We start from the raw sequence: 57,784 nt of genomic DNA on the forward strand, positions 1-57,784 counted from the left end.
AGTGAGGTGACCCTGAGGAGGCTGTTGAGAGAGGTGGTGGAGGTGTAACCACACAGGACCTTATGGGGTCTTCCCGGGACAGACCCCGCTCCCATATCCTCTGCTCTAGCTGCTCTCTGAAGTGCCTATAGGTAACGGTATCTGCACATTTTCTGAGCTGTTGGGCAGATGCTCAAACCACCACCAAATGGAAGAAATTAACCACCTGATGACCATGAGCTCGTAGCCCCCAGACCTGAGGGAACCTGAGGATTGATAATGTTCACCCCCGTGACACAGCCCGTTACCTCACCATCAACCAGTCAGAGAATTGTGCTCGAGTTAATCTCCTACCCTGGGACTCCCCTCCCTCGCCTGGCCTTTAAAAATGCTTTCCTGAACCCCAAAGGGGAGTTTGGGTTTTTTGAACGCTCCTGTCCTGAACTCCTTGCTTGGAGCCCTGCCGTAATCGCTGCCCTTTCCTGCACCACAACCAGGTGTCTGCAGAGAGGCTTTACTGGGGTGGGGGGGGGGGGGCGACCCAAGGTTGGTTCCCCAACAGGTGGGCGTCAGAGTCTGTATTTATTTGGAAAGGAGAAGCCACCCATAGAGGTTGCCGATAGATTGGAGGTAGGGTTTGGTGGAAAGAGAAGAGTCAAAACTGATTCCAAGCTTTGGGAGCTGAGGAGCTGGGAGGATGAAGTTGCCTTTGGCAGAGACGCGGTGGCCTGGGGGCGGCGGGGAGCAGTGTATAACATCGGGAGGACCCCGCCTTCTGCCTGGACGAGTTAAAGAATTCCGGGAGGCAGTGGCTTCACACACGTGGGTACAGTTGACGTCTCCATTTCACAAGTGTGTACACTCCTGCACCGGAGCCCCCCGGGCTGGCCGCATCACGTGCCGTAGGCGGGCGCCCCCTGGCGCGGGGAGGGAAGTGCGGCGGCTGCGGCCGGAGCGCGCGGAGCCTGGCCGCCCCTCCTTGTACTTCGGCGGGAGCATCCCCGGCGGACGCGAGGACCGGGAGCTGTACGGGCGCATCGTGTCGCGGCTGCGGCGCTTTGGGGCGGAGCTCACCGAGCATTTGGCGGCCGCCGATCAGGGCGCGGGCGGTGAGGCTGCCGGGGCGCGGGGCGCGGACGGCCGGGAGGGCGAGGACAGGTCCGCCTCCTCGGCCCAGGCCCGCTCTCTTGCGGGGAAGCTCCCGGCAGGGCCCCTCCCCTGCCCGATAAGGAAAGGCTGCCCGCGTGCGTCCGACCTGTGAGCCCACTCTCCGCATTCAGTTACTATCTTGACCTTTGGGTCTTTGGAAAACTTTGTCGGGCTCTTTCCGGAGGCGTTTGTAGAGAGGAGCAGAACGGGAGTGGGCCGGGCTGCTTCAGCGAGATGCCTCACCCGCTGGCATCTCTCCCACCTAGGACTAAAGCTTTCCCTCCTGCTACCCCTCTTTGGGCCGAGGTATCAGCCCTCCCTCAGACCCGACAGACCCCAGCTCCCACGACCACCGTCTCTCTCAGGCTCTCTGATCAGACTGTTACCAGTATGTGCTGCTCCTGTGGCGTGACTGGCCCGGAATCTGGCTGACTTTCTAGAAATGGTGCCAGAACTCTTGTACTTCTCAGAAAACCTTAAGTGTTTTCCCCTTTCCCCACAAGGGGCAGATCTAGGATCTGAGGGACCCAATGCAATTCTGGGCAACCTCTTTAAAGAGACGAAATCAGAAATCACAATTGCTGGGGCTTTTGGAAGGGCCTGTGCAAGCCAGGGACCCTGAAGCTTAAGTCTTTTTGGTTTCAGGGTCTGTGCCCCCCTGCCTGGTGGCTCTCCAACTTTACTGTGCTCAACAATCATCTGCGGGAGCATGGTGAAAATGCAGATTCTGGGATAAAGCCTTAGAGTCTATTTTGAAGAAGTTCTCCAGTTATTCTGCTCTGATCTGGGGGGCTGTGAGCCTCGTGCTCCTGGTGGATTTTAATCAAGCTGGAAAGCTGGGCTCCTTGCCCTGTGACCCCAGCGCCTCTCCTGCCTTGCTTGCCAACACCCCTACTGGTTACACTCTGCATTCCAGCACTGGTTCTCAAACTTACCTGGCTATGAGAATCACCTGGAGATCGGCCTGGGCTCATCGACACCTGGGTCTTTGTAGTTTGGTCAGGTTCTTGGGTGGTTCTCATACCCAGCACAGTTTGAGAGCCTATGAGGCCCTAGTTTCCCTGCACGGGGCCAGCCTCTTGCTACTGCCTGCCTTTCCCCCACCTGGGATGCGATTCCTCCTTCTCTCCACCCCAATCACGGACCCACGGTGAATTAGTCCTTCCTTCCCTTCATCTCATCTGTATCACTCCCCTGGCCCTAATCACACATCCCCCTGCACAGGAGTAAATTTTTCTTTCGGGCTGTTTCATTTCCTCACTCATTTTCATGGAATCTTAGTGTTGGGTGGGCCCTTGGAGCTCATCTCTTCTGTCTCCCCGCTTCCATGAGCAGGGTGTGGCTGGGCAGGGGGTCGACATCAGAGGAGAGGAACTGAGGACCAGGGCGGGCCCTTGACCAGCTTTCCCTCAACCACAGAAGAGGCTGCTGGGGGCGACAGGCTCATCCATGAGCAGGACCCGGCCTGGCTGCAGCAGGCAGAGGGTGAGTGGCGCCCCCCTCTGCCTGCAAACTCCCCTGGGGTCTTAGATCCCCTGGACACACCTGGCCTCCCCACCTAGAAGGGACTTTCTAGAGCTCCCTCCCCACTACAGCCAGACTCTCATGTCTCCCTTACAAACCCAAGTGAGCCTTGGTCTCCTCTTTCTTCCCAGTGGTTGTGTAGAAGTGGCCCAGCCCTCTCTGGGTATAGGCTACGAGCTGGACCGGGCCGTGGCCCGCAGTAAAACAGTCCTGTGCCTGTTCCGCCCGCAGTCTGACCGAAGTGAGCACCCCCAGCCCTGGGTGGCCGCCCCTGCCTCCCTCCCCAGCTCTCTGAGGACCCCACCCTCCGCTCCTTCCCACCCAAAAAGGGACAGGAAGGGGAGGGGAGGGGGGAGTGTGGGAGGCAGCCACCTTCACCTCCCTCCTCCTTCCCAGTGCTCTCGGACACGATCCGGGGAGTAGCCGAAGGCTCGCAGGTCCAGGTGTGGGGCTACGAGGCGGCAGAGGCGGCGGATCCTCCTGAGCGGTGGCTGCTCCCCTGACCCCACCACTTGACTTCACCCCAGCTTATTAAATTCTCCTGACCCCAGACTTGCTCTAGTACCATTCCTACCCCTTAGCCCCAGTACCAGATTCATGGCACGTTTACAATTCTAACTTTCCGTCTGTGTGAGAGTGGGGTGGGGGCAGGTCCCCCATAATATCCTCTTAACACCCCACTTCACTTCAAGATGTAGAGACCCTTTAAAGATCTACAGACCCCCAAGACGAGGATACTTCCTAACGCCCTCAAGCTCCCCCCAGGAACACTCAGGAGTGTGGAGGAAGCTGATCGATCATGGGAGTGGCCATTCCTCTCTGTCTCTGATGCAGGGCTGGGTCTGGGGCAAATGGGCCAGCCTGTACCTGGCCCTGTTATCACGTGGACCTTTATTTCCCTTTATCGGTGTAAGTCACACAGGTCCGCCGTGGGCTTTCTCTGAGGATGGAAGTCTGGACGCCTGAAGAAAACAGTAAAGGAGGAGGAGGGCTGGGTGTGTGCGATGGAGGGGGAAGTTGAAGTGGCCCATTGAGGAAGCTGTCTGGTCTGCTTCCAGAGAAGTATATGAAAAAAAGAAGTTTATTCAGTGAACAGAAGACGGTGCCACAGACACTGGTAACCGCCTACCCTCACGACAGGGGGAAGGGTGCACTCCTGAGCCCGTGGCCCCAGGACTCTGGTGGCTCCAGCGCTCCCTGCATCCTACCCCTCAATCGTAGCCCTCGTCGTCTTCCTCCTCGTCGCCAAAGAAGAAAGTCTCTCGGTCCAGGTTCTCAGACTCCTCATCATAGGAGAAGCTGTCATTGTCCAGCTCCTCTTCAAACTCATCCTGCTGCCACTCAGGCACATCGTCCTCGTCGTCGTCCTCCTCCTCCTCCTCCACCTGCAGCCCCGAGGAGCCCTGGGGCCTGGGAGAGCGCCACGCTCAGCCCCAGAGGACGCCTGGCGCCTCCCACGCCCCCTCCGTGGCTCTGCCCCCTCCACTCACTGACTGCCGGGCACGTTGGATCCTTTCGCCTCCCGGGCCTCTGATGATGGGCTCTGGAGACCAACCCGGAAATCCTGGAAAGGAAACGGGAGGATGCGGGGAGCAGGAGAGTAGAGGACACAGGGCCTCTGTGCCCAGGCTCGCTTCACCCAGCATCCTCTGAGGGCCAAGGGGGGCCCGGCCCCTGCCAGGAATGCCCCCCGCTCAGCACCGCCCTCCACAAGCCACTGCCTCTGTGTAATGTGACTCAGAGGTGGTCTCCAGGGACCCAGGATACTGCGGTGAGGCACCACCCCCACTTCCCATGTATGTTCATGCCTTTTCTGCCCAAGTTACTACCAGTCCGCAAGCTCCCTGAGGGTGGGATTCCTAGTTTAGACTCGACAGTAGAGTGTTAGAGCAGAAAGAACCTCAGATCCCCTATTCTAGTGGACGCCAGTCCCTTGCCCCAAGTCCCAGGATTCTAAATCCCCATCTGCGAAGAATCTTCTGAAGAAGCTCCCCAAGTGATTCTGGGGAGCAAGCAACTGGCCAAATACTCTTGATCTGGGATAACCAACTCCATTTTCCAGGAAACGCCCGGTGGCTAAGGGGCAGGCCTGGGAGCTGGGATGAACGCCAGGTCCATTTGCCCTTGACGCCTTTCCTTCAGGATCCCCCAGGGCGGCCGGGCCGGGTGGGCGGCTACCTGGGTGGAGTGCTGCAGGATGGCCAGCAGCCGCTCCTGGATCCGCCGCAGCAGCTCCAGGCCCGTGCTGAGGTGCTCCGCCCGCAGGAGGCGCAGCGAGGAGCCCAGGTCTCTGCAGCGCAGCAGGGTCTCTTCTGCAGAGGGGGCAGGGCACGGGGGCTCCCTCCCTTCTTCCCGTCCTTCCACAGATGCATACTGGACGCCCACTATGTGCCACCCACGTCTACTGGGGCCTAGCGCCTAGAGGTGGGGACAGGTCGTAACCAAAGCAAAGGTCGGGTGAAGGGCTGTGTACTGTGTACCTGAGGACCGGAACTTTGTAACAGTGATAAGGCTATGAAGGACAGGAAGGGGACAGAATAAAGGTGGGCAGCTGGCTCTGGTCACCCACCCGTTTGTGTGTCGGGGGTGGGTGCTGGGGGAGAGGGGGCAGGAGAGAGCACTGAGTGGGCAGGGGGCTCACCCAGGAGGATCTGCAGGGCGTTGGTGTGCAGCTCCAGGGCCTCGGTCTGCTGTTCCACCACGTCCATGTGCTCTGTGTCCTGGTTGTAGAAGCTGTACACGCAGGCGTAGGCCAGCACCTGCGGAGCCCAGGCCGCCGATCCCGCTGAGGCCGCCTCCCGCCAGCTCCTTCCTCCCTCTCCCAGCCCACCAGACCCCTGGGCACATCGTCCCCCCCGCCCCGCCCCGCCCCACACCTTTCGAGCTTGCTCGAGACCCCGGCAGGCGTCGCTGAGGAAGGTGAAGGATCTGGGCGGGGGCACCTCGTGGATGGCAGACACGCGGTTCTGCAAGTTCACAGCAAAGTCCTGCGCAGGGAAGGTGGTCAGTGCCAGCACGCGCAGCCCCACCCAGTCAGGAGAGCACTCGTCCCGCTGGGACCTCTAGCCTCTGCCCGGCCGTCTGGCCCAGCCCTCTGGCCTCCTCACCGACCCAGCCGTCTCCCCCGCTGCTCACCCGGGCCTGGTGATGGAAAGTACACCTCTCGTTATAGTCCTGGAACCGCTTCTCCTGGCGAGCTGCTTTGCTCACCTGGTAAAGACAGGTCGAGATGGCTGTCGGGTACTTGGCAGGACAGGATGAGGTTAATAATCAGACCAACTGCCATTCATGGAGGCCTTCTGATGCTTTACCCAGGTTTTCTCACTCAATTCTCATAACTGTGACGTAGGTCAGACTACCATCCCCTTTTACAGATAAGGGCGCTGAGGCCTGGACAGGTTAACTGAGTACACAGTGGGGCCAGGCTCTGACAGAGTCCTTGCTCTGCTCTGGGCTGGTGCTTCCTGGGAGCGCCCAGCCCGCCCCGGCCTCCTGTAGCCACCTCGGTGTGAGACGTCTGACTCCGGAGCTGAAGGTCTTCATGCACAGACCTCCCAAGATAGAACTCTCAGCACCCGTAGGCCCAGGTGGCTTCTGCCTTCTCCCCACTGAGCCTTCGCCCCAACAGCTGTTCGGCTGCTTGGGACACAGAGATGTCTGTGCCCAGGCCCTGCAGCAGCATCTCGTCCTCGCTGCCCTTGGGCCTCTGCCCCTCCTTCCGGCGCCGGCCCCTTACCATGGCAGAGCAGTTGTAATAGTCTTTGTGATTTGGCTTCCAGGACTTGAGGCAGCGCCAGCAGAATCCATGGTTGCATTTGGCACAAGTCATGCTGTGGAGGAAGCTAGCTGGTCAGAGGGCTCCTGCCTCTGGCCAGGGCCACACCAGGAATGCCCAGGGCCTGGACTCACCACTGAAGATGCCCTGGTCCCCCTCGTGCCCTCTTAGTCTCAACCTTACCAATCCTTACTGACCACACCCTGGCTTCTGAATTCCCCTACACAGCGTGGGCTTCAAAGTGGGGGAAGGAACACTCAGATCCAGGGAACACTCTGGAGGGTGCAGCGAAGGTGGCTGAGTAACTGCCCTTGTTTGCTGAGCTTTCGGGTAGGCCCACTGCCCCTTCCTTCCGCCAGGCCTCCCACCCTCTCCCATGCTCCCCGACCCTGCCAGTGCCCACAGTACCCCCTTCTTACTGCAGACACCCCTCGTTCTTCTCGATGGGAGCCTGACAGCTGGGACAGCGCTTGGAGATGAGCTTGGCCAGATGCTTGCTCTGGGCCTCCACGCTCATGCCATCGTAGTAGCCACCATCGTCCACCCACTGAGACATGTGGCCACAGCTGGCAGGGTAGTGTGCCTAGAGCAGGAGGGGCAGTGAGGACGCAGCCCACCCCTTACTGCAGGGAGGGAGGGGGAGGTCAGGTCTGGAGGACGGCAGTGTGGGGAAGACAGGGAAGAGTCCTTGTGGGTGGCAGGGAGAGGTGCGGATCCCGGCTCCAGGGCAGAGCCAGGGTGGGCACCCACCTCAGGGAAGCTACAGTTGAAGCAGGAGGCCCAGCCACACTTGGAGCAGCTGGTCCCACAGCCCAGGCCCTGGCGGCATAGGATGCGGTCGCAGCCCTGGGGGTTGGTGCACCAGGTCAGGTTGGCACAGCTCTCCACGTAGCCACGCAGGAGGGCCTTCTCGTACTGTGGGGACGCAGGTGCCACGAGGTGAGGGCCTGGCTCTCCGGATGCCACACCTCCGGGCCCCCCCCACCCGGCACACTGCATGTCAGCCCACTCCCTGGGGCTGTGCACTGGAGCCTCTCCGAGGAGGCGGTACCTTGGAGATGACCTCTGGCGAGGAGATGATGGTGCGGATGAAGGCCCCCGTGGGCTGGGCGGGGCAGTCGGCAATGGGGCAGGTGCAGTTCAGCACAAGGTTCTGCTCAATTCGAGTTGTCAGGTACTCCTTCCAGCAAGACTGGGTGGGACACAGGAGCAGCCGCTCAGGGGCAGCGCGGGAGCAGCACAAGTGTGACTCACCTAGCACCCCTCCCCGACGGCGCACGAGGCCAGAGACAAGCCTGCTTCTACGTCAACCCGGAAACTGACCCTAAGCTTTCCGGCCTCCATGAGTCTTCCTGAGATTGGCCCAAATTACAGTTCACTTTGAGGATGTGCAGGCCATGGTAATGTAATTATAATTATTGTTGGGATGGATGTGAAGGGAATGGGAAAAGAGAATCAGGAAAAAGGAGAAGATTCAAGTTCTAAGAAAGATTTGGAGACAGCAAGAAGGTCAGAGAGAAAGGAGGCCTGGGGGGCTGGCCAGGGTCACTGCGCCACAGCTGCAGCCTCGCCTCCCGGCTCCACTGCTCACCTCAGTGCCTGTCTCGATGATCCCGCTTCCCCAGACTCAGCCTCCTCCACAAAGCAGCCTTGCCAGCTGCACCCCCAAATCCTAATCAGCCACCCCACCGCTCCCCCAGTCCCCAGTGCTGGAACTGTCACAACTCCTGAATTTTTTTCTTGCTTCCACGTCACTGCCCCCGCCAACCCAGGCCATCATCCCCTCACCCCTCAACTGCCGCGGGAGCCGGTCCCATCAGTGCGCTTCCTTCCCCCATCGCTCCTGAAACCATGAGCACCCGAGCCTCCAGAAGACTCCATTAACGACCCTTTCCCTCACACAGCCAATGGCCGAGCTTCCCCAAATGACGCGTCCAACCCCTGGAGAGTCCCCCGGGTGGTTTCAAAGCTCCAGGATAAGTAAGAAACACTTCACCGGACTATTTTCACTCAAAGTACTAAACAAAACCAACCCCTTCTATAGTGAAACAAGCCCAGATAAACTGGGAAGTTGAATGCAAAATTCTTGCATTTTTGAGATCATACAGGGGAAATTTCTCCAAATTCAGACCCCCACGCTTGCAAGCACACAGGCCATGAGGGCCCCTCACCACCATGGGGTGGGAGCCCTGCCCTGTAGGACGAAGGCCAGCATCTCAGTTCAGAGCCCACTCCACTCCCACAAGGGGTGGACTGGACTCCCCCTCCCGCCCTCTGCCACTCAAGCCTCACCCCGGGGAGCCACCTCCGACTGCTCCAGACCCCAGGATTTCCCGTCTGATCGCTCCTGCACTGCCACTGGCTCCCCTTTGGCTGGGACCTCTGCCATCAGCCTGCTTTTCCTCAGTCCCATTTTCCGGCTCCCCATCTCTTCACCTCTACAGGGTCGGGGTACAGCTTGGGCCTGCTCTTCTCTCCCTGGGCGTTGCCAGCCAGGCCTCTCCACTTAATTCCAAATCCAAAGATCCACTGTCTGCTTCCCAGTCCCACTCAGGTGTCCACCAAAGCAAAAGCAGCTCAGACTTCACTTGGCCCAAACAGATGGAATTTCCCCTCAAAAACCTGCCCTCCAGCCCAAACACCTTCCCCAGCTCAGTAAAAGATGGCACATCCCCTACTCCCAGATGCTCAGGTAAAAAACCCAGAACTGCCTTGATTCCCTTGTCCTAAGCCACCAAAACCTGTCAGCTCCATCTCCACATGCGTCCCAATCCGTCCACTCCCCTCTTCACTGTCCCTAGGCCCAGCTGCCACCCACTCTTGCCTCTTTGTACAACAGTCTCCAAACCAGTGTCCCTACTTCCACTCTTGTTCCATCCAAGTCTTTTCTCCACAAAAAGTGATCTTTTCAAAAATGGAAATCACATCATATCATCTCCCTGCTTAAAACCCACCAGGGCTTCCCATAAATTAAAGGCCACTGTCCACCAACCCAACCCATCTGGGACCCTGTCCACCTCCCAAATCGCCTCTCCTTCCGCTGTCCCACCAGTTTGCTCACCTACCTCACAGAACTATTTTGGGAATTAAGCCAGATGATGTGTGTAAAACAGCACAATGGCCCAGAGTGAGTCCCCCATAAATATTAGCTGTGGTTAGTACTAGCTCTCGGGTCCTTGCCAGTTGGGGTTTCCCCACTCCCTCACGCAGCACCCAGAGCTGTGCACGTAGTAAGTCCATGACAAGTATTAGTTGAATGAAAAAGTGAAAGTGTAAAGGAAATAATTAAGAACCTGGAAAAAGGGAGCAGAGGCAACTATGTGAGAAGAGTAACCTGAAGCCGAGCAAAAGGGAAGGAGAAAAAAGTACAAGTACACACGCATGCAAACGCACACAGCCCCGGTCACCCACCACTGGGGCAGCGCTGCTGAGAGAGGCGACTAGAATTCAGGGCAACAAGGGAGCTCATCCTGCTAAGTAGATGGGTTTGGACACCGGTCCCACAAGCTGTGAGGCAGGGAAGATGAGGCACTCAGTACCCGGCTTCCTGCCTCAGCCCCTCCCCCTCTGAGGACTACTCCCTCTCCATCTACAGCCTTCTCTGCCTCAGCTTTCCAGCAGCCTGACTTCTCATGCTGCCCTCTGCTTTTGTGCTATTTTTTGGTTTAAACCATTCCTTCTTATTTTTATATTAAATGAGAGTATATATGGTAAAAATAAGTGATGATGTTCTGGGATAAAGAGCCTTGAATGGTGATAAGGAAACCACAAACTACAGTCATCACCAATTTCATAACACTTTTCATTTAGAAAGTACCTTGATTCTGTATATGTGTGTGTATATCTACCTACCTACCTACCTACCTACCTACAGTTCTCAAATTTGGCTGAACACTGGAATCACCTGAGGAGCTCTTAAAACTCCAGATGCCTGGGTTTCACCTTCAGAGATTCTAATTGGTCTGGGCCATAGTTTGAGCATCGGGATTTTTCAAAGCTCCCAGTGATTACAATATGCAGCAAAGAGAGAACCACTGACACGTACCGCCAGATCCTAACAACCTGCAGGGTGTCAAGGCGCCACTTACGATGACAAAACCAGTTTAAGGGAGACTAAGAGACTCGTTCAACATTGCCCAGGATGGGAAATGGCAGTGCTGGGGCCGAAGCCCAGAAGTTCCCAAGGAGTTGTGCTGTCGGGCGAGAGCCGGGGCAGGAGAGCAGCTGGCAGGGCCTCACCTTACAGCAGTAATGCATGCAGCACAGAGAGGGCAAGTCGTCGTCGGGCTCCAGGGGGCTGACACACACAGGGCAGTGGTCCGGGCGTGCAGGGGCAGCCTGGGCCTGGGGGACGCACAGCCCGGCCGCCAGCAGCAGTGGCTCGGGGTCATCGCTGTAGCGCTGCAGCAGCTGTTCGGCGCCCCAATGGGAATGAGCCAGAAGGTGCTGAGCCACGTCTGGCTCTAGGTTCAGCGTCTCCTGCACCTGCCTCACCGTGTGCTCCATCAACCCTTCCACCTCCTGGGGGCTCATGGTGCGGCCCGCAGGCAGCTGTAGGGATGCCAGGGCAGCCACAACTTCCGGGCTTGAGGGACAGAAGAGTCAGCGGTCAGTCTCGCTGCCCTGCTTATCCAACCTGCTAGCTGAACCCCACCCTGGTCCCCCAGTCCCCGCTTGCACATCTCCATCCACACTTGCTTAACCAACCTGAGGATAACCATCCAACCGTCAGAGCACAGCCTCCACAGGAGCATTTGTAAGGGGGGGGGGCTGGCAGTTGCAATGACTGGGGGCACTACAGGAATCTAGTGGGCAGGGGTCACGATGCTAATTGACCTACAGTGGATGGGACAATCCTACTGCAGGTCCCGCCCAAAATACTACCAGGGTGTCTGGTGAGAAACAATCTACAGCTTTATGCCTCCAAGTGCGGTCTGTGGACCAGCAGCCTAAGTGTCACTGGGAGCTCAACTGAATTTGAACGTGTGTGCATGTGAAAGCTGGAGAAAGATTACTCTAGAGAACTTGTTTGACACACAGTGTGAACAGCAGGCATAAAAATAGAGCCGTAACAACTCCTGGTGAACTGGAGTTGATGTAAAAAGCTTTAGGGGTGCCAGCTACTTAGGGGAATCCTACGGCAAATTCCTCTGTAGAACAGACTTCCTGAAAGCTAGAATTTGTATATTTCACTGAGCAACGTGCATGGTTAGGACTCAATACATATCTGCGTAATATTTCAATTTTGCTTAGAATGAAAGACACCCAGAAAGGAGTTTACATGTCTGGGTCCCTTGCCTAAGGGCTGGCTTTAGGAGGCTGAGGAGAGCAAGGCCCCTGCTTGGGAAGGAGGCAAAGAAGGGGATGACAGTGCTGGGAGGGGGAATGAAGACTAGCAAAATGGGGGAGATAACAGGGACAGGGAAAATGGGGTTAGACAAAGAAAGAAATGAAATATTTTTCCACTGGGAGCCTGACTTTGGCACTACGACCCCTCCCATGTCACTGCAGTGCCGTCCGTCCTGCGTGGCAGTAAGGGGACAGAGCTAGGGGTGGCTACCTAGGCTTGGAGGTCTCGGAGGTCTGGCTGCCACATAAGGGGACCTCTGCCTGACCTCGGCAGGGCCCCATGGGCTCTGGGCTGGCATACATCAGGATCTGGGGGCGGTCATCCCGCCGTTCCACGTAGCCCTGGCCCAGGAGGTGCAGGATGCAAGAGAGGACATCGGTGCTGGTACAGGCCACGCCCCCGGCAACAGCACGGCCCAGGCTTCCAGGGGGATTTGGACCCTTCTGCCAGGCCTCCAGCACCTGGACGGGAGGAGAGGAAACAGGCGGGACGCTTTTACCCAGAGAAGCCAGCTTGCCTGGGTTCAAGGCCCGGCTCTGCCCTTACCAGCTGGGTGACTATGGATCAGTGCCTAATTCGTGCCTCATTTTTCTTATCTGTCAAATGAGAATAGTAATAATAATAGTAATAATAATAACAACTCCACCACCACCTGTCTCATAGTATTTTTGTGTGGATTAAATGACTTAATCACATAAACTCTTAGAATACAGCCTGGCACATGGTCAGCACTCATGTCTGGTCTCTACCTGTCGGGAATAGAAAACCCAAATGGAAATGTCACCCTACCAGGTCTCGGGCTGAGACAGTTCACCTTCCCTGTGATGACCCCTGCCTCCAACCCCACCCCCAAGCACGACTCCCTCCCTCTCCCACCACCATCATGGTCTCCTCTGCCTACCAGACAAACCAGCTGGTCGATGTGGAGGCCCTTCTCTCCGTGAGCTTTGAGAATACGGACAAGAAGACAGCTCAAGAGGTTCCTCTTCTGCTCCAGGGTTTGGCCCTCATCCTCCTCTACGTTCAGGTACGTCTGGGGAGGTAGCAGCCACAGGGCCTCCCCGTGGGGCCAGAGCCCAGGCTCACGGAGCCGCAGCACACCTGGAACCCGCTCCCAGTCAGTGCCCGAGGAGGGGAAGGGACAGAGAAGTGGGGGCAGAGGGGACCCCATTCTCATTCCCTACACCACCCCCACCCGGAGAGCCCCGCCCCCTCGGAGCAGAGGCTCAGCCCAGCCCCCCTCAGACCTACCCCCACGTGGGAAGTCCTGACCCTCCTGCAGGGTCAAAGGGCCGCTATCGGCGGTGAGGGGCAGGAGTGCCTGGAGCAGCAGCTTGGGGCTGAGGTCAGAATTCTTCAGCAAAGCCTCTACTGACACCTCCTGGTCAGGAGAAACAGGGCTAGTCAGGAGAAGACAGTCAAGGGAAAGGAAAATAAGAGGGAGGACAGAAAGAAGGAGGGAGACACTTGAGAAGAACAGTGACAGACAAAGAAGAGAAGATAGCGAGAGGCCAAGGAGCTGAGGCACCTCCGTCTGATTGAAATTCAGCAGCAGCCACATCTGCACGGTGGACACATGGAGGGTCTGGTCCCCAAACTGCAGCTCAGCCCGGCCCAGCCATGTCCACTGCAGTCGCCGATGTGGTCCCATATCCAGGACTGGATGGTTCTGACCTGGGAAAGTGTTGAGGGAAAATGTGGAGACAGAGTAGGGGAAACAATGGGTCAGCGTTGAGGTGAGGGTGCACCATTTACCAAACTTTGCTAGTCTCTGTGGGGAGCAGGGCTCAGCATTCACAGACACAGAGGTGCCTCGTCCAGCATCCAGGGCTCAGCCTCCTCTGTGTCTGCCACAGGGACCTGGGAGCCCACCCTGAGCCTAGCCCTGCGCCAGGCGAGCTCCACAGCAGAAACACCAGAGAGGAGAGCTGGGTTTTGCTCCGAGGGAGCTGACAGTTTTAAAGACCCGCTGGGCTGGGTCTCTTCCTTCTCCTGTGAGCCTGGGCTGTCTGCTCAGACTAGAAAACAAGGATGCTGTCAAAGGGAGAGGGTATCAAAAGGAGCCAGCCTGAGAGGTGCTCTCTGGCCAAAGATGGGACAATGTGAAGATCAAAAAAAAATAACACCTGCGATGAACTGAAACACATGAAATGTTTTAAAAGCCATGAGTTCAAAATGATATATTTTTTTAAAAAGACCTCACCAGTCATCTTTGGAGGAAGCTAGAGAACCAACACATTATTTTGAAAACTGGTTAAAAATAAGGGGGAGAAGAGAATCAAGCCCTTCCTGTATAAACAGTACTTCAGGGCAACCAAAAAGCTGATGAGAGGAAGTTTCTCTTTATAGAGGAAGCATTCTGGCTAACACATGGAGAGGGAATGACAAAAGCAGAATGTCACTAGTTCCTAACCCTAATGGCAATGAGAATGAATGAGTGTCTAGCAAACGGCTAATGGGAAATTATATATAAGGTATAAATTGGACAGACAACAGTGAAATCCACTGATCCACTTTAACATCACAGAGAGAGACAGCCTCCAGGAGGAAGTACACGATACTACCCATGAAGTGCCCTTGCCCGAGAAATCAACTCTGAATCTGAATAAGCTCCTACGTCTAAATATCGGTCTTCGGGAAAGCAGACAGAATACGGTGCCTAGAGGACACCATGTAGACACAATCAGCAAAATTCAGTCAGTGGACAACCACCCAGTTTATTCTACAAACAACTGCAGGGGGAAGAAAACAGAGGCAGGAACCTATACATTAAGGGCGGCAGGAGATAGAACTCATCAAATGTAATGTGTGGGCTTTGCTTGGACCCTCAACAGGCAAAAAAAAAAAAACCCTAATTTTAAAAGCTCGAGATAATTTGGGAAATATGAATATTGACTGTATATCTGATAATATTAGGAACTGTTACTAATTTCTGTAAGTTTGATAATTGTAGTGTCCTTGTTTTTAAAAAGAGAGTTCTTACCTTAAATTTGAGGGCTAGGGAAAGCGGGTGGGGTACAAATGAAGCAAAATCGGCCATGAATTGATAGATGTTGGTATACCGAAGTTTATCTATTCTGTCTACTTTTGTGTATGTCTAAAGTTTCTCATAGGGCTTCCCTGGTGGTGCAGTGGTTAAGAATCCACCTGCCGGGCTTCCCTGGTGGCGCAGTGGTTGAGGGTCCGCCTGCCGATGCAGGGGACGCGGGTTCGTGCCCTGGTCCGGGAGGATCCCACATGCCGCGGAGCGGCTGGGCCCGTGAGCCATGGCCGCTGGGCCTGCACGTCCGGAGCCTGTGCTCCGCAACGGGAGGGGCGGCGGCAGTGAGAGGCCCATGTACCACAAAAAAAAAAAAAAAAAAAAAAAGAATCCACCTGCCAAGGCAGGGGTCACGGGTTCAAGCCCTGGTCCGGGAAGATCCTACATGCCGCGGAACAACTGAGCCCGTGTACCACAACTACTGAGCTTGCGCTCTAGAGCCCGCGAGCCACAACTACTGAGGTCCTCGTGCCTAGAGCCCGTGCTCCGCAACAAGAGAAGCCACCAGAATGAGAAGCCCACATACCACCACGAAGAGTAGCCCCCTCTCGCCGCAACTAGAGAAAGTCCACGTGCAGCAAAGAAGACCCAATGCAGCCAAAAAGAAATTAATTAAATAAAAGTTCTCATAATAAAATGATTTTTTAAATGACGGTAAAAATAAGCCATTCTGAAATAAAAACTGATAAAAGTCTTCCAACAATATTCCATCAATTAAGAGACTTCTTCATAAACGAAGCGACAAAGGATTAATCTCCAAAATATACAAAAAATGAGCAGAACAATGCTTTGTGACCACCTAGAAGGGTGTGATAGGGAGGGTGGGAGGGGGGCGTAAGAGGGAGGGGATATGGGGATATGTGTATGTGTATGGCTGATTCACTTTGTTATATGGCAGAAGCTAACGCACCATTGTAGAGCAATTATACTCCAATAAAGATGTTGAAAAAAAAATCACTATGCTGTGACAGCCACCATCATCCATTTAAAAAGTACAAGACAAGCTCTTTAACAATCAGACATTTTACATCATTCCTTTTACTCCTTGAAATTATATTTCCATTTCACTTCCCCCACAGAATTTTATCCTGATGTAATACATTGATATTTTTATGCTTGTCAGTCTTTTACTGATCAGTGTCTCATATATCACAGCAACAAAACATGTATGCAAATTTGTTTAAAATTTGTTTCCTATAACTGTAAATAATAAATAATTATTACATTTTAAAAAAGGAGTGGAAGATCTAAATAGACCTTTCTCCAAAGAAGACATACAGATGGTCAAAAAGCACATGAAAAGATGCTCAACATCACTAATTATTACAGAAATGCAAATCAAAACTACAATGAGGTACCACCTCACACCGGCCAGAATGGCCATCATCAAAAAATCTACAAACAGGGCTTCCCTGGTGGCACAGTGTTTAAGAGTCCGCCTACCAACGCAGGGGTCACAGGTTCAAGACCTGGTTCGGGAAGATCCCACATACCATGGAGCAACTAAGCCTGTGCACCACAACTACCGAGTCTGTGCTCTAGAGCCCGCAAGCCACAACTACTGAAGCCCGTGTGCCTAGAGCCCGTGCTCTGCAACAAGAAAAGCCACCGCAATTAGAAGCCTGCAAATCGCAACGAAGAGTAGCCCCCGCCTGCTGCAACTAGAGAAAGCCCACACGTGGCAATGAAGACCCAACGCAGCCAAAAATAAAATAAAATAAATAATTTTTTTTTTAAATCTACAAACAATAAATGCTGGAGAGGGTGTGGAGAAAAGGGAACCCCTTCTACAGTGTTGGTGGGAATGTAAATTGGTACTGCCACTATGGAGAAGAGCACGAAGGTTCCTTAAAAAACTAAAAACAGAGCTACCATATGATCCAGCAATCCCACTCCTGGGTATATACCCAGAGAAAACCATAATTCGAAAAGATACATGCACCCCAGTGTTCACTGCAGCACTATTTACAATAGCCAGGACCTGGAAGCAACCTAAATGTCCACTGACAGAGGAATGGATAAAGAAGATGTGGTACATATATACAATGGAATATTACTCAGCCATAAACAAGAACGAAATAATGCCATTTGCAGCAACATGAATAGACCTACAGATTGTCTTACTGAGTGAAGTAAGTCAGACAGAGAAGGACAAATACCGTATAATATCACTTATATGCGGAATCTAAAAAACTGGTACAAATGAACTTACTTACAAAACAGAAATAGAGTCACAGATGTAGAAAACAAACTTATGGTTACCAGGAGGGAAGGGGGGTAGGGATAAATTGGGTGATTGGGATTGACATTTACATACTCCTTATATATAAAATAGATAACTAACAAGGACCTACTATACAGCACAGAGAACTCTACTCAATACTCTGTTATGACCTATATGGGAAAAGAGTCTAAAAAAGAGTGGATATATGTGTATGTATAACTGATTCATGTGCTGTACAGCAGAAAGTAACATGACACTGTAAATCAACTATACTCCAATAAAAATTTAAAAAGAAAAAAAAACTTGGGCTTCCCTGGTGGCGCAGTGGTTGAGAGTCCGCCTGCCAATGCAGGGGACACGGGTTTGTGCCCCGGTCCGGGAAGATCCCACATGCCACGGAGCGGCTGGGCCCGTGAGCCATGGCCGCTGAGCCTGCACATCCGGAGCCTGTGCTCTGCAACGGGAGAAGCCACAACAGTGAGAGGCCCGCGTACCACAAAAAAACAAAAAAACAACTTCTAAAGGATGTACTTTAGGAATAAAATTGAACTCAGAAAGAAGGATCAAGATGCAAAAGGAGGGACTTCCCTGGTGGTGCAGTGGTACAGAACCTGCTTTCCAACACAGGGGACATGGGTTCAATCCCTGGTTGGGGAACTAAGATCCCACACGCCACAAGGCAACTAAGCCAGTGCGCCACAACTACTGAGCTCGCACGCCTCAATGAGAAAGTCCACGCACCACAACTACAGAGCCCATGTGCCACAACTACGGAGCCCTCACGCCGCGACTACAGAAAAGCCCGTGCACTGCAACGAAGAGCCTGCATGCCACAACAAAAAAATCCTGCATGCCGCAACTAAGACCTGACGTAGCCAAAAAAATAAATAAAATATTTTTCAAATATGCAAGAGGAATGGTGACTAAAGCAATTGTTATGATGGCAAATCCAAACTGAATAAAACAATAATAATGATGACCAGCTGGAAGGTAAAAAAAGATACAAGATGGGAGTTAGAGCTGGAATTAAGATTTTCTATGGTCCTTTTATTGTTCAGGAAGATGCAAAGTGATAGTAACAAGTTAAGTTTACATTAAAAATATAAGGGCAATCAACTATAGAAATAGAATGCATAACTTCCAAAACTGATAGAGACAAAAAAGGAATTTTTAAAATCCAAAATAATAAAATGCATAAAACCTCAGGGCAGAATCACATCAATAAAGGTGTTCCTTTTTTTTTTTTTTTTTGCTTTACCTGTACATTTTATATACTCTTTTGTGTATATGAAATAACTAAAATTTAAAATTAATAAGAAGAGTGAACTAAGAGGTTAAAAATAAAAGCCAAATACATCATTACTCATAATAATTATAAATAGGCAAAAATTGACAATTCAAGAAGAGATTATTAGGTTGATTATAAAAACAAATTCTAGGTATTTATAAGGCACATTCCTAAAATATAAGAGTATGGTAAAGTTAAAAGTTAAATGAGGGAATTCCCTGGCAGTCCAGTTAGGACTCCATGCTCTCAGTGCGGGGGTCCGGACTCAATCCCTGGTTGGGGAACTAAGATCTGCAAGCCACAGAGGCAGCCAAAAAAAAAAGTAAAATGCTACTGGGGGAAATTCTGATGACAGTAGAATATTGGCATGTTTTAAAGTATACTGCCAACAGATTGCTTATTTTTTTTTACCTTTTTATTTTATATTGGAGTAGAGCCGATTAACAATGTTGTGAATAGTTTCAGGTGCACAGCAAAGGGATTCGGCCATACACACACATGTATCCATTCTCCGCCAAACTCCTCTCCCATCCAGGCTGCCACATAACATTGAGTTCCCTGTGCTATACAGCAGGACCTTCAGATTGCTTATTAATAGTAGCAAGGGAAAAAATATTAACTATACAGTGGAGAAATCAAACAACCTCTTGACCAGGTTGTCAAAATTAACATCACAAACAAGGGGCAGATGGTAATCCTGTGCTTCCAGATGTAATACCCTAAGAAGTATATAATATCAGTTAGTACTCTGGCCAGGAATACATAACTTGAATCAATCATGAGGAAATATACCAACTTAAGATAGGAACTACTTAGAAAATTTTAAAGGACTATATTCTCCCAAAATGTCAACGTCACAAAAGACAAAGAACGGCCAAGGAATTGTTCAGACTAAAGGAGACTAGAGACATGACAACTAAACATAACGGGTGATCCTAGACTGGATCCTCTCCTGGACTGGAAAAAAAAAAAAAAAGATTTTGGAGTAATTGACAAAATTGGAATATGGAAAGTAGATTAAAAGTATTATATGAATGTTAAATATTTGAAAGTAATAAATGTACTGCGGTTTTATAAGAGAATATTTTATTCTGAGGAAATGTGTATTATTTAGGGGCAAAGAGCCAGCATATATGCAGTAGTTCATGAGAAAAAAGTATACACACACACATACCACATATACATACATATACACATTTATAGATACGTATATGTACACAAAGAGCAAACGATAAAAGCAAATGAGTGAAAAGTTAACGAAAAGTAAACTTGGATAAAGAATATATGAGTGCTCTTTGTATTATTCTTACAATTTTTCTGTAAATCTGAATTTCCAAATAAAATTTTCAAGTAAAGGAACAACTGAATTTTATACTTAAAATGGTTAAAATGGCAAACTTTGCTATTCATATTTTACCACAATAAAAGACACCTAAAAGAATGATGAATTCAAAAAAAAAAAGTAAAAGGATAGAAAAAGATATACTAGAAAGATACTAATCAAAGAAAGCTGGTATAGGGACTTCCCTGGCGGTCCAGGGGTTAAGACTCCGCGTTTCCACTGCAGGGGGCATGGGTTCCATCCCTGGTCGGTGAACTAAGATCCTGCATGCCGTGTGGCGTGCCCAAAAAAATTAAAAAGAAAAAGAAAGCTGGTATACTATTAGTACCAGATAAAAGTAGATCTTAAGAGAAAAAACTTTACTAGAAAGAAAGATGGTCATTTCACAATAATGAGGCTTAACTGACCATGAAGATTCTAAACCTGCACAGTCCATTACGGTAGCCACTAGCCATATGTGGCTCTTTAACTTTAAACTGGTTAAAGTACATAAAATTAAATATCGAGCTCCTCAGTCACACTAGTCCCATTTCAAGTGCTCAACAGACACAATTGGCTGTCATACTGAACAGCACAGAAAAGAACTTTTCCATCATGGCAGAAAGCTCTATTGGACAGCACTGTTAAATGATTTTAAGCTTGTATCTGATAATACAGTCAAAAAATATATAAAGCAAAACTGACATGATTAGAAGTTTAAAAATTCACTATTATAATGGTAGATTTTAGCATACTTCTCTAAGTAACAGAGCAAACAGACAAAAATGAGTAAGGTTACAGATTTGAACAACATAAGGTCAATTTAGTGGAATATACCGAAATCTATATCCAACAGTTAAAGAATGCACATTTTTCTTAATCACACATAGAACACTTATAAAATCTGACCATCTACTAGGCCATAAAGGAAGTCTCAATAAATTGCAAAGATTCAGAATCATAGAAATCGTGTTCTTTGGCCACAAGGGAATGAAGGTTAAAATCTAAACCAGATAGATAACTAAGCAAAATAAAAGTTTGGAAACTTAAAAATATACTTCCGGGACTTCCCTGGTGGTCCAGTGGTTGAGAATCCACCTTCCAATGCAGGGGACACAGGTTCGATCCCTGGTCGGGGAACTAAGATCCCACATGCCACGGGGCAACTAAACCCACGCACCACAACTAAAGAGCCCACGTGCCGCAACTACGAAGTCCACACACTCTGGAGCCTGCGTGCCACAACTAGAGATGCCACACGCTGCAACTACTGAGCCCGTGCGCCACAACTAAAGCCCACGTGCCTCAAGGAAAGATCCCGCATGCCGCAACTAAGACCCAACACAGCCAAATAAATAAATAAATAAATAAATATTTTAAAATATACTTCAAAGAAACTAATAAATCAAAGAAATAAAAATGGAAATTAGAAAATTCTTAGAACTAAACAATAATAAAGTACTACATGATAAAAACTTATGCAACATCCCAAATGTACATCATTCATGCAGTGGAATATGACTAAGCAATACAAAAGAACAACGTAATGACATAACTGACAACCTGAATAACTCCCACAGACGTTATGTTGAGTGAAAGATATCAGACACAGCAGAATACATACTCTATGATTCCACTTACCTGATGCTTAAAGGCAAAAATCTATGATGATAAAGGGAAAAAGAATAATTTCTCTTGGAAGAAGATGCTGACTAGAAAGGGGACATGAAGGAGGAAGCCTTTTGGGGTGCTGGAAATGTTCTGTATCTTGATCTGGGGAGTGGTTATGGGAGGGCATATGGACATTAAATTCATTAAGCTATAATTAAGATTTGTGCACTTCACTGAATATTAATTATACATCAAAAAAAAACTCTAAAAGAAAATAAAACCAAAAAACTTACTGAATGCAGCTAAAGTAATGTTGCGAGGGAAATGAATAGCCTTAAATAGTTTCATTTGAAAATCAGAAGCCTGAAAGGACTAAAAATTAAGTAAGCATGCAACTTGAAGTTAAAAAAAGAAAAATAGAACAAATTCATACAAAGGTGAAGAAAATAAGAGAGAAATTAATGAAGATCTAATCCACGCTTTTCCACCCTTCCTTAGGAGATGGTTCTCTCTAGAGGCTATTTTTCTTCATATCTACACATTCCTGTCCAAAGATCCTCTCCTCTTCCTCTCTGAGATGCCACCCCAAATCTCACCCCAGTCTCCAAATGCCTGCCCCTATCTCCTCACTCTGGTTGTAGAAATTGGAGAAGCGGTCAAGGGCATCACAGAATTCTGTGGGAAGGCACTTTCTGGGATGGTACAGGTAGCAGAGTGGAGAGACCGGCCAGCAGCGTGGTGACAGGACCAGTACAGAAACTGTTGGACTTGGATCTTCGATAAATAGTTCTTTCTCAGCCTTCTCTTCCTCCTCTTCCTCCTGAGAGACAGAAGGATTTCAAGGGCTCTTGGGCCCCCTTCTTTGGTCTAGTCTTCCCCTGCTCTCCCACTCTTTCCCTTGCTCTCACCTCCTCTTCTTCCAGGCCCTGTTCCTCCTCATCCTCCTGCTCCAAGAGCAGCTTGTCCAGCTGTTGGAGCTGGTACACATGGAACTGGCGCTGCAGCTCCTCCGAGGTGCTCAGGCTCCGCAACATCTGCTGGGGGAGGCGGTTGGGGAAGCAGGGGCCGATCTGCTCCAGCACGGCCCCCTCCAGCCAGCTCGAGCCCACGCTCAGGAGACGGTCCGCCATGTAGTGCCTGCAGCACACACAGCCCAGGCCGAGCCTCAGTGTGGGGGCTCGGCATGGCCCCCCCACTCCAGAACGTAGGTACTACCTCTGTTGTAGCCTGCCTGGGTCACAGGCCATCCCTCACCTTGTCCTTCCCACCAGTGCCACGGCCATCTCTGCATCTTAATCTCTCCTCCCTACTGCTCCTCCCTCACCTTCCCTCTAAGACTCAAGTCTCCCCCTTCTCTAGACTCTATGCCTCCCATGCCCTACTTCTCCAGCCCTGCACTCACTGGTAGAAGTGCTCAAAAGTCGTGGCCAGCTCCAGGCCAGAGAGGACCATGATGGGCTCCAGGTGCCACTGGAGCCGTCCCAGCATTTCCACTCCAGGAGTTCCACCCATCAGGCCACCCTGGATCTGCTGGTCGATGTGCCTGGCAAACTGCTCACTCATCTGGGGGCAACAGGAAGGGCAGCAGCAAACCATGAAGAGGGAGTGGAGTAGAAGGGTGGCGGGTGGAAGGAGGTGAAAACGCAGAGCAGAAATGGTCTGGGAAGCCGGCGGTCCCCAGCACTCACGTGGGCAGCGGTGAGGAAGGATTGCTGTAGCAAGGCGCCCGAGAAGCCGCTGCGCAGGGCCAGCATGAAGGCTGCTCGGGGCCCGAAGAGCTCCGAGCCTGCTCTCTGCAAGCGCCCATAGAGTTTACAGTAGCGGGGCACGAAGTCTGGCGCCCTCCAGGCCGCAGCCAGGAACCTGCTGACCTGAGGAGAAAGGGGAAACTGCATCCAAAGGGCAGCCCAGCAGCCTCGGTCCCGCCCAGACCTCAGCTCCCTCTGCCCACCTGCTCCTGCACCACACTCAGCCAGCACTGGGTTATGTTCCTCAGGCTGCTGCTTGGAAGAACTGGTGAAGGCCCAGGGCTCCGGTCCTGACCCTTACTGTTCTTGCTGACTGTGGACACAGAGGTCAAAGAACGGGGTTCATCTCAGTCCCTGGGCGAGTCCCAGCATCCTGGGAACTGACCCCTTGGAAGGCCCATGGCAAAGCAGAAAGGATGAGTAAAACCCAGGAGAGAGGAGTCAGATATCACCGCTGCCCAGATTCTTAGTTCAACTGGCCAGACTGGGACTCACAGGGCCGAGTGGACGGTTCAGGAGAAGGCCCAGGAGGAGGCTCCACGTGCACCAGCAAGTGGCAAAGGCGACGGACTCGAGAGGCAAAGGCTGCTGCTCGACTCAGGGGGTTCCGAGAGCTCTCTCTTTGCTCTAAGTACTGATCCAGCAGCCACCCCAGGGAGCTCACACCTTCCACATCTAAAAGGAGGTGGGTCAGGAACAGGTCTCCATGGGTGATGGGGAAGGGACAGCCCAGGAGAATGACAGAGAAGGAGTGATTGTACAAAAAGGATTTGGGGGCAGCAGGGCCTTCGTCCTCCCCTCACCAAGGTTTGCTTCAGCTGGAGTCTGGGGACATGGGAACAGGCTGGGGGTGGGGGTGGGGGTGGGGGTGGGGGTGAGAATTCAAATACCAGAGTTTCAGGGAGCAGTCCCTGGGGCAGGAAGGAGAGGAACACTGAGGTGACAAGCCTTCAGGGATAAAGACAGGAACCAAAAGAACCAAGAGCATTAACTCAGGTCAGCCCTGGGAATAATTACAAGGAGCGGGTTAGTTGGGCCAGGGGTGGGGACGGTTACCCGGGGAGGTGATGTTCTGCACCAGGGGGCTGACCAGGGCCTCCCAGCAGGTCTTGCCCAGTGCTTGGGCGGCCTCGTCGTCAGGGAGGAATCGATCGGCAAAATTCTGCTCGTGACGCAAAACCCTGTTCAGTCTGGGAACAAAGAGTGTCTGGTCAAGGATTAAAGACTTCCCTGAGGCCTCCACTCAAGCCCGCTCAACTCCCAATCCCCCCGAGCTGAGCCAGTCCCTTACCCTGCTCCCCGCCTCAGCACACACTTCTCACCTCTGCTCTGTCCCCGATCCCGGCTGCTGCTTTACCCTTCAGACTCCCCTGAAGCACACCTCCTGCTCCCTTAACCATCCCCTCTCCTCCCTGCCTGCCTCCCGCCCACTCACCTGGGGCAGAGCTGGAGGAGGCGCTTGCGGTCCTCTGCAATGTCCCGGCTCCAGGCTTGCGCCCGAATTGTGTAGAAGAGACATGTACGGCGACACAGCTGCTCTCGGAATAGTGGCCAGAAAGTGGGCTTGGGGCCCAGGACCTCCACGCCCCGAACCCGGGTGTCAATGCCGCCCTGCAATGTGCACATGTCTCATACCCTCGGCTCCCTGGAGACATTCCCGCATCTCTGGAACTCAACAGGTTCCTGGGCCATCCACGAGCAGACCAAGGGGGACCCTTGGCCTAAGCCTGGCCTGAATGCTGGAGAATCCAGGCACTGCGGAGACCCTGCGCTTCCTCCTGGTCCCCAGCCCCCAGCCTTTGCCCTCGCCCCACCTGCTGGCAGCGCTTTATGCGGATCTGGATGACAGGCCAGAAGCGGTTCAGGTTCTCCAGGAGGACCACCCGGCTGGCGGAGGGCATCACGTTCACCTGGTGGGGCAGGGGAGAAGAGTAAAGAGAGAGCTGTCACCTGCAGAAGTGGAACGGGAAGGGCTGTTGACAGCAACCACGTCTGTGACAGCGTGTGCCCTCACCTCTCCCGCCCTGCGCCCGTGGACCTACACGCCTCCACAGTCCTAATGCTATTCTCGCTGCTTACGAGGCAGTTGCCTGCCTGGGAGGAAGGGACGTGGGAGCTCCCCATGGACTGGGTCCTTCTGATAAGGCCCCGGGACCAACAAAAGGATGGAGAGTAAGGGGAAGCGGGGCACAGGGTCCCCACCGTGTTGAGCTCCGTGCTGATGCAGCTGACACCGTCACCCCCAAACACCACCACCCTGGCCGGCATGTAACTTGAGTCCTCGCTGGCCACCAGAAGAGTCAGCTGCCTGGCAGGGGAGAAAGGAATCAGTCAGAACCAGGGCCCTGGTCTTGGTTCAGAACTTCAGCCCACCACTTCCTCTTCAGACTCCTGTCCTCTGCTTAAGCGTCAGTTTTCCCCAGACCCCCGCTCTTACATTTATCCTCTCCCCAAGTGGCTTCATTTAAACCCATAGTTTCAGCTGAAAGTTCACAACCTAATGACTCCAAATCCACATCTCTACCCTAGACGGCTCTCCTGAGCTTTCACGCCATGCCTCCAACAGACGTTTCTATGTCGCGCCCACAGGCAGCTCCAAGCCTACATGCCCAAACAGACCGGTCGTCTGTCTGTAGAAACCTGCTCCTCTTCCTATTTCTCTCTCCTGGGAAAGAAAACTGCCATCCACCTAGTTCTCCAACTAGAACACATGGCTTCTCCCTCGCGGCCGCCCTCATCCAGTCAGTGGCAGGCGCTGTAGATGCCACCTCTCAAGCTCCCCCAGTCCACCGCCCCCTCGCCATCTATTCCCGTCCCCTCTGCCTCACTGAACGTTCATCACTCAGTATGCCTTCCAACTCTCTCCCAGCCTGCCACCCGAACTCGCACAGTTGCCAGAGTTCTCTAAATTAAAAAGCCTACTTTTGTCTCTTTCCCTCTTAAAATCCTTCAGTGGCTCCTCAAGTTTCAGAATAAAGCTCAGAGTTGTTAGATCAGAACTCTGTGGTCTGGCTCTGCCTCCGTTTCTGGCTTCCTCTCCTGCCACTTCACTACACATACCCTTCGTTCCAGCCAGACACAATTACTTAAGGTTCCCCCAAATACGTCATTGTTTCTTGCTTCCATTTTGCACATACGTTGTCCCTCGACCTGGAGTATCTGTTGCCCTCTCTTTACTACATCAATTTCTACTGCAAACTTAACCCAGTCAGCCCCTCCTTCCGGCAGCTTCCTCTGAGCTCTCAGTTGGCATCAGGATCCAGTGCACACATCAACCGTAACTTTTTTCTTACTCTATTTCTTACTGATTTTCCAGCCTGGCTCCCCAACAAGACTGTAAGTTCCCTGAAGACAGGTCCCTTATCTTACTGTCCGCGCAGCTCCAGACCCTTGCAGGGTGCCTGGCACAGAGTACACAATAAACAAATGCCCATGGGAGGAGTGGATAAGTGAGTCATTGCTCTCCCTCGACCAAAACCACAGGGCAGTGACATGTGACCTGTAGGGGGACTACGGCACAGGCTTGGGGAGTGAGAGGAGGTCTACACTTAGCTCAGGGAGATGAGGCCAACGTGTCTATGTTCACTGCACAAAATGGGTTTCAGCGTGTCCCTCAGGCATAGGGGTTCAGTCGGGGTTGTGTGTATGTGGGCAATCCGCTGAGGATGTGTACTGGGGCATATCAGAATATTCGCGTGTGTGCACATTCGCATGAGGGCACACATGCACACATGGACATGGGCACGCTCACACCTAACAAGAACACCGCGGTGCATGTGTAGGGTGATGTAGTGGGAGCCGGTGCTGCCGTTGGACTCCCAGTAGGTCTTGGGGTTGCGGTCCGTCAGCTTGCTGGCCCGGTGCGGGTTGGAGGACACCTCCACCTTCTCCCAGCACTTGTCCTCCTTCACCTCCACGCCGGAGCCTGCGGGCAGGCGGGAAGCCTGGTTAGTTGAGAGAGAAGAAAGGAAGGGGACTAGGGAGCACGAAGGGAAGGGGGGAACAGATGCTGGGGTGGCAGCAGGAGAAAGTAGATGGGGGCACGAACCCTGGCAGAGATGCCTAAGGAACACGTCAAAGAAGGGGATGTTGATGGGGCGGTAGGTTCGTCTGTGGTCTTCGATCTGGCCCAGCACCATCTGCAGCCCGGACATCAGAGAGAAGGGGTGCGCGGAGGGGGCAGAGACACGGAAACACATGTGGAGGAAGAATCAAGGGGCAACAGAACACTCAATCCCTTTCTTCCCAAAGTTTGGCAGAACAGAACCATGTGGGGTAAAGGTTGGGGAACAAGTGCCCTAGATTTGCTACTACTTATGCCAAACAGGGACAAGCACTGAACCACCCTCCCCTGCTTCTGGCTTACTTCTCAGCTCCGGACCCACACACCTCCTCACCTGAATGCAGCCAGCCAGGATGCTGGAGGTGAGGTTACTATAGAGCTGGGCGTGTTTCTCACACTCTGTCACCAGGTCCCGCAGCTCACAGGCCAGCAGCAGCTGAGCCGGGTGTTTGACCAGGACTTTGGCCAGGGCCTCTTTGGCTCCCAGGCAGCAGAGCACCACTGCATAGTCTTTGTGCATGGAGGCCAGGCGATACAGGAAGCAGAGCAGCTCCTGAACAATCTGGCCCAGAGCCACAGAGATTAACGTAGGGAAACAAAGGGCAGGCTGTACAGGCTGAGGGGTGGGTTTAGAAATGGGGATGTGGTGGCTGAGATTTTGGAGAACTTGAAAGCAGAGTACCAAAGCCAGGCTGGCACAGAACACTGGGGTGCCAGGACTCCAGAGTGAGGTGGCAGGGGCAGAGCTCAGGCGCAGCTCCCCAGGCTTCTTCCTGCCAGGACCAAGCTATCTCAGGAGCCAACCTCGGTGTCTGAGCCTTGTTCCACAAGGCACAAACCCCAAAGGCGGAGCGCAAGGACTGCGTGGACTGGTGAACGTGGGCTTCTCCTAAACCCAGAATCTTAAAATTCAGGTGCAGCCAGAAGGCCTCAGTTCTGGAGACGCTCAGATGACGCTGGTCTCCTTCCTACACACCCCTCCCAGTTTCCAGACTCATCCAGGAAGGCTGTGCTGTGCCCTCCAGAACCTCACTAGGTAGCTGGTGTCCAGAAGCTGCCTTTCCCTCCCCCACCCTTGCCAGGGCTCTGGTACCTCAAAGTCACTGCTAGGGCCACTCAGACAGTTGAGGCAGGGCTCCAAGACCTCGTGCCAGGGAAGGACCATGGCCTCCGGGTGATCCAGCAGCCGGGTCATGACCCTGGCGAGGGATGGAAACAAGTCCCTGCAGTCTGCCAGCTGCCCTTGCCCCCGACGCACAGGTGCCCCCGAGCTGGCCTCTCACCTCAGCGCCGTCAGCAGCAGAGTTTTGTTGGGCCCGGGGGCGTCCAGAGTCCGCAGAAACAGGAGGAAGGGCTGGCTCTCCTGCTGGAGGCGCCTGAGGAGAGGTCTCACGGCACCCCCTGGGCTGCCCTCTCGGCACAGCACACGCTCCAAGTCCAGGAGGAGCTCTGCAGACGGGCCCCCCACCAGGGATCGGATCAGCAGCTCAGGAGACCCATCCTGGCCCTGGGCGCCAGGCGTTTCCAGTGCTGCTGCTCAGACACACAGGAGGCAAAAATGGGAAGGAAGGAGAGTCATACAAATTGGTCAAACTGAGAAACTGGCAGGTGCAGAAAATAACCGCCGCCCCCCACTTTTCCTCCCGTTGTGAGGATGTCTGAAGTTTCTACTCAACTGTGGGGGATTTTCTTTTCTGGCACCAAATATATACCTAACTACATCTGTAAAAAAAATTAGTATGGCAAAAACTGTCAAGTTAAACAGCACAGTTTTAATCTCATACAGTCACACAACTACCTTTTATTATTAACTATCAGCTTTGTTATTACACAAGTTAATAACTATTAGCTACTACAGTCACATCCCTATACTACCTAGCATGGTGGCTTCAGATGTACAGACTAAAAGACACACAGTGCTTATTCTGATTTGCCCCCATACTTCCAGGTTTCACTTGTTTGTTAAATACAAAAGGTTTCTTCCCTATGGCATCAGTAGGTTCACATTCTAGTCACCAAATTTCTGTACCATAAGCTACAATTCCTCTACAGAAGGCCCCTCTAGAAGTTATTTCAACCAACCTTCCAGTGTCCAATAAGAGTGGACCAAACCCAGCCCAGAGAGATGGAACCCCTTTACGTTTAAAGCCATTTAGAGAAGGCAATTTCCTTGTACCTATCCTACAGTCCCCCTCTCCTCTTGGTCAGGAAGTTCTACTTGAGACCTAACTTGAGCACCAGAACCCTCACTCATTTCTGAAGGTTCATCGTGTCTTTCCAGCACGGTACTAGGATGTAAACCTGAGCCCTCCTGGCCGCGGGCGGGGACCGATTCCTCAGCACAACCACTGCCTCCCCGATGGTACCTGCACGCTCGGGACTGCCCGGTGGCTCCGAGTAGCGATTGAGAAGCATCATGAGGATGGTGCGTGTGGTGGGCATGGCTTCTGTCCCCGGTGCTATCCCTGAGTGTCTAAACAAGGTGTCTCTCAGCTCTCTGGTTATGATCTGGTCTCCCAGAGTGTGGTGGTTACACAAAAGCAGGTTGAGGAGGAGCAGGCCGTTTCTCACCGCGGAGGAGCACCTGGGAGGCGGGAGATGACCCAGAAAGAAGTTGAAAGAGAGTGAATGCAATGGAAGCAGGAAGCCAGCCTCCTGGAGGGAGGAGCCCTGCAGCTGGGGAAGGAGGGGCTCCGGGGGTTCCCCTGAGGCCAGACATCTGGCCTCTTGACCTCAGGTCACTCCTCCCAACTCCAGGAAGGAAGATCAGGTGTCTCTGATCTCTCTGGAATCTCCCTACCCTCAACCACTGGCCTCTCTTCTAACAACAGCCAGAGAGGGCCACCACATTTCCTCCAGAGGCAACGACGTGAGGGGAATTTCTGTGGAATGCATGAGACCTGGGCAGGGGAGCAGCAGGGCTTGGGGCTTAGCAGGAGTTTGGAGTTTGGAAGGGGAGGTCCTGACCCCTCCGTGTTCAGCATCAGGATCACGGCAGCAGGGACGGCGAGGAGCAGGCTCTCAGAGCCCGGGCGTGTGGCCGAGTCAATGCTGGCAAAGATCTCCCTGGTCATCTGGGCATCAAACAAAGGGTGGATGGAATCTCGGCCGGCAACAAGAGTGGGGATCTCCGAGGAGCTGGCAATGGCCAGCATCTTCAGCGCCTGCGAGGGGATGTGAAGGCAGAGTAAGGAGTGGGCAAAGCCATCGTGCAGAGGAGGGGAGAGCCAGGCCATCATTCTAGGCCTCAAACTTTGGGGCAGCTGAGCTGTTTGCAAATAGAAATGAAAGAGGTAGTGATGGGACATCAAAAAGAAAGGAAAGAAAAGAAAGCCAACCAAAACACCTAAGGCTCCACGGTAATGTGAGCCTGTAACTTCTCTCTGCCAGCACCGGGGCTCCCCGAGTGCTGGGGTGGCCACCCCTCCGCAGCTTCCCCTCAGGACAGAGCCCTTTCACAGCCTCTACTTGCCTTCAAGGCTTTCCTTTAAGCTGTCTTCCATCTCGCTTGGCCACTCCTCCCTTTGAAAAACCTCTCTTCCCTTGAGTTCCATAACTTCTTGTCCTCCTGGTCGTCCTACCTCTCTGGAGTTTCTCTGCTGCCAGGTCCCAAATACGGAAGTTCCTTGTCCCCCTTCTCCTCGATCCCCGCACCCCCTCCCCACGCAACCTCGGCCATTCCCACAACTGCCGCTAGCACCTGTGTGCCAACACTCCCACCCCTATGTCCCCTGGCCTCCAAAGGCAGTAGCCAGCCTGCCTGGACGGGGCTACTTGTGCTGACTCACAGGCAGGGCAACTGGAATTATAGGAAAAAATACTGGTAATATGCCAACTTGTTTGCTGGTACTAAAGAGAATCTTAAATTAGGATGAACACTAAACCATCAGGGTGGAGAACGTCTTGGCTGGTGAAAGGGTTGACTCTTGAGAAGAAACCTTCTAAGGATGAAGTAAATTAGAAATAATTCTCAGGACGATCCCCCTTGTGAGGGCTGGACCCTTCAAGCAAATGCTACCTCATAATGAGGCTTTTTCCCTTTAGCTACCTCCCCCTCCCCCAAGCTGAATTCTGTAGACCTGAAGTTATATACAAAAAGATGCAATTCTGTTATAGGGCAAGAGTTCAAATTTAGAGGCAAATGTCGTATTTTGGTCATGCGGTTTGAAAGGATCAGGGAATTTTTTGAGCAGACACGGCCTCAACTAGGAAAGCTTGGCTGCTCTTGGGAGGAGCAGCACCAGGCTGGCCCCATAAAGGACGAGCCTCCCGGCCTCTCCCCGGGAAGCCTGCCCTAAGAGCACCTGTGTTCCAGTCCATGCTGCTGCCGTTACACTGCTGGAATCCATTCTCAGAACCGCTCTGGACGAGGTCTACCTGTCCCCTGCCCATACCTCCCTATCAGCCAGCCCTTCTGTCTGGAGTACTCAGGAAGCCAATTCTTCCTCCCTGAACGAGGGCCTCCTTTCACCATTCTCTGGGCTCGGGGAGGGGGCGGGGGATGGGGGTGGGGGGCGGGGCAAGGCGATGGCAATGCTGGCTGGGCTTTACCCACATCTGATGAGGAGGTAATTTCTGTGTACCGGTACCACTCAGACAAAAGGGTTAAAAAATACTCTGTCACATCTAGAAATTTAGTCTTTAATCAGACACCTAGTTGTAACTAAAAAGCCATGGGGAAGTCAGCATACCTAGAAACTCAACCTGACCTTCTCTCCACACCTCTTCCGCCTCCAACATTCTCCCCCTTGGCAAGTGACTGCCTCATCCATCCCTGCTGCTCAATTTTCAACCTGGGAGTCATTCTCAAAAACATCCTTCTCCCTTGCTCCAAATACACATTCAACCTCCAAGACTGTCCAGCTGGATCTCTTCCATCCACCTGCATCTTTCCATCCCAATGTCTCCTCCTTGTCCGAATCACCAGAGAACCTCCTTGAGATCAGCCACGCCCCCAACCTGCCCACCCTGCCCATCACTCTCTACCCCCAGGCCCGGTCCACTCACCGCCAGCCCTGCCTGCTGCACCAGGACAGAAGTCTTATATTCTTGCATGCAAACCAGCACAGCGTAGATGCCACCCTCCCTGGCGAAGAGTGGACGCCACTCGTGCTTGGTCATGAGCAGGTAGAGGAGGCGCAGGGCCAGCACCACCACCATCTTCTCTCCCACCTGGTTGGTCAGCAGCTCCACCAGCGTCTTCACTAGCTTCTCTCTGAGAGAGAAGAGACATCGGGGTCCCCCATCCCAAGAGTCATGTCTGACTGCCCGCCCAACCCTGTCCACCAAGATCCAGTCCATCACCCCCCACCCCCCTCCATCCTACTCTCCCTGCCTCAGTCCCAGTCCTGCTGCCCTCTCCTCTGCAGTCTGTCTCAGGCTCTTCACCTCATCAAGTAGGGAGTACTACAAAAAGGTTATGAACTCTGGTTCATCTTTTCAAATAAATCTATAAATTTAGTATAATGCTAATCAAAATGCCCAAAAGGTTTAAAAAAAAAAAAATGACAGGCAGGTTTAGGTATAGGAAGAGAAAATGCAAGAATTGTCAAGAAATGTTTGGAAAGAAATAATTGTAGACTTGCCTACTACTTATCAAAACATAACCTTACAATAATTAAAACTCTGGAAACAATACAGGGTAGCCAAACAGATGAATAGATGAGAAGAGACATAAGGGTAGCATCTCAGACAGTGAGGACAGGAAGAACCATACAAAACGTGAGGCAGAGACATGTGGCTATCTATCTGAAAAAACGAAGGCTGGAGCTCTGCTTCACTCCATTTGCAAAAATAAACCTCAAACAGATTTTAAAATAAACATGAAAAGTAAAATCATAAATATTTTTAGAAAGTAAAAGGAAATATTTTTATAATCCTAGAATGGAATAGACCCTCTTAAAACCCAGAAGCCATTTTTTAAAAGTTGAAAATATAGCAACATGAAAATCTGAAACTTCAGCATAATGAAAGATACTACCCACAAAATTAAGAGCCCAGCCACATAAGCTAGAGAAAGGGTCCAGTGGAAATGCTGATCTGAAGGGAAGGAAGAAGTGTCTCCAGAGTTTCTAGATCACAGTGAGCATCACAAGAGGAAAAAAGCCGGGACTGACATTTTTCTCCACAGTGACAGAGATGTATATTGAGGAGGTGGCCTGGGAAATAGGAAGGAAAGGAGGACAAAAAGAGAAATTCTGGGAAATAAGGCAAATAAAAGCACTGAGAAAGTTCTGTGTTTATCTCTGTCTTTTTTGTTGTCATTGTACTGGGGTCTCGAGGTCCAGAGGTCCTGGGGTCCATAGAGCCCTAACTCGACCAGGTGCCGATGGGGACCAGCGGCCAGAGTGCTAACAGCCCCTCCCCATGTAGAGATGCTTTCTGTCTTCTCTCATGAGCTTTATGATGACTACAACGTGAATCGAAAAGTGCTTTAGATGTATATCCCTCTCTGTAGCCATGATTTACTATAAACAAGTTAACATACATAGGAATGCATCTGAACATGAATAAATAAATATGAGTAAGGATGTTTACTAAAATGTTAACAGTGACTATCTCTGCATAAAGGGTTTTCAGATGATTGTTATCCTCACAATTTTCTATTTTTCTTACAGTGAGCATGTATTTTATATTCAGAAAATTAAGTTAATATGATTTTGAAAGAAAAAGACAAGCAAAATATTTGAAACAGAAGTAATGGATTAATATCCAGAATGTCTGTAAATTAAAAAAAAGGTTAAGGCCAGGGACTTCCCTGGTGTCACAGTGGTTAAGAATCCGCCTGCCGATGCAGGGGACACAGGTTCGTGCCCCGGTGCAGGAAGATCCCACATGCCGCGGAGAGGCTAGGCCTGTGAGCCATGGCCGCTGAGCCTGCGAGTCCAGAGCCTGTGCTCCGCAACGGGAGAGGCCACAACAGTGAGAGGCCCGCGTACCACAAAAAAAAAAAGAAAAAAAGAATCCGCCTGCCAGTGCAGGGGACACAGGTTCGATCCCTGGTCCAGGAAGGTCCCAAATACCGAGGAGCAAGCCCGTGCACCACAACTGCTGAGCCTGCGTGCCACAACTACTGAGGCCCGTGCACCTAGAGCCCGTGCTCCGCAACAAGAGAAGCCACGGCAATGAGAAGCCCACGCACTGCAACAAAGACTAGCCCCCGCTTGCCGCAACTAGAGAAAGCCCACAAGCAGCAACAAAGACATAACGCAGCCAAAAATAAATTAACTAATTAAGAAAAATACATTAAAAAAAAAAGACTAAGACCCAATAAGAAAGTGGGCAAAAGATAAGAATATTTATAAAAGAAGAAATACAATACATGCAAATATGACTAACTTCTCTAGAACTAAGAAATTAAAACAAGGAGGTACCAATCACTTCAAATTTTCCCAACCCGATAGATTTAAAAAATGATTAATATCCAGTACTGGCAGATGTGAGGAAAAACAGATCGATCAGAACACTATTTGAGAGAACAGACTTGTGGTTGCCAAGTGGAGGAGGAGAATGGGGGGGGAAGGATTGGGAGTTTGGGATTAACAGAGGCAAACTATTATATATAGAATGGATAAACAACAAGGTCCTACTGTATAGCACGGGAACTATATTCAATATCCTGTAATAAAACATAATAGAAAAGAATATGAAAAAGTACATATATATGCATAACTGAATCATTTTGCTGTACAGCAGAAATTAACACAACATTGTAAATCAACTATACTTCAGTAAAATAAAATTTTTAAAAAGAACGCTATATTTGAACTTGGGTATAATCATACTGCAGAGTCCGAGGCAGTAGTGAAGAATGAGGTAGCACCATGCGGACTGACATACTGAGTGTAGACCTACTGCGTGCAGGGGGAAAGCTGCAGAAACAGGAAGAGTGAGATCACATACACGAAAACACAAACTCAGAAAACACACTAACAAATGTCAATCTCTATAAGGTCTGAAGGATATGTGCTGGGACATGACAACAGTGGTAAAAACGGACCTTGCCTTTTCATTCTGTTCTTTCATATGCTTTAGATCTTTTAAAATAAGAATGCAGTTGTGTATTATGTGTATAACTAAGAAGTATTTAAAATTTTTTTAATAGATAGAAAGCAGGGAGGGGGGAAAAAGAGGGGAGAAAAAAGAAAACTCAAGCTCAAAAGTCAAAAGGACCTAGATTTGAATCCTGGCTCTGTTATCTGTGAAACTGGGCAAGTTACTTAAATTCTCTAAGCCTCAGTTCCTGACACACACAATGGATAAGAACAGCATCAAGTTCTCCTCTGGAGATAGAAGGATTTAATGAGAGAATGCTTATAAAATTTTAAGCACAAGGCCTGGCACTGAACAAATGCTCCAAGAATATTAACCATCGTTAATATTCCACCCTTCTGCTCAGCTACCCCGCAGGCTGACCCTTCTTTCCTCCTAGCCTTTCTAACTCTTGATCTCATAGCTCCTTCCCTCCCCAACCATCCTCCCCCACTGACAGCTTAAACCATAACCCCCTCCACCTCTCCACGGTTCTAACCTTAGGGATCTGTCGGGACTGACCAGAGGGTGGTCCCGTTCAGTGACTTCCTCCACGGCCTGAGAGAGGGCATAGAGTCCCGAAAGCTGCAGATTTGTGTCCAAGCTGGATACCTGCACGGTGGCCACGACCGCTGCCACATGCTTATCCAGGGAACTGCGTGGCCCAGGACCCCGCAAGGCTCTAGCCATTTCTGAAAGCGGTGAGGGAAAGGCAGTGCCTTCAAAAAACTGTGGCACCTTCACGTTGGAAGTCTTTAAAGGTCAAGTCCAGTTATCCTACTGACATTTTAACACACTGTTCACTACTGTAGCTTGCACCTAGAACTTTCCCAATTCTGTGTGAGGGATTTAATAGTCAAGCAATGAAGATGACAGTACTCTGGAATATGGACCCTCCTTTTCCAGGGATACTGAAGAAAGGGAGCAGTGATCAATTACCGATAATCAAGGTCGAAGGAAGGAAAATGGATGCACGCTTCCAAAGCATTTTCCCATACAAAAGTGACCTCCCTCCACGGCTTGCCCTCTGCCCTGACTACCCACTTCTCTGGGGACCACCCGGGACTTGCTCCAACCTCTTTGCCCTCACCTCCCAGCACCTGACTCACCACTGGCTGCCTCCTTCATCTCGGCGGGCAAAGCTATCCCCTCAGTCACCAGAAGCTGGTTAAACAGCTGCGAATCACTCTGTGCCATGGGGGGCTCAGTTTTTCCCCTGGCAGGCTCTGCCTCTAACTTAAGGGGCTTTGCTTTGGGGGACTGAGCCTCTTCCTCTGAGAAGTTGGCCTCTGACTTGGACTCCTCTTCCAGAACTGGAGAACTGGAGTGACTTCGTGAAGACGACGAGCTGCTCAGTGCCTTGGGTGGCAGCCCGTACTTGGTGTAGATCTGAGAGTTGAGCAGGTCGCTGAGGGCGCTGCCCTCAAACCGATTACTGAGAACCTGCAGCAGACCCTCAGCCATCGCTATGGGCACGGAGATTTCACCTAGGGCCTTCTCACCCAGGGTCTGGCAACAGAATGGTATGTATTTTTTAGGAAGGAGCAGACGCAAAGGCCTTGGGGACAGAAACAGAAGGGCGGCCACCTCCCACCGTGCCTTGCACACCTGCTACATACTAGACCCTCCCAGCATTTGCCTCCTCCCCCAGCAGGACCCCCCCCCCACCGCGCCGGGCTCTCTAACCTCTCGCTTTAGCCTTCCCCTAGGCAGTCCCATATGGCAAACTACCTTAGAGGATCCCGCCTCCAATGCCATTGCAAACCCCCCAGGTATCGCAGGCCTGTAATACCTCATCCAGGTTCTCCCGAAGATTCTGGAAAATTGGCTGCTGCTCACATACATCCAACTTCTTGATGAAGAAGAGGAGCTCCCACCACTCAGCCTGGGTCAGGTATCCCAGTTCCTCGTTCTTCTGAGGCTCGGGCTGGAGGTAGGGCAAAGAGTAGAGCCCATCCACCGGCTTCCAGTCCCAGGAGGGAAGCGCTGAGGAGACAGGCAGGAGGGGCCTCAGCTCCGCCAGGAACAGACTGAATTTCTGAATCTGTGGGGCAGTTCCTGGTCGGGAAGGGCTTCATTCCAGCCACTCCTCCTCTGTTCAGAGACACGACGTCCATGTCCCCTCCCTCCATGGCTCACCTGTGCCCAACACAGCGGTCCCCGCCCCCTTGGCCACAGCTGCTGAAGCCATATCCTCAGCAGTTTCCTCGGGGCCCAGGATCTCCAGCATGTGCCAGTGCACCCAGTAGGTACGGCCCGTTGACTGCCAAAAGACCTAGCGTGGAGGGAGAAAGAAAGAGAGAAGACAAGAGGGCTCAGCCCTGTGAACCCTGAGCTGTGCAGGCTGGAGAAGACATGGCTGGACCCAGACCTGGGCACACAGTCCTCAGGGGCACACCTGGCTAGGCTTGGGAAACCTCCGTTCAGCAAAAGGCTCCCTTCCCCTACCAGGCAGGCCCTGCCTCTCATCTCTTCCTAATCCGGATGGCCTCCGCGCCCACACTCCCTCCTAGCCAGCTCCACTGGTGGGGGTCAGGGTGTGTGAACATGTCAGCTCTGCTTCCTGGGTGGGAAGGAAGAACTGTTTCCTTGACCTCACAGCCCACCCACTCCTGCCAGATTTTCTCAGCCCTTCAAACAGCCCCCCCTCTCCATCACTGACCCCCTTTAAACCATTCCAATTTTCTTGGGGTTTTCTCCTTGGGTGGCCTGCAGGAGTCCCCTGTGTGGATGCCCCAGCTATGCCCCACCCAACACAGACCCCCAACGGTGGACCGCCACCGCACTCTTGCTCACCTGCACAGGGGGCACGCCATTGTTGCTCTGCCGGAACTCGCCCTCGTCCCCGGCACTGATCTCCTCGTAATCGTCCAGCATCCGCACTCGCATGCCCGGCTGCAGGGTCTGCTGCACGTACTCGCCGTAGCCACTACGGCTGGAGAATTCAGCGCGCTGGCGGAAGGCCCGCCCTTGCCTCCTGGGGGTGGCGATGTTGGTGGGGAGTAAAAGGCTGGGGCCTGAAATGCCGGGCTGAAAGATGGACCGGGTTGGCCGGGGTGGCGATGCGGCCTGTTCACTGAGGTTCCGGGCCCAGCCCATGTTCCGCATGAGCTCTGAGATGAGGTTGCCCACAGCCATACTGAACTCCAGCTCCCGCTGCCCCCGGCTTTTCTCCCGGCCAAAATCCTCCCTTGAGGGTCGGGAGCCTCGGTCTCCAGTCCCTGGCTCTGGACTGTTATTCAGCTGATCCAGCAGGGAAGTGACACATAGGTATCGTTTCACCAGGGAGAAGAGCAGCTTTCCTGGGATCTGGAGGACACAGTCCATGGTGTAGGCTCCTCTTCTCCCGGCTTCAGCCCCTCTCCTTTCCCCTCAATATCACCCTCTCCAGAAAAAGATAAAGGCCTCATCCCCACACCTGTAGTTCTCAAACTGTGATTTATAGAAGAAATACACAAGGAGTGCCCTAAAACAGAGATTCCTGATTCTCATCTCAGAGATTCTGAGTGGGGAGGGTAGCACGAACCTTCATTTTAATAAGCTCCCCAGGCTGACGCAGTCCTGAACCACATTTTCAGAAATGATGCCATAGGCCTTGTACACAGCATTTCCCCCACAGCTGCCAGGGTACCTGAGGCAGATGAATGCCCTCAAAGGCCATGCAGTGCTCCTCAGAAGACGTGGTCTCTGCAAACAGCTCCAACAAAGTATAGCGGCTGTCAAAATCCATGTGCTGCTCGATGCCATCTTGCTGGCTCAGTGACAGAAGGACGTGAGCCCGACTCCCTGCAATCCACACCCAATCTGTATCTTCTCCTCAGTCCCCACTACTTACCCACTGCCTTCCCCCAGACTCTATCCCCTACCCCCAGAGGCTTTCAAACTTCTCTCTGACTGAGACTCACAGGAACACACACATTTTACATGGTAACCTAATGCAAGTGTACACATATAAAACTGAAACATATACTTCAGGTTACAAAACCTACACTACCAAGTGCCATGTACTGATATGTTACATTTTAAAAAATGTTGGACACAACCCACCAAACTGATTTCATAACCAACTAACAAATCTCAAACCAGTTTAAAAATATAAATTTATTCCCTTCTCTTCTCTGCCACTGCACTGAGAATGGACAGATAAACCAGGTGCTATCATTTTATCCTGTTTACGCACCTGTGATAGCTTAGTTTATATTTTTCCCTTTGCAATGAAACTGATGTCCACCAAATACTAGGTATTCTTACAGAGCTGGGAAATCCCTCCTCTTCCTGTTCTTACTCCTGTAGCCTCATTCTCCCCAGTGTTTACCTTCTTCCCCTGGCTGTCTCTTACCAGCATCATGGGCTGCCAGCGCCTGCAGCATCTTGCCCGCACTCCGACGGATCTGAGGCTCAGGGTTGCACAACATGTGCATGAGCAGGTCTAGGGCGCCTGTCTCCCTGAAGACACCAGTGAGGGGCCCGATGCTGGCGTAGGCGCTGAGCACATGGATGGTGTGGAGCACAGCGGCCGTGAGGCTCGAGGTCCCACCTTCTGCCAGCTGCCTGGCAGCCCTGCGCACCAGCGCCCGCACATCAGCCTCCATCTCTCCCATTGCCACATCATCCAGGCCTCCCGGATCTCGGGGAAAGCTTCCGGAACCCCCAGCTGTTTCATGCTGAGGTCCCTTAGGTAATGCCCGTTCACCTAACAACATGGGGCAGTTGGCGTAGACCTCGGGGGCTGACAGCCACATGAGGATGTGCTCTGCCTTGCCCTCTTCCACACCCACTCTTCCCACTTCCTCACACTTCAGGACACTCCATCGGATCAGGTATTCAGGACGCCCATCATGCCCAGGCCGCTGTCGAAGAAGTTCTTCAGGATATGCTTGCAGCCGGGGCCCCAAGGGCACCATGAGGTCCCCAGGGCGCCGTTCCCCCACCATCCTGACTTCCTGGGACACACAAGGAGAAAGACAGAGGCTGTGTTGGAAAGGGAAAAGGCTACATGAAGGGGGTGGAATCTTGAGGCGTAGACAGGGTGGGTGGTGATTGGTAGGTTGCATGGAATTTAGAGGCCAAAGAGAAAAGGCCAAGAATAGGATGGAATGAATCACTTGAACACACTTTGGGATTTATAAGAGAAGGAGAATGGAGTGAAAAACGGCGATAGAAGGAAATGAAAAGATTTAAGAAATACAAGAAATTACAAAAGAGGATGAGAAGGATAAAAGGCAAGGTGACAAGAAGAGTTGACAGTTAATCAGGACAATTTGGGCAGAACAGCAGGGTGGCTGAGGGGTACAGATCAGGACTTAGAAGGATGACACGGGTGAGCAGGTAGGACAGCAGCCTGTGAGACAGTGGGGCCAGAACAAGCCAGGAAAGTCAGGATGGGGAAGTGGCAGGACAAGGAGTATAAATGACAGGGTAAAACTGGACTGTGGATATAAAAGGGTGGGCCACAGCAGACACAGAGAACAGAGATGAAAGGAGGCCCCCAGGTGCAGATGGCTGAATGGGAAAGGGGTATGAGAATATTGTGAAAGGGGGAGGGGACTAGGGGGCCAAGTAAAATCATGGGAGAAAAAAACCAGGTCCCACCCTGCACTTATGCAATAGGTACGGTGAGGCTCTAAGTCAGGTAGTTATAGACAGAGATGGTAATCGTGGAGTTGAAGGCTAGGGAATGAGGTCAGGAGACAGTAGAGATTCTAGAGAGGCAATATATCAACAGTACAGATTCAGAGTCAGATAAATGGGACTCTGAATTCTGGCTCTTTCACTTACTGTGTGCATGCTTTTGGACAAGTTACTTAACTTCTACGCCACAGTTCCCTCCTCTGAAAGATGGTAATAATATTCATACCCAACTCACGAAGTTGTTGTAAAAACTAAAATCGCTACATAAAGCATTTAGAACAGCCTCTAACATACAGTGAGCGCTTAGTAAACAGAATCTAATATTATTATTCTTAGAGAAGGAGAAGGTAGGATCAGTCCCCAGATAAACGGAACGCTGTTAAGCCAGAAAGGATTATAAATACGTGTGGGGTGATGGCTATGCTAGTGGTCAGGGAACACTATGAAGCAGTGGGGGACAACAGGGAATGATGAGGATAAGAACGGAGGATAAACCAAGATGAAGAAATGGTGATCAGGGCAGGGGTCATGTTGGGGTACAGGGATAGAAGATGAGAACAGAAGGCGTGAAGAGGAGGGGAAACATGGGATGTGGACCTCGATGGGGGTAGGGGTCCAGTTAGCATGGGGGGCAGGACAGGGAGGTAACCAGAGATGTGCGATGGACAACTGACGAGCAGGGTGAAGTAACACCATCGGAAAGGCCTAAATGGGGGGAGAGGGAGGGCTTAGAACAGGAGCAATAAACTGAGGTGTGGAGTCGAGGCCTGGATGCGGGGATGAGACAGCAGGTAGGCGTAGGTGGCAAGATCAGGCCCGAGCTTGCAGGCCCAGGGGCCGTAGAGGAGGGCCGTATCGCCACAGGAACGGGCTTGGGGGGCGGGGTGAGGATGGAGAGGCGCGGTCGCAGGAGGCTGACTGGTCCGAACGAATCTCAGCAAGACCTGGCTCCTGTCGTAAGCCCCACGGAGAGTGGGCAAGGGACCGGGGAGGGAACGAGGCAGGGACCGGGTCGTCGCAGAACTCTCCTCTCACCTCCCACCGCCCGGCTCGGCCCTGCTGGGACACAGCGCTGGTCCTGCCGTCCTGGCCCCGCCGTCCTGGCCCCGCCGTCCTGGCCCTGCCGTCCTGGTCCCTCCGTCCTGGCTCGCCGTCCTGGCCCCGCCTCCTCAGCAGCTCCCTTCCGGGTCACGTCGCGAGTGCACGCACTGCCCGGCGGCTACGGGTCCCACCGCGGCCCACAGCCGAGCGCGGCAGCAGCGCAGCGCGCAAGCGGAGCATGCGTAGTACTCGGGGGCTGCTGCGCTGGGGCGAGCGGCCGGGGGAGGGGTGAGTGGGCGGTTGCCCGCGGAGCCCGGGGTAGTGGTCACATTGCTCCTTTCTCAGCAGCCGTAGGCAGCCCTTTCCATCCAATATCAACTTTGAAGCCCTCCCTCCCCTTCACTAGGTCTGCCTTCCTCATCTCCCACTGAAACTCACACTCCCACCCTAGGGCTTTCCTCTTATTTTGCACTAGGTCACGTGGCCCTGAGTTTCCCAAACCCGATACTTTGGATTGGTTGCGTCACTTTTCCTATTAATTAAAATTGCTCCTCTCTGTGTTGACCTAAGCACCTAGCACAGCTGGGGCCAAAGATAAATGCCCGAGCCCCCCCCCCCGGAAATGTTCCTCAAGTATAATCCTAGAATTTCAACAGCCCAAAGCACCCCTTAGCATTTCATCAAACAGGCTTGCTTCTCAGAGCAGCAACTTTTGGGGTTTGATTCATGTTCACACCTCCCTCCCTCCAATATGGGAAAACAAAGGCAAAGACCCCACAGTCTGTGCACAAAAATGATACATTTATTGAAAGAGTATTTTTTCTTAATACAAAAGAAAGCTCTGTACATAGGACTGTGACCATGTCCACTATTCCTGGGTCAGCATCCCAGGGAAGTAGAAACCACTAACATACACACCCCACATTCACACACACACATTCACTCAGGCACACACACACACCCCAGAGCCACCAAGGAAGGGAAACACCAAGGGTCGCTGCACATATAAATGCCACCTCATCCCTGACGCACACATGTTCTCCCAAGGCCACGCTCACACAACACACATTATAAGCACTTTGCCTGATTCACTCACTGGGTCTGTCTTTTGTGGGAAGGAGAGGAGGAATTCATCAAGGTCTCCTCCCCTGGGTGAGAGGGGGGAGTGAGTGAGTGATGGTGGAGTGAAAACAAGAGCAGAGAAAAGGGGCTGGGCAGTTACAGACCTGAGTCCCAAGCTCCCCCACTCTCTAGCCCCTGATTTGCCATGCCCCAATCTTGTAAGCCACCCATAAGCCCCCAGCTACCTCCAGGAGAAAGCCAGAAAGATGACTTCCATCTTGGCACCCCAAACTGGGGCAAGACAGCAACGGGGGTTAGAGGTTCGGAGGTTCTCAAACATGTCGGCAAATCACCCCCTTGATAACTAGGCTGTGCGTAAAAATTTCCCCCACCCCTTCACCTAATCACAGAAGCAGGCTTGTTCCTACTGAAGGCAGTCCTAAGGGGTTAATAAAACTCCACTCCACTGCTGCCCTGTTCTGAAAAAGCTCCCTCTCTGGATACAGGTGGTAAAGGTAGGCTCTGACACAGGGTAAAAGACCCTCCCCCTATGTTGGCCCACCCTCAAGGTCTACCCCGAAGCAGGTAGAGGGGGTGGGGCACGGCCCCTGTACAAATTACATAAATACTGAGGTTACACTTAGAAAAATAAAGTCATTTTCTTCAAGGCTTTTTGTCTTAATTTTAAAAAGTTACAGTAGCTGCTCACTCCCTGGGAGAGCTGCCATTTCTGGCTCCCCTATCCCCACACTCAGCCCAAGAGCTGCTCCCATTTCTTCTGCCCCCCCATTCCTGCCTTCCGCCCCCTCCCAGACCCCACCCTGCTCACTGCAACTTGGGCCCCAGGCAGCTGCAGGCCTGGGGGCACACAAGGCTGCAATGCCCATGCGTGTGGCACAAATGAAGTCGGTTGCCTCTGACACCCTCCCACCCCCATCCCCACATTTGGTCTCCCTTTTCCCTCTCCCTAGCAACAGCCCTGAAGGACAAAAAGAGGCCCAGAGCTGTGGGTCACCCTCCTCACCCCGTTGGGGCATGGCCTGAGGGCCCCTCCCCCGGTTTTCTCCTGGAAACAACCCAGGACCGGGTGATCCCAGCATCTCCCCCATACACTGGCGGGCCCCAAGCTCATGGGGCAGCTCTGTCCACAGAAGCCCAGCCAGCTCCAGGGAGCCCCAGGGCTCCCCAGGGAAGGGGAGCTTGGGCAGGGAGGGGGACGAGAAAAACGCCATAAAAAAAAGTTAAATATTTTAAAAATATATATTTATAGATTTGTTTTCACTTCGTCTCCTCAAATAAAAAGTTCAAAATCAACTTTAAGTAAAGCAGCTGGGAGGACGGGGGGGAAGACGGGGAGAGGGAACACCGGTGGTTCCCTCCAACCCAGTAGCCCCCGGAGTTCCGAGGGGAGCGGCTGGGCAGGGCAGGTCACCCAAGGAATCTGCTCCGCGCACAGGCCCCGCTACTCAGGAGCTGCAGGGGCCACAGGCACGGGCAAGTCTTGAGGGAAGAAGCCCCATCTCCCCAGCTGGCTCCCTGAGGGGCAGGGTTAGGGCTCTTTTGACCCAGCCTGTGGCAGACGCAGAGCTGACGTGGGGTCAGCAAGGAGGCTGGGGAGAGGACCCCGACCGCTTCCTCAGGGGGACACAGTGCCTCGTCCCACAGAGACCTGTGTGTGGGAGGGGGAGCACGGTCCCATTGGGTAAGCTAATACTCATGGCAAACATGGAGCCAAGCTGGCAAGGGGAGTCTGAGGAGGCAGGACAGCCCCACCATCAACAGAGATGGGAGGTGGAGCTAGAAGGAGGGGAGGGTGAGGGAGGATGGGGTGGAGGGCAGGCTGGCCCATTTCTTTGGCTGGAGTGAGAGGGCTCAGTCCTGTGGCTGCCCACTGCTCCTCCCCGCCTCCCTCCTGCGGCCCGTCAACATGTGTGTAAAGAAAACGTGAAAAGGCAACAATAAATAAGTGGTGCCGTCCCTTGGGCCATCTGTCCAGGGCGGCAGGGCGGATCAGTCACTCTTGGTGCTGTGGGCGGCATCCAGGTTCACCACCTGTAATTCGGTGAGGTTGCTGCTGCTCCCGGCCTGCTGCCCTATCACAGCCATCTGGAGGGAAGGGGATGTGTGAGGAGGACGTAGGGGGCTGGACCTGACCAGCCAGCTCAGGCTGCCCCCTGCTCACCTGCCTGCCTGCCCACCACACAGGCCTGACCAGGCAAATGGAGAGGCCTCTCGGCTAAGGATCTTGGCTTGGACCACCCAGTAATGGAACCCCTGAGGTCAAGATAAAGAAGGGGCTGGCTGACTGGGGTGAAAGGTGCCCCCACCTACCTGGTGAAGCTGAACTGCAGAAACAGGGATCTGCACTGTCCCAGATGGCGCTGTCAGGAACACCTGGGGGACGCCACCTGCATTAAAAAGCCACAGGAGAAACTCAAATCACTTGCTCAAGAGAAACTTCCAGATCTTGGAGGTGTGGTGATAAATGCACAAGTGACTGGGTGAGTCTCAGATGTAAGTGCCCAAAGGTAAGTGTCCAAATGTGTCTAAGTATGTGTGTGGGTGTGGGTGTTCAAGTGTGCATGAGTGTCCAAGTGGACAGCCTGGGTGCTGGAGTATGTGTGCAAGCATCTGTGTGTGTAAATGTGTAGGTATATGTGTGAGCACCTGGTTTGGGTTACATGTGAGTGTGTGCATCTGAGTTGGGGGAGGCATTTGAGTGTGAGTGTGTGTGTGTGAGTGTGTGTGTGTGTGTGTGTGTAAGGGAGGAAATGGCCCTCCTTTCAGCAGCCCTGCCCCCCCAAAACTCACCTTGCTCCTGGACCTGGCTGTGGGACACCTGCATGGTGGATGGTGCCTGGGAGAAGGCATTGAGCACGGTGAGGCTGCCATCAGCCAGGCCCGAGGTGGGTGCATACATCACTGCATGGGGGCTGGGGTACATCATGTGGCCTCCCACAGTTGTGGGCACAGATGACGTCATGATGGTGGCGGGCAACGTCACTGGCAAACACAAACACCCGTCAGGGAGGTCGGCACTGGTCCATATTAACATCCCCCATCCCACCCCCGGGAACCCCAGGCCTCCGGAGCCCTCTTGCCATTTCCCAGGTCAAAAGCTAGATAAAACTTATTCCTCGGTTCCCTGTCATCAACTAAGAATATCCTTATTTTTTCTTGAACACAACCACACCAACCTTTAAGTGTATCCTATCACATTGTTCTATTCCATTACCTATCTGCTCTGTTCCAAGACCCCAAGGCCCTGGGAAAAGCAAAGATTACAATGACTGACCCAACCCAAGGAAACTCAGATACTCTTCTTTTAGAGAGCTCCCTCATCCCGTTTTTCACTTGTTCTCACTCCTCTTCCCTCTTCCTCAACATGTGGCTAACAGATTCAGCTTTTAAATAAGCACTTCTCCAATGTTAACGTGCATACAGTCACCGGGGGAACTTGTTAAAAGTGTGGATTCTCATTCAGTAGGTTTGGGGTGAGGCTAAAGAGTCTGCATTTCTATCAAGCTCCCAGGTGATGCTGTGATACTGGTCCTCTTTCCACAGACCAAACTTCGTGTAACAAGGTTGCAAATAACTTAAAGTACTTAAAAGTACTTTTATTGTGAAAGTGTCTCGTCATTTCTGAAATGACTAGAGACACAGAGGGGAATTATGGTTACTCAAAACCTAGAACACCCTCCCACAAGGAGATAACTACTCTAGAAGTCCTTCCTGGTAATTGAGCGAACGTGTGTCTTTGGGCAAGTAACTTCTCCTTTCTGGGCCTCAGGCTTCTCACCTAAGTAAGGAGTGTAGCTTCAATGGTCCCTAATTTCTTCCTGAAATCCACAGCCCTACTGCAGGGCAGGAGTCAAAACCTAACCATCCTCACCTGACTTTCTCATAAGGATTAGGGTAAGGGTTAACCCCAAAGCCTCAGTCTCCACATGAAGAAATTCTCTGACCTTAGTTATGGGATGGATACTGCTGGGCACCTGCTGCTAGGCCTCATGAAGGAGGCAGAGCAGGGAGGTGACAGAGCTTCGAGCTATACCTGTCCCGCTGGAGGAGGTCTGCGTGAGGTCTGTGCTGCTGTCGCGAGAGGGAGACGCTTGCTGTGGGGCCTGGTGCACCTGAATGGCCTGCACTGGGACCTGCTGGGCCACTGCCCCACCTATGAGACACAGAGACTTACTCGTGCTCTGTCCTACCCAGCCACCACCTGCACCAAGCACCCTCAAACACCCCCAGGCCCAAGGTCTGGCATTCTATCCCCGACTCCCATCACTATCTTTCCTGGGAGCCAAAGAAGCCCTTCATGACCAGAATCTTGTCTCCAGGGGCTTCCACACTCTGCTCTTGCCCTTCCCTCCTCCTCCTGCCCTAGGCCCTGACTCTACCCTCTTCAGTTGACACAGGAGCAGGCACTGACCCATCAAGGACATGACCTGCCTTCCAGTCAAGGTAAGGAAGTGGTAGAATGTCTGCTGTCCTTGTGGCAATGGAGGCACAGGGCTGGCTTGCTAGACAAGGCCAGAGCATATGGCTGAAACTTACTGACAAGGATAGTTCAAGTCCCAGTGGGGAGGGACCCAGTGCCTACCAATGGGACATAAGAGGCTTCTCTCAGGCTCTGGCCCCTGTTCACCCTCCTTCTGAGTGAGGAAAGTCATTCTGCTTGTGCCAGCCCTAAACCCACTCTTAGCATGCTCAGTTTGCCCCTTGTGACTCACCAGGCATCAGGGTGAAGCTGGTAGGCAGCTGCATGAGGCCCCCAGAGGAAACAGGGCCACTGCCTGTACTCTTCAGCACAGTCCCGTTGGCACTGCTGACAGCGCTGGGGCTGACGCTAGCAGACACTGGTGCCAGGTAGTTGGTGATGGGAAAGGAGGGGCCGCTGCTGACTTGCATGGTGGTAGAGGTGCTGGGTGCTGTCTGGATGGTGGAGGTGGTACCCGGCAGGTTGGTGACAGTAAAGGCCGGTTTCAGTGTATCCTACACCCAGAGTAAAGATGGAGTGGTGAGCCTCTACCAGACCCTGCCCCTTCAAGAAACTGTGTGGATTGACAGCCCAGAATGGAACCAGTGTGCTTGCGTTCAAATCCCAAGTCCACCATTTACCTGCAGCCTGACTCTTAGACAAGTTATTGAGCTGCTGAGCTTTTTTCTTTAGTCTTCTGTCTGTAAAAGAAGGATAATACCTACCCCATAGGTGTTGTGAAGATTAAAGAGGTTAACATATGTAAAACACTTAGAATAGTGCCTGGCTCATAAAAAAGCAGTATTTGCTGCTCTTATAATGATGACAATGATAATGTCACCTGAGGTCTGTTCCCAGCTCTGGCAATGATATCCTGTGTGACCCTTGTAAAACCTCTTCTTTCTGAGCCTCAGTTTTCTTCTTCTGTAAACATGAGGGGGCTGGGCTACTATGTCATCCTTAAAAGGGTCCTTCCAGATCTGAATTGCCAGGCTTCTGAGATAGGGACCGACAGTTTTTCAGGGAATTTAGGGTTTGAGAGCGATCTTGGGGGTTTGGCAAGGAAGCACCAAAAGAATTTATTCATTCAGCAAAATTTCATGCGAATAAATTAGCCCTACTGCTAAAAGAGTGGGGAGCCTAGAGCACTGACTCGCCCCTCAGGGAGGCTTTGTTCTTAGAAGAGGAAAGAGGAAGCCACGAGCTGAGAACCAGGCCCAGAGAACTGAGGGGGCTCCGATACTGGAGCTGGGTCAGCGCGGGATGTTTGCTAAGCAGTGGAGCTTGAAGCCCCTGATTGGCGGAGGCGTTGCTAAGGCAAACAGTGCTGCTTCCTCCGATTGGCCAGTTAGTGAAGGGCCACACAGAAGGTGGAGCTCCCCAGAGCAGCAAGGGAGGAAGCTCCGCCCCCTCTCCTTACCGGGAAAAGGAAGGGGGAGGCGTAACCACGGCTGGCATCCCTAGCAGCCGGGCGAATACACTCCCTAACGTGCGCAGACCCGGACATCCTGAAGAGGCAGGCGGCTGGCTAGCAAGGTAGTCTCCAGCCTAGTCAGCCAGTCTGCCTGCTGACAGTGCTGGCTTCCCAGGACCCTGGAACCCATGAGCACTCCCTTCCTACTCCCCGGCCACCCAGCCGGCCAGGAGGGCAGGGCTAAGCGACGCCCCCGCCCCCAGCAGGGAGACAGCTGGCGGGAGGAATGCAAGGGCCCTGCCAGGCAGGCGGGCTGCAGGCGGGAGGCCGGCGTGGAGCCGGAGCCGGCCTTATATGGGCACGGAGGCCGCCCGCTTATCTAGGGGGCCAGCCTCCTGTCAGAATAGAGAGGATGGACACCTGTACCCTAAGATGCGGGGCACTAACCCGGCTCCACTCCACATCAGTAGGCACCTATCCACCTGTCCTGGGCAAGGGAGAGAGACCCCTTCCCCTCTCTGCCGGTCAAGTCCCTCCCCTTCCTTCCCCTCAGACAGGGGACCCAAACACACCTTGGTCTCCCCACTGCTGTCGGACTCCGACACCTGGTAGGTGAGATCTGTTTCTTCAAAGCCCGTGGCACTCATTCTCTGGTCTGTGGTGGGGTCTGAGCGGGGTGGAGAGTCTGGCGAGTTGAGGCAGGTCTGAATCAGTGCCTTGCCAGTCTCACTGGTGATCATGGGCTGCAGTTTGCGGGTGGCAAAGGTATACACATGGCCTGTCTCACTGGCCACCAGCAACAGCACCTGTGTCCCTGTCAGCGTGGACAGCTCATAGGCCTGGGGGTGGGGGGGGAGATGGGTAGGTCAGCAAAACTTTTAATCTCTACCTTCCTTGGGTAGTGGGAAAGAGAGGGAAGTACACAGTGATCTCAAGCCCCCACTCCCATAATTACCTTCCTCTCCAGTGACTCTATAGGGGTCTTATCTGAAGGATATCTGAAGGTGAGCTGAAGAGTAGAAAAACCCCATGCTTCTCTTTTGAGGAACAGCCTCACTGACCTGCAGATACCCCAAGCAAATAGCCACAGCTCCCGGTGACAGAACATATAACACCTCAGCAGACATGGAGGGGCCCAGGTAGCTGCTCCTCATTACAGCTTGGTGCCCAGAGACTCACAAAGAGATGGCTTCCACTACCTCTTCACTGTCACAGGGACCAGGATGAAGTTGCTACTACACTGGAAGTCACATAGATATTAGGGATAAGGGGCCACCTAAGCTCTAAAATGTCCCATGTTTCTTCCCAGAAACTGCACAGGCACTAACCTGTTGCCATTTTGTCCTGCTCTATAATACTCTGCTCCCCCTTTTCTCTTTCTTTGTCTTGATTCAACAGTGTCTGGAATGAGGGGAGATGGCAGCTAGATTAGCAGCTACTACCCTGCCATAAACCCAGGAAGGGGACCTTCACAGACCTTCAAGGATGGCCCCATAGGTAGCATCCTCACTCCCAACAAAGTTCCACAACCCACTGGAAGCAGCCTTGGTTTCTATATGGGATAAATATAAACACCGGCCAATGTTCCCAGAGTTCTAGCTTCTTGTTTCCCAGTTCCTCTGCTTTCATCCCTTCCCATGTCTTCTATACCCCAAGACAACTCCTTTCCTCATCCTTTTCACTGGATAATCAGCCAGAAGAGGAGGCATTTCTAGGTACCTCTGCAAACCTTCTCCCCAAACTCCGTGCACAGATTTTTCCCTAGGGCTGGAAATCCCACTTGTTCCAAGGGCAAATGGTTCTGAAGCCTGTCCTGCAGGGAGTGTGCCAGCTTCCAGTGGATGCACGGAAGACACATGGCCATCTCAGGACTTGGTTTCTGATGCTCAGGGCAGCATCAGGTCTCCTGCCCTGCTCCCTTACCTGGGGCTCTTAAGCCCCATTCGGTCATCAGCCCTGCCCATCCTTCCAGCCTGCACTACTCTAGTGATGCCCACCTTCCTCCCACACATGTTCGCTCATTGTTGTTATGCAGCTCCAACCTCCTCACCCCCATACCTTCTCTTCTCCCTGCTTTTCCGGCGCCTTCCCCCCAACACCAGAGCGCACTGGACCTACTGACCCCCGGGTCTCATTAACCACCTCCCGGGCAGCCCCGCAGCCTCCCATTACCACTCCTCACTCCTCCGCTCTACGAGGGCCCCGTTCCTCTCTGGCGCCCGTCACTCCCACCTCGGCGCCTTTCCTCTCTTTTCCGGACGTTCCCGGCATCTCCCCTCTCCCCATATTTCCCTGGCGGCCCCTCCCCTTTCACCCTCCTGGGGCAACAGCCATCCCCTCCCACACACCTCCTGCGGACTCGCCGCCTCTCACCTCCGCCTCGGCTCTGCCTCCTTCCCGGGCTCCCCTTGCGCGTCCCCACCCTCCCGGTCTCCCGTGGCCAGCCAGCCTCCCGGCCCGGTACCTTCTTCATGATGCCCGTCTTCCTCTTGCTGAAGGTCGTGTAGCGCCGCAGCTTGTTGTCGATGAACTCCATCTTGATCTTCACGCGGCCCCGAGTCTTCTTACCCGGCTTGGCGCCGCTCACTGCGCCGCTCACCGGCCCGTAGCCCCCAGTGGCCGCCGCCGCCGCCTCGGGCCCACCGACCACCACGCCGAGCTCCATCTCGCTCAGGCTCCGCTTCAGGCCGCGCCGCTCCGCGCCCAGCTCCTCCTCCTCGCCCGACTCCGAGTCACCCTCGCTGCCGCTGTAGAGGGCCCCCGCGGTGGGCGCCGGGGTGGTTGTCGCTGCTGCTGCAGCCTCCCGCTCAAGGCGGCCCGGGCCGAGCCCCGCGCCGTTCCCGGGGACCCGGCCCCCGTTAGCCCCGCGAGTCCCGCCGCCGCCTCCACCGCCTGGCCGCCCCGTCGGGGTCCGGTTCAGGCTGCCCCCCAGGGCCGAGCCCCGGCCCAGCGCCGCCGCGGCCCCAGCTTGGCTCGGTAACATGGCGCTCAAAGTAGGAGGGCGGACGGGCAGTCAGCGAGGAATCGGAGCCGCCGCCGCCGCCGCCATCGGCTTCCCGGCTCAACCCGGCGCTCCCGCTGCTGCTTAGTGCCGCTATCGCTGCCGCCGCTGCCGCTGCGAACCCAGGGCCCCTGCACGCCCGGGCCGACCTGGGCCCTCACTTTCCTGCCCCTGTGGCCCGGGTTGCCCCAGGCCGCGCGGAGCGCCCCCTGTCCGTACTCTAGGGCGGCGCGCCCGGCGGCCGTCAGCGTCCCCCGGGGGGCAGGGGCTGCTGGCCGCGGCCGAGACGGCGGGTGGAGGGGGCCGGGACCACGCGCTGGTGGCGAGGGATCCCCCGACCCTTCCCCCCATATAAAGAGATACAATGTTTCCTTTTATGGCGAGGCCGCTCCTTATATGGTGAGCCCCTGCACCCCCGCCCCATTGGTCCGCGGTTCCAGCACCTCCGCTCCCCATTGGCCCACAGGGAGCGCTTATTTGCATAGACATACCGAACTCGCTGCTGTCATCACGCGTCAGACGGCTACTCCGAAAGGGGAGGAGCCGACGCCTCTTAAAGGAACAGGAGAGGAGATACGACTCCGCCCCCCTGACCAGAGAATGGTAGAGAATTGGGAGGAACCTGCGGTAGAGGAAGCCTGGCAGAGCACTGGAGCGCAGTCTTGCGGAGGAGAGGGAGCGGTACTGGGAACCCGGAGCTGGAAGGGCTGGAAGCTAACACTGGGATAGTCCCTGAGTGGATTGTGCGGATTGCAGTAAATGATATGCAGCCCAAATTCCCAGGGACTGCAGGGATTAGAGCATTTCCCCACGCCTTCCCGAGGGAGTCAACGTTACTGGCGGAGCAAAGGGGGCTTGTGTCCCCGCTGTCTACACTCTTCGCCCTGCGGCCTCTCTGCTCCACCGCTTCCCCTCCCCCCCCACCACTTCCTTTCCCTTTCCCTCTCTTTTCAAGGCGACGACACTTTCCCACCAGGCCAGCTCCCCGGTCCTCATTCATCATTCTCTATACTGGTTTGGGGGGGGGCGGGGATCTTTGGCAGACGTACATCTGGAAAAGACCGGGGGAGACAGTCGGCCTCCCGGTCCCCAATGGGGGCAGGGAGGAGAGATGATGATCTGTAAAGACTTCCAGCTGCGGCCTGGGCTGGGGGAGGGGGTGGTCGCGGGGATAAAGCCCACCCCTCAACCAGTGCCTGGGAAAAAGTGTAGCCGGACAGAAAGTTTAAGCAAGCAAGCAAGTGCATGCGTCACACACACACACACACACACACACACACACACGCACACGCACACACACACGCCCTTCTTTTGAAAGCCAAGCAAAGCCCATAGGAGGAAAAAAAAAAAGAGTGGAGTGCTGCAAAACCCAGGTTCAGGGTCTGGGTCTGGTTCTTAGCTCCAAGGCAGTAAAAATAGCTTGAGCTTTACTATTACAGAAATTATTAAAATCTGGAAGCTGCCTCTTCCCAGCCCTGTGCCTGGAAACAAGTTTTTGACCTCTCCAAACTCCACATTACTCATTGTCGGTATGAGGTCCTTAAATAGATGAGATATAGATTAAAGTGCAGTGGTGGTCTAAGTAAGTGGTTAGGGAGTTAATCACCTTGTCCCTAGGATAAACAGCCTCTTGTGTTTAAGGGGATGGCATAGGGTGATGATTCCCGCCTTAAAAATTGTTATGAAGATTAAATAAAGCAGTCAGTTGTGAATAAAGTGGTAGTGATAGTGAAATCAATTTAGTACACTGCAACCAGCATTTAAATTAATAAAGTAATGGGTCTCACAAAAAAAAGAGACAAGAGTAAATATTGTTGCATAAAACTTTTCTTTGCATTATTTTTAGTTTGAACCATAAAAAATTGCCATTTTATAGGTCAAGAGGGTAGGATACTGTCAGTTTCATATGATTCAATGTGTGTATACGGGATGACAACGTCAAATGCATTTCTTACTGTGAATCGCAATCCAAAGACTGAAAAATACTGAAATAAAGTATGTTCAAGTGATTTGTGAGATATCATGTGTGTATATATACATACATATACACATACATACTAAAAACATGGCTTGTTCATCAAACCCCTAAATACAGGAATTAAGAGCCCTCCTCTCCCCCCTTTCCCAATAGTTTTCTAAAGAGGTTTTTTTTTTCTCTTTTCCTAATTTACTCTGCACAACAGGTAGTTAAACATATGGAATGTGTTAGCTCAAGAGGAAGAACAGGTCAAATAGATAAATAGGTTCCAGACGGGCTTCAGGGGCCACAAACATTTGTTTGGGGTTTGTCTAAGCCGCACAGTCAAAATCACAGCCGTTGGGGTTCATTCTTGCCTGGCTTCTAAAGACTTTTCCATTTGAAAAACCTACTTTAGACACGCAGGGTGGACAGCCCTAAGCGGTGGCACTCCACTCAACAGAGGTCGACAGCCGTCTGCCACGTCCGCAGGGAAGGGGGTCCAGGATGACAAAAGTACTCAGCTTCCCTTCACAGAGGCGTCTCTCCCAGTTCACCAAACCCCAGGGCAATTGCACAGCAGCATTAGTGCCACAGCTCCTTCACAGCCCTTTATCACCGGCGGGGGAAGGGGGGCACCACTCCACCCACACCACATTACTGCAGGTTCAGGAAACAAAACTGCTGACGTGGATAGTTACAATCATAAACTGGCTCATAGGTGTGTCTTCTTTGGACCATAGAATATTTTAAAATCAGGAGATTTTACATAGAAATCTGATTATCTGGCCTCTCTCAAAAAATTGGAATTTTTAGCAACCCCGGGCCTACGCGCCTGCAGGAGCCCAATATTATGGAGCAGAGTTGAATGGTGGCCAGAGAAGAGGCATCTGCTCCCAGGTTCACTATAGACTGCACAGCCCACTGAACTCAGATAAGTCCCCTGCCTGGCCTCCCTGGAATGTGAGTTTGGTGCTTCTCCGATAAGGCCTCAATCGCAGTAGCCCCCTGTCCATCCAGACCATGAAGGACCTCCAGAAGGGCATCAGAATTTCAGCCAGATCCCCTCATTCTACACCATTCCCACCCTGAACTTTCTTTCTCCTGATTTTTATCACCCAAATAAAATTGGAACAAAAATTTATTACTTTTTTAAAAAATTAATTTATTTTTTGGCTGTGTTGGGTCTTTGTGGCTGCATGCGGGCTTTCTCTAGTTGCAGCGAGCGGGGGCTAATCTTCGTTGCGGTGCGCAGGCCTCTCATTGCGGTGGCTTCTTTTGTTGTGGAGCACGGGCTCTAGGCCGCGGGCTTCAGTAGTTGTGGCACGCGGACTTGCACATGGGCTTCAGTAGTTGTGGTTCTCGGGCTCTAGAGTGCAGACTCAGTAGCTGTGGTGCACGGGCTTAGGTGCTCTGCGGCACGTGGGATCTTCCCGGACCAGGGCTCGAACCCTTGTCCCCTGCATTGGCAGGTGGATTCTTAACCACTGCGACACCAGGAAAGTCCAAGATTGCTTTTAAAAAAATTGCTATCACCAAAAAAAAAAAAAAAAAAAAAAAAAAAAAAAAAAAATTTGTAACACTCTAAAACTGTTTTCATTGGGAAATAACCAATTAACAACGTTGTGATAGTTTCAGGTGCACAGCAAAACGACTCAGCCGTACATATACACATATCCATTCTCCCCCAGACTCCCCTCCCATCCAGGCTGCCACATAAGATTGAGCAGAATTCTACACAGGAATTCTTAACTTCACATAGAAGAAAAGAGGTCTCAATGGTGATGGCAGCATTAGGGGGAATGGAAAGGTCATGAGTCAGTGTGCCCAGGAAATTTCAGGAAAAGCCACACTGCAAACACTCATCGTGCTTTCCATCAGACAGAGGAATGTGTTTAATTTTTACTGGCGTATAGTTGCTTTACGATGTCGTGTTAATTTCTGTACAGTAATGTGAATCAGTTATACGTAAAAATATATCCCTTCTTTTTTTTTTGCGGTACGCCGGCCTCTCACTGTTGTGGCCTCTCCCGTTGCAGAGCACAGGCTCCGGACGCGCAGGCCCACCAGCCATGGCCCACGGGCCCAGCCACTCCGCGGCACGCGGGATCCTCCCGGACCGGGGCACGAACCCGCGTCCCCTGCATCGGCAGGCGGACCCTCTACCACTGCGCCACCAGGGAAGACCTATCCCTTCTTTTTTAAGAGTTCTTTCCCATTTAGGTTACCAGAGAGCATTGAGTAGAATTCCCTGTGCTATACAGTAGGTTCTCATTAGTTATCTATTTTATACATAGTAGTGTATATATGTCAATCCCAATCTCCAAATTCATCCCACCCCCCTCTTCCGCCCTTAGTATCCATGAGTTTGTTCTCTACATCTGTGTCTCTATTTCTGCTTTGCAAATAAGTTCATTTTTTGGATTCCTTTTATTTCTTTTTCTTCTCTGATTGCCATGGCTAGGACTTCCAGAACTATGTGGAATAATAGTGGCAAGAGTGGACATTCTTGTCTTGTTCCTGATCTCAGAGGAAATGCTTTCAGTTTTTCACCTTTGAGAATGATGTTTGCTGTAGGTTTGTCATATATGGCCTTTATTATGTTGAGGTAGTTTCCCTCTGTGTCCACTATCTGGAGAGTTTTTAATCATAAAACGGTGTTAAATTTTGTCAAAAGCTTTTTCTGCATCTATTGAGATGATCACATGGTTTTTATTCTTCAATTTGTTAATATGGTGTATCACATTGATTGATTTGCGTATATTGAAGAATCCTTGCATCCCTTGGATAAATCCCACTTGATCATGGTATATGATTCTTTTAATGTGTTGCTGGATTCTGTTTGCTAGTATTTTGTTGAGGATTTTTGTGTCTATGTTCATCAGTGATGTTGGCCTGTAATTTTCTTTTTTTGTGAAATCTTTGTCTGGTTTTGGTATCAGGGTGATAGTGGTCTTGTAGAATGAGCTTGGGTGTGTTCCTTCTAGAGGAATGTATTTTTTGCTTTATGCAAGTCTATACCACTTGACTTCTTCCATGATCAGTAGTATTACTTCTATGTGAAAATTTTTCTCTTAAAATTAAGCAAAGGGCTTCCCTGGTGGCGCAGTGGTTGAGAATCTGCCTGCCAATGCAGGGAACACGGGTTTGGGCCCTGGTCTGGGAGGATCCCACATGCTGCGGAGCAACTAGGCCCGTGAGCCACAACTACTGAGCCTGTGCGTCTGGAGCTTGTGCTCCGCAACAAGAGAGGCCGCGACAGTGAGAGGCCCGCACACTGCGATGAAGAGTGGCCCCCGCTTGCCACAACTAGAGAAAGCCCTCGCACAGAAACGAAGACCCAACACAGCCAAAATTAATTAATTAATTAATTAACCAAAGATAGAAACAGGGCAGAGGTAGAATAAATGGATCTTGGTGATGGCCTGCATGGGAAGGGGGTGCACAGAGAAGAGGGCTCATGATGGGTTGAGATTCTAAGTAAGGGTGACTATTCTCCACCAATAATGGGAACAGGGAACTTGGCTTAAAGAACAGGTTTGGGAGAGAGGTAAGTTCAGTTTGGGCCCAGGGAAACAGGTAGAGAGAAATGTCCTGTAGAAAAAGGGGAGCGTGAGTCTGAAGCTTGAGGTAGAGGCTGGAACTGGAGCTAATGCTTTGGGAACTGTCCACACTAAAGGGCCAGTTAAAGTCACATGAGGTAAGATGAGATTCCTGAGGGTGAGAATGTCGAGAGAGGAAGGCCAAGGACAGAAGCCAGTGGAACAGCCATCTCTGGGGCAGGCAGAAGAAGGAAGCCACAACCAGGGATGGAGAAGGCCTGGTCAGAGAAGGTGGATACGGCGTACCATCACCAAAGGCAAGAGAGGAGAATTTGAAAAGGCAGATGTGGCCAGCAGTGTTAGCCACTGCAGAGTGGTCAAGGAAGACCAGGCATCTTCCTTGATGCCTCTAAGAAGAGGCTTAGTGATAAATGACCTTCTACAGTACTGCCTTCCCAGTACTTCTGAGTGCATCCCACAGGAGGAAATAATTTTTACATCACAACATCGAGTGAATTCAATTATTGTATCCCATTTTTACACCCTGTGTTGG

At 52.2% G+C, this 57,784-nt stretch overlaps 3 protein-coding genes across 7 annotated transcripts; 1 reads left to right on the forward strand and 2 right to left on the reverse strand.

Moving 5' to 3' along the window:
- Positions 1-676: 676 nt before the first annotated feature.
- Positions 677-3,155, forward strand: DNPH1 (2'-deoxynucleoside 5'-phosphate N-hydrolase 1; the record flags this gene model as incomplete). Its single annotated transcript, XM_079934309.1, is given in 5 exon segments — positions 677-1,088; positions 2,548-2,613; positions 2,784-2,789; positions 2,792-2,938; positions 3,049-3,155. Coding segments are annotated over 5 exon segments (738 nt in total).
- A 559-nt stretch (positions 3,156-3,714) lies between these two features.
- On the reverse strand, positions 3,715-40,242 carry CUL9 (cullin 9). 2 transcript variants are annotated; one of them, XM_079932912.1, is made up of 40 exons: positions 39,443-40,242; positions 38,735-38,889; positions 37,900-38,412; positions 37,243-37,378; positions 36,896-37,089; positions 36,213-36,612; positions 35,603-35,795; positions 32,080-32,287; positions 30,040-30,236; positions 29,439-29,656; positions 28,356-28,605; positions 28,166-28,271; positions 27,407-27,634; positions 27,058-27,148; positions 26,763-26,934; positions 25,212-25,317; positions 24,824-24,919; positions 24,445-24,620; positions 24,066-24,199; positions 23,505-23,684; positions 23,213-23,322; positions 22,950-23,132; positions 22,664-22,824; positions 22,170-22,398; positions 21,892-22,081; positions 13,306-13,451; positions 13,029-13,158; positions 12,679-12,878; positions 11,988-12,238; positions 10,667-11,012; positions 7,479-7,619; positions 7,178-7,342; positions 6,847-7,010; positions 6,389-6,482; positions 5,788-5,862; positions 5,529-5,639; positions 5,294-5,411; positions 4,831-4,964; positions 4,143-4,216; positions 3,715-4,062 (listed from the first exon to the last, which is right to left on the reverse strand). In XM_079932912.1, the coding sequence occupies exons 1-40, from the start codon at positions 40,155-40,157 to the stop codon at positions 3,864-3,866; spliced, it is 7,689 nt and encodes a 2,562-aa protein (XP_079789038.1). In that variant the 5' UTR covers positions 40,158-40,242; the 3' UTR covers positions 3,715-3,863. The 2 variants fall into 2 exon arrangements, with proteins under 2 accessions (XP_079789038.1, XP_079789039.1); XM_079932913.1 differs by lacking the exon at positions 4,831-4,964.
- A 3,550-nt stretch (positions 40,243-43,792) lies between these two features.
- On the reverse strand, positions 43,793-52,229 carry SRF (serum response factor). Of its 4 annotated transcripts, XM_079934866.1 has the most exons (8): positions 51,196-52,229; positions 50,209-50,283; positions 49,304-49,570; positions 47,571-47,832; positions 46,892-47,011; positions 45,649-45,840; positions 45,169-45,245; positions 43,793-44,943 (listed from the first exon to the last, which is right to left on the reverse strand). In XM_079934866.1, exons 1-8 carry the CDS (start codon positions 51,712-51,714, stop codon positions 44,848-44,850), a joined length of 1,608 nt encoding a protein of 535 aa, XP_079790992.1. In that variant the 5' UTR covers positions 51,715-52,229; the 3' UTR covers positions 43,793-44,847. The 4 variants fall into 4 exon arrangements, with proteins under 4 accessions (XP_079790992.1, XP_079790989.1, XP_079790991.1 ...); XM_079934863.1 differs by lacking the exon at positions 50,209-50,283; XM_079934865.1 differs by lacking the exons at positions 50,209-50,283; positions 51,196-52,229 and adding an exon at positions 49,687-49,697.
- Positions 52,230-57,784: the final 5,555 nt, after the last annotated feature.

This window comes from Stenella coeruleoalba, assembly GCF_951394435.1.
Source record: "Stenella coeruleoalba genome assembly, chromosome: 10".
NCBI classification, from domain to species: domain Eukaryota; kingdom Metazoa; phylum Chordata; class Mammalia; order Artiodactyla; family Delphinidae; genus Stenella; species Stenella coeruleoalba.

What these genes read in the sequence shown, in the direction of transcription:
- CUL9 (XM_079932912.1), bottom strand. Translation starts at nt 40,157, where the DNA reads ATGCAACCTACCAATCACCACCCACCCTGTCTACGCCTCAAGATTCCA. An exon ending in TGAACCGTCCACTCGGCCCT is followed by an intron (nt 23,323 to 23,504) that starts GTGAGTCCCAGT and finishes CTGTGTCCACAG; the next exon opens with TCAGCAAGAACAGTAAGGGT. An exon ending in CTTTCCATCACCAGGCCCGG is followed by an intron (nt 5,640 to 5,787) that starts GTGAGCAGCGGG and finishes TTCCCTGCGCAG; the next exon opens with GACTTTGCTGTGAACTTGCA.
- SRF (XM_079934866.1), bottom strand. Translation starts at nt 51,714, where the DNA reads ATGTTACCGAGCCAAGCTGGGGCCGCGGCGGCGCTGGGCCGGGGCTCG. An exon ending in ACAGCAGTGGGGAGACCAAG is followed by an intron (nt 47,833 to 49,303) that starts GTGTGTTTGGGT and finishes CTCTGGGTGTAG; the next exon opens with GATACACTGAAACCGGCCTT. An exon ending in CAGCTTCACCCTGATGCCTG is followed by an intron (nt 47,012 to 47,570) that starts GTGAGTCACAAG and finishes TGTGTCTCATAG; the next exon opens with GTGGGGCAGTGGCCCAGCAG.